The sequence below is a fragment of the Solanum pennellii genome, chromosome 1, assembly GCF_001406875.1.
Source record: "Solanum pennellii chromosome 1, SPENNV200".
Classification (NCBI taxonomy): Eukaryota; Viridiplantae; Streptophyta; class Magnoliopsida; order Solanales; family Solanaceae; genus Solanum; species Solanum pennellii.
The window spans coordinates 89400805-89452453 of record NC_028637.1 but is presented as its reverse complement, the minus strand read 5'-3'; the positions used below and the strand labels follow the sequence as shown (position 1 = coordinate 89452453).

The window sequence follows — 51649 nt, the reverse complement described above, 5'->3', positions numbered from 1 at the left end:
CTTCTATGTTCTAACTTTTAATACATATACAAATTGTAATATATATATATATATATAATATTATTATTATTATTTTATTTCTTAAATATGTTAATTGGCATATACAAAGTAACAAAACTACGAAGTTGACATTTTCATATACTCTGAATGTTACGGGGTGAAAAATATTGAATAAATTATTTAAAATAAGAAAATAATTTTATACTATCTTATATAATTTTAATTATATTTTCTATTTTTAACGTATAAGTAAAAAGCACATATACTCTGAATGTTATGGGATGAAAAATATTAAATAAATTATTCAAAATAAAAAATAATTCTACACTATCTTATATAATTTTGATTATGCTTTCTATTTTTAACTTATAAGTAAAAAGCATACGGTAAGTATTGATAAAGTCAAATTAATTTATACTCCAAACTATGATAATATAGAGTCTAAAAATAGCTCATAGATTCATATAACTATAACTCTACTAATTATAGAAAACAGTTTGATTCCAACTCAAATTAAGAATGACATTTAGCGTAATTTTTGTTTTTAACATAAATAAATATACTAATTAAAATAAATTAGTGTGCCACGTGGCAAATAATAATTTCGAGAAGACATAAATGCCCCGGTAAGGTCGCTGGGATAAAAGTCCCATGTTCGGCGGCTCAATATTCCATTTCCGTGTCTGTCGGTGACGTGCAATATAGTAATTCTATACAACTTCAAGGGTATTATCGACAATTAGGAATATCAATTACAAATAAACAGCATTTTCTTTTATATTTTTTTCAGTAGAAACTTTTTTTGTATCATAGTTGGAATCTTCTTGTTCTTTGATTATTCATTGTCCAATATACAATAAGCTTATCATTTTCCTTGTTATACTTTTATGCTGCCTTAAAAGCTTTGACAAACTTGGCTCTGCTTTTTCTTGAAGCTTTATTACTTGTGAGTTTCACTATATTTATTTAGCTTCTTTTTTTTTCAGTACATTTTTTATTGAAAAAGAAGTTGTGGTACTACTTATTTTCTTGTTTCAAGAATTGGGTATTTATTGATTTTCTGATGTTTGTCAGATACTTAATGTAAAGATTTAATCTTTTTTACTAGTAGGTGAGTTTTTTTCAAGGTTCATGGTGGGTTTGTAGATTGTACAGTTCTTGCTGTTGGTGTCAAAGATTTGAGGGAAAAGGTAAAGCTTTTTTATGGTTCTTGGTTGTGCTGTTGGAGTTTGGTGAGTTGGTGCCAACATTGACAAGATGTTTTCTTCTCAGATGCCTGAGAAAGCGGGAAATTTTGGGTGGGGTATGAGGTCTAATAACCCCAAAGTTCAGTGGTGGTTTAAGCTATTGACAATGGGTGTTTTTCTTGGTATCTTGATTGTGTGGGGGATTGATGGTGTTAGTGTGGGTAGTTTTCAGAGAGATTTTGTTTTGTTGAAGGTGAATAGTTCAAGAAAGTTTAGTCCTGGCTTTAAAGATTTTAGCTTTACTAATATTTCTTTAAGACCTCATTCTGTAAATACTCAACAGAATTTGAATCGAGATTTTGCCCGAAAAAATCTTGCTCCTAAAGTTGAACCTCAACCAGTTAATTTGACTGAAAATCAAGGTAATGCTCCTGATTTCAGTCTTGAAATGGTGTCTAATAAGGAACTAGAATGGGTAGAGGATTCAAGACCAGGAGTTTTTAGGTGGATTTCAGCTGAATTAGAGGCAAACTATTCGTCGAATCTTCTTACTAAGTGGTTGGCTCCTGGTGGCGAGCCTTGTAGGGATTCAAGAACTGTGGATGTAAAAATCCCTGCTTTGGATGGTCGTGAGAATATTGAGTTGTCAACTGGGGATATTCATGAGTTTTTTTTTCATGCATTGGATGATTCTGGGAAACCTCATTGTTTGGGTGGTGATTATTATGAAACTGATATTTCTGGTGAAACGTGGAAGTCTAGGCCTCCAATTAAAGATTTTGGTAATGGGACTTATCAGTTTTCCCTGCAAGTCCACCCTGATTTTGCTGGAAATTACAATCTTACAATCATCCTACTATTTCGACATCATGAAGGCTTGAAGTTTTCGCCTGTAAGATTTGCATTTGACAAGGTTCTGCGCGTGATCCCAATCAAATTCTCCAAGTCCTCTGTTGATTTACCTGAAATATCTCAATGCAAGAAGTCAGATCTTGTTAGAGATGTTTGGTCTGGTCGATGGACTCGTCATGCCAAGAATGATAGCTGTCCAATTAGTAGAGATGGGAGATACAGATGCCAAGAACCAAATTTCCCATGCCAAAAACCATGGTGTGATGGTCCATTGGGATCCTTGGAGAGCAATGGTTGGGTATATTCAACACATTGTTCATTCAAGATGTTCTCAAGTGAAGAAGCATGGAATTGTTTAAAGGATCGTTGGATTTTCTGGTGGGGTGATTCGAATCATTGTGACACAGTGCGAAACATCCTTAATTTCATTTTAGATGTGAATGATATAAAGGACGTCCCAAGAAGATCTGATTTGAACGTCACCAACCCGAGGAATCCATCACAAACAGTTCGATTTACTAACATCTTCAATGGGCATCATAACCAAACAGGAAATTATCAAGGCTTGAATTCATTGAGAGATGCTGGCTATAGAGAACTTTTGAAAGGCTACTTCTCTGGACATGTTGTTCCAGACACTATAATCATGAATTCAGGCTTACATGATGGAGTGTATTGGCCTAATGTTAGGCATTTCATTGAAGGCGCGGACTATGCTGCATCATTCTGGGCTGAGGTATTTAATGGGGTAAGGCAGAGAGGGTTGACACCACCCGAAGTCATATATAGGACCACAATTACCACCGGAGGATATGCTAGACAATTAGCATTCAATCCAAGTAAAATGGAGGCCTTCAATGGTGTAGTCTTGGATAAGTTTAGGGCATATGGTTTACTTGATCGCGTCATTGATGATTTTGACATGACTTATCCATGGCACTACGACAACAGATGCAATGACGGGGTGCATTATGGCCGTGCTCCTGCCAAGTTGAAGTGGAGGGATGGCCAGATTGGGCACCAATACTTTGTGGACATTATGCTTGGTCACGTGCTGATCAACACGTTATGTGCAAGATAGATGATGGCGAGTTACCTTCTGAGATGCACAGGTAACCTTCAAGCAATTGATGGTGCATTTCAAGCTTGGTTACTAGAATTGAATTTTGCAAGTTATATTCTTGATCTATTTTTATGTATTTTACTGTTATTATGTTTTCTGGATTTTCTTCCACGTTGTAGGCCAATACTAGAGGTTGTATAGGTGATTACTATAGAATAGTGTTTATTATTCATTTTTTGAGCTTCTTGTAGTCCTATTTGCTTGGACTAGTGTAAGATGCTATGAATATTACTATTACCATTTGCTCCATTCATTTATTTATTTCTTTCTTTTCACCATCAAATGAAAACAAAATACCTGTTGTGCTTTAGAGTTGATGGCTAAAATCGCGGATGGTAAGCACCCTCACGTCCAACCTAAGGTTATGAAGGGCAAAAATGTGGGAGCTTTTAGGGAGGAATGCAATAGTAGATGACTAAAGTATTCCAAAATTATCACAGTTTTGCGAGTTTCATATTTGGGTCTTCTCTGCTAGATTCAACTCTTTCTATTGAACTAGCTCATCAGTGCGCTCATTAAGATGTTGGCTATCCATGTTCTTAAGTGATATTTTTTTTTATTGGGCATTTAGATATGCGATTTGGGATCATGATTTCAGTATTCTCCAAGAGCAAGATTTGAGATTCCAAATTCTGATTTCAATGAACTATAAGTTAATATTTTGTAAGAAAGACTCATCATCTTAAATTTTGCAAAAAATAATAATTCAGGTTCGATATGAAGAGATTGTTTTAACCATGTAAAAAGAAATTATATTAAAGAATTGTTAGTTACTACTTTTGTTGACTAGTGAATCTTAATAAAATTCTCTCTATTTGATAGTTTGTAATTTGAAACATTTTAAAAAAATGGAGGGATATGTGATTTATCAGTGTAATGTCTTAAAATATTTCAGTATCTTGCTCATAAAGTATCTTGCTTATAAACTATATGTTTTGCTCATTTTAATTGTTGTAATAGTACTATTTATTTAATGAAAAGACGGAATGATGTATTAGGTTGAAGATTTAGTTATTTACTTGAAAAACTAAAGATCAGTTCCCAATTTTTATTTATTTTTTAATAATGCATTTATATTCTAAAAATTGTAGATTCTAGAATATTTGTTGTTATGTTGGAATCTTTGGACAAGTTTTTTTCACCCATTGTTTTGTTTCTGTCTTTCACATTCACCTTGTGAATTAATGTCAGCTTTATCAGAATCCCCTCATATGTTTGCCCTTTAATTAGAAGAGAAGAGTTGATAAGAGGTATCAACCGCAAAAAAACGATAGAGTTAAATTTATATGACCCGTGTGAATCGGTTGATTTGGTTTAATTTTATATATTATTAGTTTGATTTATTGATTTTCGATTTTTAAATATGTTAAATCAATAATCAAATTAATAAGATGTTTTTTATTGGTTCTCGATTTATAGGTTTTGGTCCTTATATTAATGATTCGATTTTCAATTTAACCAATAAAAAAATACTTATAAATAAATATATGACTTTTCTAGTAAATTTGATGCAAAAACACAATAATGTAACTTTACAAATGCTCATAAAATAGAAACAATAAGAACAAACATGAAAAGAACTATACAAGTGTAACACAGAGAAAATTAAGAAGAATACGTTCTTATTTAGATTTTAACGTTTTGCATAATGTAAAATTGTGAACTTAAAGTTATTGTGAAGTGTGAATTGAAGGCTAAAGGACAAAGATAGTAACTAGTAAGTTATTGAGATTTATATATATTCATATACAAGTAAAAATAGTAAATTACTAGTCTTAATGGGTTATTGGTTTACCCAATAACCCAATATATAAAATCATATGTTTGCCCTTTAATGAGAAGAGAAGAGTGGACGAGAGTTCTTAACCGCAAAAAATGGTACAGTTAAATTTGTATAACCAATATATATGCATTCAATTGACAGAATTGATGTAAACATTAAGGCCATTTTGGAAGGACACCCTGATAACTGTATTTAGTGTAATTGGTGTAATTATATTGTTTGTCTGTTTGTCCTGTTTGATTGGAGAGAATAATTACTTGGTCAACAGGTAGTTAATGTAATTGACAGGGGTAATTACACTCTACAATTCACATGTCCTCGTTGTGAATTGCTGGCAATTACATGATCACTCTTTATTTAATTTTTTATATTTCTATTTTTATTTTTTTACTTCTATTATTTTATGTTTTTATTTTTATTACTGTACAAAGTGATTTTATTCAACTTTTTCATATTATCTATTTCTTTATGTCATGCTTATTTTCTCATTAGCATAATTTATTAGTATTCTAAGTTTTAAAGTAAAATCGAATTTATTGTTAAGTAAGATTATAGACTTACGTTTTTTTAAAGAAAAAAAATAAAAATAAATCATGTTATGCATGCTATGTAGAAATTTGCTATAAGAGTATTATGTTAATTTTTTTGTTTTGAATTTATAACTTATGTTATATTTTCAGTTTCATTTGTTTTAGTAATATTGAATTCAAATTGCACATCATTTTTTAATTAGACTTGATGGATTATATTTTTGTCAAACATTTAATAACTTATGAAATTTTATTTGAATATTAATATTTTTATCAAACATGCATTTCATGATGTTCGTATAAACTTCATTCTTTTAGTTTTTACAATCAATTCAATTGAAATATATTAATTTGAAAAAATATAGATCAATTACATTTTCATAATATTATTTTTAAAATTTAATATTATTTTATGATTGTAATTGTGCATCCAAATAAAATATGTGTATTTACACAGTGGCATCCAAAAATGACATGTGCAATTATATTGTGGCAACCAAACATGTCAGTATAATTATTAGGCTGATAATTACTATCCTAAAATTACACCAATTTTAATTATCAGATGATTTTTCCAAATAGACCGTAAACAAAACAAATGTTATGATATTAAATAAAGTCTAAAGTTCTAGAAATTAACATAATCTAGACTTGAGTTCACTTAGAAGTCCATGATGACAACTATGAAGAATAGTGAGAAAAGATTAAGTAGTACTCTTTCAATAATCAATAAGTCTCTATGCTTGTGTCATACACCAACAATTTAATACTTAATATGGACTAGAGGGAGTAGAACAAAACTTTTGATTCCCTAATTATTGGTAATTCATGATTTTGGTTCTTTTGGCATACCATCACTTTAGTCTCTATGCTTGTGAAGTTAAACAAATTTAATGAATTATTAATTGTATCTATTTCTTCCCAAGTTAGTACTCGTGTGTCATGTTAATTTATATTGTTATTTCATATTTTGAGGATAATAATTCTAAAAATAGTCTAAATATAAGATCAAAGCACAAATGTGAATTAATTAAAAGCACAAATATGCTTAATAAAATACCACAAGAATCAAAATCAAAATTCATCAGTAATGTGAGGTCAAAAGTGTTATTTCCACCCCACCCCCAAAATAATACTTCATTAATAAAGACCAATTTGAATTGCCATTTGCTATGGCATCATCTTCTATAAGTGTTAATTGAAAGCTAGTGATTGCAATTTGCAAACAGAATTATCATAATTTAGTATATTAAAAAAAAGAAGACAAAAGATTGATTGTGACATCACATTAATGAAAGCTTCTCCTCGATCTTTTTCTAAATAGTTTCAAAAGATTCGTGTAGGTATTTACTACCTCCGTCCCATTTTATATGTCACATTTTGAATTTCAAGAGTCAAACAAGTTTATCTTTTTCTAAATAATTTTCAAAAGATTCATATAGGTATTTACTACCTCCGTCCCATTTTATATGTCACCTTTTGAATTTCAAGAGTCAAACAAGTCTATCTTTGACTGTGAGTTTTTCATAGATCGTTTAAACATTTTGAATTATCAATTATTGTGACTCATAGTACTTTTTACATAGTTTATAAATATGTAAATTTCATTTCAAATAATTTAAGATTTCATGCGCGCATTCCCGATCAAACTTAATCTGTTTGACTCTCAAAATATAAAAGGTGTCATATAAATTGAGACAGAGAGAATTTATCTTTTCTAAAAGTGAATCTATTATTTTTAGTTATGATTTATATCACACCTTTATTGGGAATAATAAAGACGATCCCTTGATAAATTTGTATAAGAAAATTGACGTATTAATTGATTTACCTTTTTATTTATCAATTTATTTGTGTGTAGTACGTTGAACGAAATAAATATAATAAAGGTAACGACTATTACATTTGTCCAAAATAGTACTCCAATGGCTCCTACTTGGTATTCTTTGCTCATCAACTTTGTATCATCTCTATGAACTTGGACAAATTTGAATGTGTATAAAGATCTTTCTATTTTATAAATGAGATAATAAAATTTTATTCTTTTAGTCTGATCATATGCGTAGCACAAGTTACGTAATATTGAAAAATAAATATAATTTTTAAAAAAATCCGTTCATGTTCTCTAATCAAATGCATTTAATCAACATAAAACTCAAATTAAAATAGTTATTGTAAGTATGATCAAGATACATGCTCTCTAATCAAGTGCATTTAACATTAAATAAGATGTACAAATATGAAACATATATGTATTAGATAACATACAAAATCAAATTAAAACATTTTCTGATATTAATCGAAAAGATTTGTGGCAAAAAGTTAGTCTTTTTAAGCCAATAAAGTGAAAGTTTTTCAAGATTCTTGGTGGGTTGTGTTGTTCTGTTGGTTGAATTTTGGTATATTGGTGTCAGCACTGGCAATATGTTTGAGAAATCTGCAAATTTTGGTTGGGTTATAAGATCAAATAGCCCCAAGATTCGATGGTGGTTTAAGATATTGACGATGATTTTTTTTTTTGGAATCTTGATTGTGTGGGAGATTGATAGTGTCAATGTGGGTAGTTCAGGTAAGTTTAGTCCAGATTTCAAATTTACCAATGTTATCAAGTATTACAATTTTTGGTTAAATACTTACCTGAATCAAGTTCATGCCCCTGATTTCAGTCTTGAGATGGTGACAAATTTGTCGAATAAGGAACAAACTTCAAGTACAAGAGTTTGTAGGTGGATTTCAGCTGAATTAGAAGCAAACTATTCGTCGAGTCTTCTTACCAAGTTGTTGGCACCTGGTGGTGAGCTGTGTAGAGGATCAAGAACTGTGGATGTAATAATCCCTGCTTTGGATGGTCGCGAGAACGTTGAGTTATCAACTGGGGATATTCATGAATTTGTATTCCATGCATTGTATGATTCTGGGAAACCTCGTTGTTCGGGTGGTGATTATCTTGAAACTGATATTGCTGGTGAAACATGGAAGTCTAGACCTCCTATTAAAGATTTTGGCAATGGTACTTATCTGTTTTCCCTACAAGTCCACCCTGATTTTTCAGGGGATTACAATCTTACAATCATCCTACTATTTCGACATTATGAAGGGTTGAGGTTTTGGCCTGAAAGATTTGCATTTGACAAGGTTTTACGCGTGATCCCAATCAAATTCTCCAAGTCTGTTGTTGAATTACCTGAAATATCTCAATGTAAGAAGTTAGATCTTGTTAGAGATGTGTGGTCTGGTCGATGGACTCGTCATGTCAAGAATGATAGCTGCCTAATTAGCAATGATGGACGTTATAGATGTCAAAAACCAAATTTTCCTTGCCAAAAACCATGGTGTGATGGTCCATTGGGGTCCTTAGAGAGCAATGGTTGGGTGTATTCGACACATTGTTCATTCAAAATGTTCTCAAGTGAAGAAGCATGGAATTGTTTGAATGATCGTTGGATTTTCTGGTGGGGTGATTCGAATCATTGTGATACGGTGAGAAACATTGTTAATTTCATTTTAGATGTGAATGATGTAAAGGAGGTTCAAAGAAGAAGTGATTTGAACATCAGCAACCCGAAGAATCCATCACAAATAGTTCGATTTACTAGTATTTATAACGGGCATCCTAATGCAACACAGAATAATCAAGGGTTGAATTCGTTAACAGATGCAAACTACAGAGAACTTTTGACAGGGTACTTCTCGGGGCATGTTGTTCCAGACACTATGATCATGAATTCGGGCTTACATGATGGACTGCATTGGTCTAATATTAAGCAATTCATTGAAGCTGTTGACTATGCTGCATCGTTCTGGGCTGAGGTACTTGATGGGGTACGACAGAGAGGGTTGAGACCCCCCGGAGTCATATACAGGACCACAATAGCCACAGGTGGATTTGCTAGAACATTAGGATTCAATCCAAGTAAAATGGAGGCCTACAATGGGGTAGTGTTGGATAAGTTTAAGGCGTATGGTTTGGTTGATCATGTTATTGATGATTTCGACATGACTTATCCGTGGCACTATGACAACAGATGCAATGACGGGATGCATTATGGTCGTTTTCCTGTCAAGCGGAAGTGGATGGATGGTCAGATTGGGCACCAATACTTTGTGGACGTTATGCTTGGTCACGTGCTGCTCAACGCGTTATGTGCAAGATAGAAGGTGGAATATGGTGATGCTAAGTGCTCACATTGGCTTTAGTTTGTTCTGAGATGCATCCAATTTCAAACAATTATTGATACAGCAAATTTGGTGATATTTTTGCATTTTATGATGTTATGTTTTATGAATTTTCTTCCAAGTTGTAGGTCATATATTAGATCTAGTATAGGCCAATATACATATGTGCCTATTGAAGTAAAGGACTTAACATGTGTTATTTTAATAAATACGAATTGATTGATTGTACATTTTCTGCTTAATGAAAATGCAAAGAGCTCTTTCAGATGGTATGTTTTGAATTAGATTCTTGTTAGTTCATTATTTTCTCTACTTTATGAAAATGCAAAGAGCTCTTTCAGATGGTGTGTTTAATTTTAATTAGGATTCTTGGAGGTTTAAACTCAACCTTAAACTATACTAGTTCATACTTATATAAGGATCCCTTAAAAAAGACATCTTGAATATTCCGCAAATTCATGAAATATTCATAAAAAGAGCAAATCCTAGTTCGAGAAATACGTCACTAACCGCTTCGAATCATGGAGAAATATTATGAGAAGAAAAATCTAAATGAACATAATTTACCTATACATATATTTATCAATAAAATATTCATATTTCTTCATATATTTTATTTATAATTATAATTTATTTTCTAAAGTATATTCCAAACAATATATAAGTTTAAACTGATCCATATGAATAGACCTGATCTAATTCTTTCATCCCCATTTTTTAAAAATCTTTACCCTATTCTCATCTACATGTGAGTTGAGTTTTCAATTTAGTTCAAACTTTTTGGTCCCAAAAATCATTTTTATGGACAAGATAAATCATGTGCTGTCTAATATATATTTGTCAAAATCACAAACATGTTTCCCCACATATATGACTTATGAGTGTGTTTTGTGGGTTCTACTTACAAAAATTCAACAATTGATGTTTCTTATTTACAAATTTTGAAATTCAAATAACTTTAGATTTTTTTGTGAATTTTTCAATTTATATTCAGTATCATAATTTTTTCGTAAATTTAATTTAATTTTGGTATCAAAGTTTGAATGACAAAAATATAATGTCACATCCTAGTGATCTAAGGGATATACTCAATACTCCCAACTCAACAATAACAAAAATATACCTATAATAGTCGAGATAGATTGGGTCTAGAGAAAATAGAATGCAAGTAAAATTTTATATAGGTGAGATAGAGTCGAAGAGAGGTTCCCAATAGACCCTTAGCTCAAGACAAAATAATTTAGAAAAATACATAATGAAAGTATAAGAGACTATAAAATAACAAAAATAATAATTGATAGCAGAATAGTACTACAACAATAATTCTACAATCGAACTAGACAAAATAATACATGGTAAAATAAATGGAAAAACAAAAAAGTACAAGAATAGTACTACACCTATTCGTAAGGGAAACAAGCCAATACACTCCTACTTACTAATAGAAATTCCCTCATTCCTATTAACCTTCTACCCTAATTTGTGTCCTCTAAACCTTTATAATTATGGTCATGTTCTTGGTAAGCTGCAACAATATGTCATGTCCAGTTTAATTACCTTTGTCTTATATTTCTCCGGTCTACCTCTGCAACTTATGAATTAATCATCTCCCCCTTATATTTCTTCGATGTTACCTCTGCATCTTTTGAATTCATCCATAGTCAACCTCCATACCTTTGCACTAGGGCATCTGTGTAGTTCTCATCACATGTCTGAATTATCTCAATCTCACTTTTCACATCTTGTATTCCATTAAAGTCGCTCCTACCTTATCTCGAATGTTATCACTTTAATTTATTCCTATCTCTCATAGTATACCTATTTATCCATCATAATATTCTCATCTCCGTGACTTCCACATTTTGAATATAAGAGTTCTCGAATGAATCAACATTTTGTTCTATACAACATAGTCACTCTTTATAACTTGCCTTTAAATTTAGGTGACACCTTCTAATCACACAAAAGTCCAAATGTGAACCTCCACTTCATCCATCAATCATCAATACTCCCAATTCAATACTTGGGAAGTCCATTGTCATATTATTATTTTAAAATCCTTTTCAAATTAATAATCTCAAAGTTATTATTTTCTTCAATCACACTAAAAAAATGCGAATTATAAAAAATTATAACAAATAAATTAACAATTTTTAAATATATTACAATAAAAATGTCATATCATAGGTTAAATATCTAATAATCCCCCATTAATCGAAATTTCTTTCTTTAGTTCCATAAATTTTATTCTAGAATTATATTTAATTTCACCATAATATATTTTTTTTGTTTTCCCATAAAATTGATGGAACTAATAAGTACAATACATAAGGATTAATTAATCAAATTGTTTTTTTGTTTGTGTTTTAGAAAAGTGTAAATATTTATAGGAAAGAAGCAAGACTTTGGAGTTTTCACTACGTTACGCGAATTAGCATCTTCCTAGACGCAAAACGCAAAAAATAGCAGAAGGAAAGTAGCAAAGCAAAGCTTTTTTTAGCTTATAGATCCACCCCAAGATCAAAAACTATCGCAAAATTGATCTTTTTGTTCTTGGGAGATGAGGCATTGTAGAAATTTTCTTGGGGTTTTATCCTTATAGATTTAGGGGTGTTTAATTTTAATCTTCAATTGAGAAATCTGGCTAATTTAGGAGGATTAAGGCCGCGCTTGTCATTGAAACAAGCAACTCCTAACGACCAAGACGAAGAGGAGTGTAGGCCTTGGCGTAAGAGGTTATCAATGGCTTTTCATTGGTCTTCTCTTTTCAAATTCACTTTTCTTCTCCTCCTTCTCGCTGCAATTGCCACCGCTTGTTTCACTCTCCCGGTTGAAAAGGTTTCTTTTTTCCCATATGGGGTTTCTTAATTTGTTATGTTTTCATCATTTTTGGTGATTTATTTGATCTGGGTTTTTTCATAGCGAAGTTTTTTCTTGGTTGTTCGTTATTCTTGGCTCACCTGGGTTATCCTTAATTTTTAATTTATTGAAATTTGACCTACCCTTTTGGTTGGGAAACGGTTTCGTGATTTGGGATTTTGGTAAAAATTATAGGTATGGATTATTCGTGAGTTTTTGCCTTTTTAGGGCTGTGAAAGTATTTGCATTTGGCATTTGTTCATTTGCCAATTTGGGTTTTCGCCGTCTGTGTATTGTTATTCATTTGCTAGGAGTCTTTTTAGTTTGGCCAGAGATTTGTATGTCAGCTTTAGGGATTAGTGTGAGAGTTTGAGAATGACCTAATTTGTCTTTAAAAGTAGTTCGAATGAAACTAGCTCAAATAGAGCAGAATAGACATAGAACATTTATAAGCCAACCCCAACTAGTTTGGATTTGAGGTATAGTTATTGTTTATATTTGATTAAGATGATTGTCCTTTTCTGGATGTGATTTATTTGGTTGCACGGATCATTTCAGGTAGAGGTTTCAGTGTTGGGTTTATGTCTACATTGTTATCTGTGACTTGGGGTAGTGCTTGGTTCCGAGCAAATCTTACTAGCATCTTCCATAAATATGATTGACACGAGCTGTGAGGAAAGAGTGAGCTTATTCCAGAACCTGGAAAACTAATGTGTAATTTGAACTTTCCATTGGAGTAATTGCTTCTCTTTTTATTGTTGTTGTTGTATTTCATGTCTATTATGGACCTCTTGACAATTTGTGCCAAATGCAGTTGACTATATTATCCAGTGATATACGTTCAGAAATTCATAATGTGTGATACACATGATGTAACTTACTTCTGGATTCATTTATGATATTACTAGATTGGATTCTTGAATCCCAACTTTGGAACAATTTTAAATGGATAATGAATCAAGTGCACCTCACTTTTTCGGTTGTAGTTCTGTGAAATTCTGTCAATAAACTAAATAACTTAGAGACATGTCTACGATGCCTTGTTGATTCAAGTTATTCATCTCTCTCTATTGTGCTCTAAAATACCTTTTTTTTTCATGCAGATACTGAAAGATTTCTTGCAATGGATTGAGCAAGATCTTGGTCCTTGGGGTCCCCTTGTACTGTAAGTGTGCTTTTATATATGAATATTATCTGCACATTTTAAATCCTTTCTAAATTTGATTTAGTTGAGTGATTTGAGTTACTTGACAAGGTGGGAATGGATATACATGCAAATTTGAGTTATTCTAGCTAATTTGTGTGGGTATTACAAACAACAACAACACCCAGTGGAATCCCACATGTGGGGTATGGGGAGGGTAAAGTATACGAAGACTATACCTTACCTCGCGGGGTTAAGGAGACTATTTTCGGAGGACCCTTGACTCGAGTATAATATATCAGAATAATGAAAAAGAAAAACGACAGTGGGGAAATGAAGCAACTAATAAGGAAACAGTAGCAACCACAAAATAATGCGATACCTAAATACAATAAAAAACAAGTGATGGTGAAATCAAAAGCAAAACACTGCAAGGATACGATTAAACCCTTAAAAATCAAGATAACACTCCATACCTACTAACCTTCTCCACACGCTCCTATCTAATGTCACGTCGTCGGGTATTTGGAGTTGTGCCATGTCCTGTCTAATCACCTCTCTCTGATATTTTGTCGGCCTACCTCCACCTCTCCTCGTTCCCGCTATATCCAACCTCTAGCACCTCCTCACCAGGGCTACACATCTTCTCTTCACATGTCCAAACCATCTTAGTCTTGCTTCCCTCATTTTGTCCACTACGGAGGCCAATCCCACCTTGTCACGATCATCTTTATTCCTAATCCTATCACTCCTAGTGTTCCCACGCATCCATCTCAACATTTTCATTTTTCGACTTGCATCTCTACACATAAGAGTTCTTGACTGGCCAACACTCAACCCCATACAACAATGCCCGTTCTAACCACTACTTTGTAGAACTTACCTTTAAGTTTAGGTGGTTCCTTCTTATTACACAAGAACTCGGACGCAAGCCTCCACTTCATCCACGCCAATACGATGAGTGACATTATTGTTGATGTCCCCACTTCCTTGGATTTCCGTCCCAAGATACTTGAAACTATATCTCTTAAGGATAGCCTGAGTATGAAGCCTCACTTCCACGCCAACCTCATGCACTGTATCACTGCATTGACAGTTCAAATTTTTCGTTTTGCTCCTGCAACCTGAACCCTTTGGACTCCATTTGTCTCCACACCTCCAACTTAGCATTTACTCCATTGCATGTCTCATCGATCAGTACCATGTCATCCACAAATAGCAGATACTATGACACCTCATCATGAATACACCGCGTCAATTCATCAATCACCAAGGCAAATCAGAACGAGCTAAGAACTGATCCTTGGTGCAAAACCCCATCTCAACTTGGAAGTGCTCAAAGTCTCCTTCCACCATCCTAACTCGAGTCTTGGCTCCATCATACATGTCCTTTATCGCCCTAGTGTAAGTTACTGGTACGCCTTTAGCCTTTGGGCATCTTAGAGGACTTCCTTCGAGTCTTTTTCATAAGCCTTTTCAAGGTCAATGAACGCCATATGCAAATCCTTTCCTTCCCTGTATTTCTCCATCAGTATTGTCACCAAATGAATGGCTTCTGTAGTCAATTGCCTCGGCATGAAACTGAATTCGTTCTGAGAAACGGACTCACCACCCTTCCTCACCCTCATTTCCATCACCCTATCCCAAATTTTCATAGTGTGACTTAATTACTTGATGCCCTTGTAATTGTTACAGTTTTGGATATCACCCTTGTTCTTGTACAATGGGGCCATTGTACTCCGCTTCCATTCTTGGGGCATTTTTGCACTGCTCCATGTCTGTCATGTCTGTGCTCTTTCCAAATTCCACAGGAATCTTGTCTGGTCTGGTCGCTCTTCCCCTGCTCATCCTATCTAGTCTCTGGTGTATCCTGGATCCAGTATCACATACTTGGTCTGTGTTCGTGTTCCATTTTTTGGGTTTGGGTTTTGGGAGGGGGGGGGGGAGGAGCTAAGTTTATGCCAATTTGTTTCCTTATTAACCTGGAAGACTCTTCTTGTTTAGACATTATAGAAGTTCATTTTTGCTCTTTCAATGCTCATCCCTTTATGTTGCTGTTCTTTCATCTATTTGGCTCTTTAGTTAAAAGGTGACTGTTGTTCATGTTTATGCTGCTTGAGCTAATCACTTCTCCTTTTCTCTGTACACACTGTGAAATGTGAATGCTTGGAGTAAAAATGTGGGAATATCCCTGCCGGCATGTTTGTGGGCTTTTTTGAAAAGAAAAAAACAAAGGAATTACTATAGATGGTAATCCAGAGATAAGCCTTGTAAAATTTGGATGTGTGTCATTTCTTGTTCTAATTAGAAGCATGATTACTGTTATTATCTTCACCTGAAAGGTGAGAGAACTCATCAATTCAATTCTAGTTCTTTCTGTTATCCCTGGTATTTTTAGGTGTTCCTACTTTTATCGGTGATTGCTGAATATATTTCTAAGCATTGCTTTTATGTAGAATATCCTTAAATTGTATTATACAAGGTTTCTTCTCCAATCTGCTTTGAATTTATTTTTCTTGAGCTGATGGTCTATTGGAAACAACCTCTCTACCTCCCAAGGTTGGGTAAGGTTTGCGTAAACTCTATCCTCCCAAACCTCACTTTTGGGAATACACAGGGTTTGTTTTTGTTGTATTATACAAGGGCTTTCGGTTTTCCCTTAATTTAACCATAAATTAAAATTCTACAAGGGGTTTCCTCGAATTGGTGAAATAAAATTCCTTACTTTAAGATAGTGCAATCAACACTGGAGATTTATGCTGATGTGCTTTTGGTCATGTTGTTTTCTATGTCTTGCAGGGCTGTTGCATACATTCCTCTTACAGTATTGGCAGTTCCTGCATCAATTCTTACGGTAAAACTTATGGCGTTTGTTGTTTAAGTCATGTCTCCCGCTTAAGTCCTAACCACCATTTTTTTTAATACAACTGTTCAAAATTCTTTTATAGCACATATTTACCAGTCTGTCTCTGCTGCTCATGGAGCATGGACTTAGTTATCAATGATATTTGTTTAAATACATAAAGTAATAATTTGATGAATCTAGATGTTATGATTGAATTGAACTGCATGGTCCTGTTTTCAGCTAGGTGGTGGTTATCTATTTGGCCTGCCTGTGGGGTTTGTTGCTGATTCTATTGGTGCTACCATTGGTGCTGCGGCAGCATTTCTTCTTGGTAGAACAGTAAGTTTTCTTGCATTCTAGAGAGGGATACTTTGTTGAGAAGTTAAAAAATGTAATTCACTTGAAGTATTTATTAGAAGTCAGAACAGCATGATTTCTTCCATAGTCCACTTCCCTGAGCTCTAATTGGGATGCTAGTCATATTACAAAAATTGGATTACCTGAGGTACAGGTCTGTAGATTTGTCATTTTGGATAACTTTTTATTCAGGATATGGTCAAATTGTGTATGGATAGGGCATACTTTTTGTTACTTATTCCTTCATTTTCCTTTCTGTTTATATATTCTTGTGTCAGACCCCTAAGACGTTTGTTTATGAACTGATTATTTTCATTAATTATTGTTCTTTCACTGACATTTTGACAGATTGGGAGGTCATTTGTCATTTCCAAGTTGAAAGACTATCCACAGTTCCGTGCAGTTGCAATTGCAATTCGGAGATCTGGCTTTAAGGTTCATATGTTTTCCTTGAAAGGCCCGATAGGCCCTCTCATAATCATGTCATCTTCAAATTGTCGTTTTCGGCTTAGAAGTGTGTCAGTAATATGGATGTTGATTTCCAAAAAGAGCAGAAGTAACCCTGCACATTGATTTTCTCTGATTTGACAGATCGTTTTGCTGCTCCGACTCGTTCCTCTGCTTCCGTTTAATATGCTGAACTACCTGTTATCAGTGACACCAGTTTCGATTTGGGAATACATGCTCGCTTCATGGTTGGGAATGATGGTAAGTCTCACTCTTTCTATCTATCTGTCGTCAAAATTCTGGGTCAAATTACTCTCATGGTTTGCCATGTGACATCGATATGGTCATGGTGCCCCCCCCCCCTCCTTTTCTTTTCCCAGTTGCCTCCAGGTCAAAAATCACTCTTTTGACTTCCCATGTGACATAAATATGGCCCTAGACTGTGGTTGAGGTGTTTTTAGAATGAGATTTAAAGAATTGTTTTCATATCCTTGTAAAAGTAAATGCTTTTTCTTACTTCACTGTAGTAGGCAGAGAATTTTCTGAGCTCATCTATCTATCTGTCTCTCTTCTACCTCCATTCCAAGTTTCCTCTGGTCAAATCACTCTCATGGCTTGCCATGTGACATAGATATGGTCATTGTGTTTGGTCGAGGTGTTTTTATGATGGAATCTGAAGAAATATTTTGATATCCTTGTAAAAGTAGATGTCACTCTAGCTTCACCGTAGTAGTCAAAGAATAACCTGAGCTCTGTTTTTTGGAGTTGTGTGGTTTAACGAATGCAATGTCAAAAATGTTACTGGAATGTAGTTAGCAACCTCGTCCCATCCCCCTACTCATAAATTTGATAAAGTTGTTTAAAAGCATCTGTGTAGCTCCAATTTAGAGAAACCAAGCAATACAGTTACCATAAACCTAATTGGGGGACCTGTAACGACGCATTAGAATGGGATATTAGCAAATTTGACTATGATATAAAGGGTTTTTTGGTAAGCATATGCACATGTGCCAGCTTTGATCTGGGAGACTCTGTCAAACCCCTTTATAAATATGCAGGGACAAAGTAAAATTCTTGATCACTCCTCTTGGAAGAGAGATTTCTATTGTTTATGTGGTTGACTTGCTGCTGGTGCTATGTGAAATGACCCTGACCAAGAAGCCATTGTGGCATATTAGGATCATCTGCGTGCCTTGGTCTTTTCAATAACCCTTGGAATTCCACCCAGACATCTTTCGCCGTCCATGTTTCTTTGCTTATTGATTGATGTGTTAGAAAAATGATCTTTTAGTTATGATTTCTATATTTTTATCGTATTAATATTTATTAATGATGATTTCACTACCCTCCTTAGACCCCACTTGCAGTATTTCACTGGGTTTGTTCTTGTTGTTGTTGTTATCGATGAATCTATTTCTTTCTCTGTTGCAGCCAATAACTTTTGCCCTTGTGTATGTCGGCACAACTTTGAAAGATCTCTCTGATGTTACTCATGGATGGGGTGAATTTTCAAAAACTCGCTGGGTAAGAGCTAAGTGAATGCCTGTGCTATATACATTTGACAATTCTTATGCTAATCTGATAGTAATTTAAGTCATGTTTGCACATTGGCAAATGGTCTTTTGTACCTCAAACTGAATAGTAGTATTGTTCAGGCATGTAGGACAAATAACTAGTTAATGTGACGAATTGTGGTTTTTCTTTTGCTTCCACCCCTCAAGGAGCTTTGGAGGGCAAGGAACCCCCCAAGGGGGTGCTATCAATCTAAAGTTGGAGTGACAATCTTGGAACCAAGGTTCAAATCCTAGTAGAGGTGAACTAGGTGAATTATTCCTATCCATGGATCCACCTAAGTCTTGGTGCATAGAGAGACTTAGTATCTGTGTTAGTGGGGAGTTAACAAGGCATCTATTAAGTTGGTGGTGGCGCACAAGCTGGAAAGAAATTTTGAGGGCAAGGAAGAGAAAATGGCTAGGTCACATGTGTAAACAAATCCCAACCTGCCATTGACTCATTTATGAAGACTTTCAATGAATTTCACTGCGTGGATGTGATATGTTTTGCCTATCTAACTAATAACTGATGAGATGACACTCTCAACATACTATATCTTGCTGGAAGAGTGAAAATTGTGTACGACATGACTGATTTCAGGATGTCAAACAGAGACATAATATTTTAATTTTATACGGTTATTGATGAACTAACAAATGCTTGGTAATAAACTGAAAATTAGAAGAGGGTAGTTAAATAAGAAACTCGTTACTGTTCCACTAATTGAGTGATCTATGTACTTGGTAACATTAGATAATGTAAAGTCAACGATGCATTCAGGCAATTCATTCTAAATTGAACGTTTTGCACAATCATTGAGATGAGAGTTATTAAAAGAGACAAGCTGCATTAGATAAATGAAAAACTGAAAGTCCATTGTTGTGGTGAACTATGAATTTACAGTACTTCATTAGGAACAAATAAGTATTCTATTATGGTACTGACCCTAGGGCTTAGCTCAAATGGCAAAGATTGGGGAACTTGTGACTTAGGCACAGGTCGAGCCCTGCACCATACGAAGCTATGCTAATATGTAAGTGGAGAAGAGTAGAGGGCGTACCCATCATCCACGAGTTTCCAAGGCTGCATTGGTCCTAAGGTTGGCGTTAGACAGATTTCTCAGTCATAAAAAATAAGTATTCTATTACAGTACTTTGATGATTATCATAGAGATATAAATGTTAAGGTGGATACACTTATACTCCCTCTGTTCACTTTTACTTGTCCACGATGACTTTTGCTGCACTTCCTTAAGAAATAATAAATAAATTGCATATTTACCATAATACCCATTTTTATGTTGTATAGTTTCAATGGATTTGGAAAAATAATTTGGGCAATGAGTAGCTGGATGTCAAGGGTAAAATAGGAAAAATAAAACTGTCTTTTTCTTGATTTGCTAAAGTGGACATGTAAAAGTGAATTTTATTTTTAGTATAATGGATTAGTAAAAGTGAACGAAGTACAAGATTAGACAAAATTAGTAATTAATCACATTTAGTTGAGTGCAAGTAGCACACACAGAGAATAGAACGAAAGAATGTCACTTGAGATTATATGACTGTCCTAGTAGATCTTCGAATGCACTGTATATTTAGGCATGACACTGATGATTGTTGTGCTAAAATGGGATGAAATAGACAAAATCATATGATATGAAGTTGTCTTCTCCAGGATTACATGCAATTTTAACTTAGAACAGAACAAATGAAAGTAAAGGATCCATATGAAGGATAAAACAGCTCTGTGTGATTAAGATATCATCTTATTTAGGTTTGATATTTGTCAAGGTTCTGTCTAGTTTTGGAGAATCTTCTAGTTCGAAAGAGCACTAAATATGTTTGAGTATTGGGTGATGTGTCCAAATTGTCGGGAATAGAGATAGAGGATTTATATATCCGTCCCCTACTAGTTTGATAGACGTAGTTGTTTTATTGTTGATAATTTTAGTGTTCAAGATCATGTCTTTTCCTTGTGGGCTGCTCTGTGTAGAAAGTAGGCCAATCAAGATGTATGGGAGGAATCATCATTAAGTGAAAACAAAATCAAAATGTTGGAGAGGAAAGTCAACTTCCTTTTAATCTAGTTGATCCAAAGATAAAATATAGATGACGTCGAACAGGGTACCTATTTTGTTTTATGTTTGATAGGTCTACAATAGGGGCTATATTTTTACTAAGAAGATTGATGAAAAATTATAAGAAGAAAAAGAATGTAAACATGATATTTCGTCGACTTATAGAAAGCATATGATAGAGTTCCAACTCTCAAGAAATGTCCTTTGGTCGGTAATGGAAAAGAAAAGAATTCATGTCAAATATATGAATATCATAAAGGATATGTATGAAGGAGCTGTTACAAATGTGAGAACAGTGGTAGGGACAGAGGATTTCCCCTTACCGTTTGCACCAGGGCTCTACGTTACGCCAATACCTGTTTGTGCTTGTTATGGACATATTAACCAACAGGATGAGATACCATGAAGCATGCTCTTTGCAGATGATATTGTGTTAATTGATGAAATTAATGAGGGTGTCAATCATAGGTTGGAGCTATAGAGAAGTACTTTAGAGAGTAAGAGTTTTAGGATAAACAAAAGTCAGTGTTTTAAAAGCAGAAAGTGCGAGTAAACAACGAGGTTCATGATGCTTAAGCAAAAAGTGAGAAGTTTAAAGCGCACACTTCTTTGAAGTGAAGCACACAACTTATCAAATATTAAAAATATTAAACATATAGTAATAATGAATTTGCAAGTAAAATAACTAATTTAGCATCCAATATGTGTCAATATCAGTTCTAACTTCTCAAAGTTGCAATTCAAATAACGTACGGTTTCTTGTTTGGATCTCCTTGCACGTCTTTTATGAATTCTTTAGGTATGGATTGATTCACACGGCGATATATAAATCAGCTCGTTAAAGGGAGACTGAAACCTTAGAATTCATTAGAAGAGAGAACTCTGATCTCTTGTTTTTTTTAAAAAATTATGACTTCTTGATTTATTCATCAAAAGCCCCTTTAAATAGGAGTCTTATTACATCAATAGGAAATCTAATTTTTATGAAAGTATGAGACCTAAATCCTACTCCAAACTAATAACTATAACTTAACCTAATCCTTATAAAACTATGAAATATAAACCCTATTCTAGAATAAAAAATACGAAATCTGGATTGATCTCATTGCTCATTGTGTTAGGCTCTGATACCAAATTGTTATGAATCTTTAGGGAAGGATCGATTCACAGGGCGATATATAAATCAACTCGTTAAAGGGAGATTGAAACCTTAGAATTTATTAGAATAGAGAACTCTGATCTCTTAATTTTTTTAAAATTATGACTTCCAGATTTATTCATCAAAAACCCCTTTAAATAGGAGTCTTATTACATCAATAGGGAATCTAATTCTTATTAAAGTAGGACCTAAATCCTATTCCACTATTCCAAACTAATAACTATAACTTAACCTAATCCTTATAAAACTATGAAATATAAACCCTATTCTAGCATAATGAATAAAACAACTAAATAAATAATTAAATACTTAAATTAATGACTTCCAACGCATCCCTAACAACGTCATTGTTTGAAGGTCTGCCTATCTGAAGCACATAACATCGCCTATAAAGCACTTATGCCTTGCTTCACATTGCATCATCCCTCTAAGCAACGAAGCAATGACTTTTAACAACACTGGTAAGAGTAAGACAATACATGCCTGAGAAGTTTAAACAGTGAGATAGGAGTGAAGTTAAGGTCAGATTAGATGAACTTGAGGTGCCTAAATATAGACAATTTAGATATAGGCTCAATAATCTAGGAGAATGGAATGATAGATTAAGATGTTCACATTTTATTAATGTAGGATGGTTGAAATGGACGAGTGCCACAAGAGTGTACCTAAGTGAATGTTAGGCTTCTAAAACCAATATATCCACAAGAGGAGTATCTAGAAATGCTAATGTTAAGATGGATATATGCTCCTACAAGATTAAATAAAATCATAAATGATCACATCTGTTAGAAGGTGCAAGTAGCTTGTATAAGGATAAAATAAGAGGATGTCGCTTTGACCATGTGTTACATAGTCCAGGCACATGATGTTTGAAGGTGCTAAAGAGGAAAGTGTCGGCCTAAAATTACATGGAAAAAAGTTATCTGAATAGATTTAGAATATGTCGGAGTCAAGGCAGATCTAGCAAAAGATAGAAACCATTGAAAATTGAAAATCTGTATATATGATACCAATTAGAAGGTAGTGCTTACTAGAAGACTCTTTGAGGTTGTTTGGTTCAAAACAAGATTATCCTAGGATTAACCATGGGACTATAACCATGACAGATAATCCCACCTTCCATGTGGGTAGATAATACTATGATTTTGGTGAGAGTTTTGTCATGGTTTTCTCTAATACCTACAACAAAACACTGATAAATTTACTCCCAAATTTTATACTGGGATAACCCCGTAATCCTGCAGCCAAACAACCCCTTAGTATGTTAAAGATGTAATCACTAGAGTATGTTAGAAATATAATCCTTAAGTATGGAATATTGAAATACATAATGAACCCAAATAGAGCATTTATGATATTGAGGATTCTCAAAGCCACCGTCGGCTTGAGGTTGAGTCGTAACAGTAGTTGTTGAAATGTTGCACCAAAAAAATAATCAAGTCATGACAGTTACAGAGAAAGGCTAATTGTCGTACTTATACACGGGATCTATTCTTTGTAGCCTCAGTTTTGACACCTGGTCAAATTGGCAAAACTTGCATGGATTGGGTTAGTATGGACTGTGGAACTGTCCTCTACTGAAATGACTTAGCTGGGTTTTGTTGCCATTTTTAGGTTTTATTTTACAAAAGATAATCAGTTCTGAGCTTCAAGTGAGCTCGAAGTGTTCATTTTCTACATTCATAGTTTTTATTTAAATGATATATTTTGCCTTTATTTGGATTCTTTATTTCATTCATTGTTCAGTATCTCTAAAATTGAATTTGTCCTAATAGTTTCTTGCATATGTATGTCGCACTATACTCGTCGCAGTATTCACTATTTTAAATTCATTTGAATGTAATCTGTATGTGGTATAATATATGTTCAGCTTAACATAATGATGTTGAAGATGATGGGGAGCTGATGATTGGAACAGGTCCAATGTTTACTGTAGAGTTTGATTAGACAACTTATATCCACTAGGCTGCTACTTAGGACTCTGCAATTCTCTCCCCATATAGGAGTATGTACTTAACAATTTTAATCATCAATACAATCCTTGATTTTTCTAATCCTAGTCGACTTTAGCTAGTACAATAAATAGCAGCCTAGTCGATATAAGTTGTCTAATCCTAGTTTGGCTCAAACTCTACTGTTAACTCGTCAGTCAGCTTCGTTGGACCTGTTCCTTGACATGTTCCAATCATCAGCTCCCCTTCATCTTCAACAAATGATACGTCACTAATTGAACTCTAACCTACAGTTACTAATTTTTTAGTGGGTGATGTTTTATTTTTTCTAAATAAATAAATAGGTCACAAAATGGCTATATTTACTTGATCACCAAAAAAAATAGAAAGATCACAAATTCCAAAACCAAGTGCTTTGTTGGTAACTGTTGATGAAAAATTCATAAGTTGGTAATCATTTCTACTTGTGCAAATTTAGCCCAACCCACTAATTTGACAGCCCTAGTAATCATTCTAGCACTACTTTGCTATGGATTTCTTATCGAATAAAATGAATCTGATTGTATTAACTCTATTTTCATCATGCAGATCAAATCAATCCTTCTCATTGTTTGTTCTATTTGAATTTTTGACAATCCTTTTTTCTTTTGTTTTTTGTGTTGTCAGGCTATGATAATATTGGGGTTTTTGGTGTCTGGTGAGTCTCTAATACTAATACATTGCATTAACTTTTTTATTGATCCGAAAAGATTTCTACATGTGAAACTGCTGCAAGTATTTAATATTTTCTCAAGATGTCCATATGCTGCTAGAAAGTGAAAATCACCAGTCAATTTTTTTCTAAGAGGCTCTTTAATTTGAATGCTGGCATTATGATATAACTTGTATTTTGTCTCGAACAGAATTAATTGAGGAAATGCGTAATACCTTGACTTATAGCTCTCTTAGCATACCTTGACTTATAGCTCTCTTAGCATACCCCTGCTGGCATTTTGATAACCAAATTTTGTCAAACTTAGACTTACACTCAAGTATATGCTATGCATAACTATATATATAAAACAATTACTATACATAACTATTTATCCAAAAAAAAATTACTATACATAACTAAAAACAATTTACAATATAGTGAATGGAGTTCAATATTCATGAAAACCGGATTGAAATAATCCATGTTGCGGAACCAAGACAAGCTATCTCACTAAATACTAATAATAAGAAAGGATATGGGCCTCCAACCCTTGTAAATAGAAGCTTTCTTCAGTCTCTATTTGCAAAGATGTATATCTTCTCTTCTTTTTTCTTTTTTCCTTTTTCGTGCTACATGGCTGCTTTAAATGCCATGATTGACTTCTTGAGCTCATTTCATAATTTGTAATGTAGCCTCCTCTTGTACCTATTTTTCAGCATTCTCTTATTGGTGAAGTTAATATAATACCTTTAACAATCAGGAAAAGGGAACTGAGAAGAACTTAGAAGTTGCAAAATAAATAAATAAAAAGCTTTCAGTGTAGCCATGGGTTCTTTTATAACAGCAACATACCCGGTGTATTTCCACAAGTGGGGTCTGGGGAGGGCCATAGATTCTTTGATAAGACTTCAAGAAGTAGAAGAGGAGAAGATAAAGTGCTATATGTAACTACCTTACCAGCTTTTCTAAAAGTATTCATCCGTCTCATGAACTGCAAATCTTTTCACACCAAACATCATTTGCTCCCTCCAGCTTTTCCATTGTGAACGTCTCTTGAAACATTAATATGTAGTTATATACTTTAGTATTACCTGTGTATAACGTTATATTATTTGAGAAAGATGTTGTTAGTATAGAGCGCTCTCTAGTCTAGCAATTCTAAAAGTATTCATCCTTCTCATGAATGGAATTCTTTCTCACCAAGCATTCTTTGTGCTCCCCCCCCCCCCCAACCTGTTTCATTGTGAAAGTCTCTTGGAATATTGACATTTATTCAAGTATTACATGTGTAAATTATCTGCAAATGATGTTTGGATTAAGCTATATTGTATCTTTGATGAAATGTTAACACATTTGAACGTAGGATTTCAAATAACCACCACCTTGGTTGTCTGTATTGCAGTGTTTTTGATTATTTGTGTGACAAGAGTAGCAAAGGCTGCTTTAGAAAAAGCACTGGCTGAAAATGAAGATATTGACGACATATTGTCCATACCAGAGCTACCAACTGTGGCTGATTCAGCTGCACGTCTCGACCAGCCCCTTATAATAAAGATAGATTCTGCTCAAGACAATCATGAAAAATAGGACTGGTATTATCTTTGTATATTTCATACTTGCGTTATGGCTATAGGTATCATTTCTTATTGATGATTTTGGCATCCCTTTGGTGAAGAAGCTTTTTCATAGTCTTTATTTGTACAGGCAGATCATACAAATGGACGTAGTTTGGACAGAAATTGAATTATTTAGTTTCTTTTTGGGGCTACTTCAAATCTACGAGTCCTGGATTACCATTACCACCAGTGTAATAAACCCCGGGAAATAATTTTCTTCCTTTTACGCGTTCCCTTGGTCTACTGCTCAAACCCATAAGAACCCTTTATCATGTTCTTGGATTGGACTTGATAATTGCTCTTATATTCTCAAGAGAAAACTAAGACAACTAGTTGAACTTTAAACTCAGTTGTGCATCTGTTTGTGAGAGTCATTTATTGGAACTAAAACTTATGCAAATGTTTTACCAAGTTACTTTTCGATCCATAAATTGAGCAACTGGTGAAGGTGACTATGGTTGGCCTTGAATTGGCGCGTTTCATGGATGGTCATTCAACTTTTACTTTATTTCACGAAAGTCTAAACTATTTTTTGTAACGAGAAAGGATCACTCACTCAACTTTGCCTAAGTATCACACGAAGTTTCCGATAGAACCTTTATCTCCTTACTTGGGAACACTAACATATGAATTTCAAAAAAGCATTTCATGTTCTTGCATTAGGAATGTTGCAATTTTATCTATAGAAACCATGTGGAAACACAAGAAGATAACTTGTTATGATGTATATCAACAAACATCATAACAAGGCCACTAAAGTTATTGGTGTGGCCTAATATTTGTTAACACTTTTCACCAAATGGCTGGTGGGTCAGGACCACAGTCAAGTCAAGTTCCAATATCCTAAAAAAGAATTGGCAATTCTGAATTCTTTGCCTGCCCCTGAAGTTTCACCAGAAAGAGGCTAAAGGTGCTCTTGTTAGAAATTATAATTATTAAAAGTTAAAAAAAAAAAAAAAGATTAAAAAAGCACAAGCATAATCATAACAGATAAAGCAAAATTATTTGAAGCCTAATCCATAATTCACTAGTAAACAATTCTTTCTTTTCTGACCCCAAGAAAGTTGCTTTTATCTTGTTATAGTCCAAATTATGTGGTACCTTAGAAATGAAGATTGGACATTTTTTTAAAATCCCCTTCAAGCATCCTAAGATTTTTGGCTTAGACTATATCATACTGCTTAAATGTTGTTTAATTTTTTTTAAAAAGTTTTAGGAGGCACTTCTTAATCACTGAAAGATACAGGTGTCTTTATGAAATATTATATTTTATATAAATTATGTCACTCCTTAATAGAAAAAAAAAATATGTCATAGTCTAACAGCTAATAAACTTAATTATAACTAGTAGTAAATTTACAACCACCTACTCTATTTGCCTAAGAGATTTGCTAGTCTTTTTCCTTCTAGCATAATTATAATTATATATAATTTTTCTATTAGCACAACATTAAATGGTAAACATTTTACACTTTTAGTTTTACCATAGTCCCTGTAAAATCCTTCAATAAATATCATATTTATATATATAAAATCATGTCATAGTCTCACAGCTAATAAACTTAATTTCTCACACTCCTAAACCAAAGAGTTACTACATTTTCAATGGCCCACAAATCCAAGAATATCAGAATCAATTAGTAGGCAAAGTTTGGAATATATAGCAATTGGCTGAAAGTTACACTAAGTGTATGATGACTATTTGCTTTCTCTAGACCCTTTAAAAAGCTAGCCAGCCTTGGTGACCAAAAAAAAGACTCATAAATAATGAAATGGAGAGTGGTGGTAATTTTAGCCTTGTGTCTTTAGTGAAATGCTTCAATGGGTGCAAAGATCAAGCTCAAGTCTCTAGTTTTGGGACAAGGATTTGGAATTTTAGTGATAAATCAATTGAATTGCAAATAAGGGTTGGTTCAATCTTGAAGAAAGTTCATACATTGAAGCCAGGATCATCAAAGAGGTTAAATTCCAAGAAAATTTACAAGGCTTATATGCCTGGTAATAATTATTATAAAGGTGGAGTTAAGAGTTTACTTTATTATTATGATGAATCTTGTCACCCTTATATTTGGATTAATGATACTGGTTGTGATTTTTCAAGAATGGTGAAACAACAATACATAAGTCTTGAAGATTTGAGGGATTGTTCTGAGCTTAGAATATTTAGAGATCATCAAAGAGGTTGCATTTCTGTTAGGAAGAAGCCAAGAACAGAACTTTGTTGATCAAGTTCTTTCTTTCCTGTTTGGAGCGTCACCCTCGAATGGCCCTACAATCGAGATTTCTTCGTACACTGAGTGGGAAATTAAAAAAAAGTGTTCTTCTTTCCCTTTTGCTTACTTATTTTTCATATAATTAAAGATTTGTGATTTGAATGCTTTAAGTGCTATGGTTGATCTATGTATTTGTAAAAACTAAGACATGTTAGATTGTCAAGTGATTTGTATTTATTTTTTGACCTTAAATTTGTTGTTTGTATTTGTAATTGTTTTATAGTCTAATAATACCAATGTTTATCTTTTGTATGATCTCTTTTATTTCCCTTCTTCATGTAATGTTTTTTCCTTTCTAGAAAAAGTATTTTGTCAACAAATTAAAAGAGGAAAGACAAATAAAAAGTTTCTATTGTACCGTTATTATATTGTGTTTCAATTTTAACAACTTAATATTAACATATTACAGAAATGGAGTTTTTTTTCTTTCGAAAAGGTGAACTCTAGTTGTGCAAATTATTATCCTGATGTTTATTTTATATTGATTGAATCAAATTTTAATAGATTGAGTCATAGTGAAATATACAAACAATCCTCTTTATTCAATTTTCATTTTGATACTCCATTTTAAGTACTCCTCCATTTGAACACTTCACCCTGTTAAAGCAAAATTTTGACTTGTTATTTGGGTGAGTTCCTTAATAGATATACGAATAAAGACATAATTTTTATTTAAATAATAATATTATTGTAGGTTTTAAAGATAATGAATTATCAGTTGAAGACCAACGTGGCTTGCTGCATCACTTCCAAAGTTGAAATATTGGAGTTGATTGTTGGTTTCCATTTTTATAGTGCAAATGACGAGCGCAAATCACTTGTAATTTAAGTGTTTCACTAGTTAACAATAATAAATTGTAAAAATCATCTTCATAAGAAATGATTCAAATAATATTTCTAAAAACAACTTACTACTTAGTATTCAAATGATTTAACTTTAATTGTTTGTGATCACAAACTATTATTATTGATTAAAAATTGTAGCGAATACAATAAATAATGAACATCAAACAATAATCACTATATGGATGAGAGGTAAGGGTAAATGAGTAGAAATATGCAAAATTTTACTTATAAGCTTTTATTATTTTTATCATTCTCTTTAAAATCTTATTGATTCGTAGAATTCATTAGTAATTATTATCTTAAAATCTAATTCTTTCGATTATCTATTCAGACTCACCAAATCAAACTAATGAAATCTCAAAAATGCTTAGAAACTATGGATACAAATGGATCTTCACATGATTTCTCGGGAATATCACAAATACCAAATCACAATTAATAGTTTTGGAGCCTTTCTCAACTACTCACAAAAAAAATTCACTCTGAACTAAATCAGATTTATATACAAATATTTTATAGTTCATACCCTCTTTCAATTAAAATATTAAAAAATATCTAAACATTTAATCAAACTACTATCCATAAGTTCAACAAAATAAATAAGAATTAAATCTAAGAACATCAATAAATACATTATATTTGTGAAAAATTGTATGCCAAATTGTTCCATAATAGCGTTAAAAAAAAGGACAAGGAAGAAAAGAAAAATCTAGAATTCATTACAATCAATTTCCAATCTCTATTGTCATATTAAATGAAAAAGATGATTAAATTAGTGAAAATTTATTTCCAATCTTTACTCCTTTTATCCTGTGTTTTTGAAGATATATTTATTTTTTCGAAGTACTTATATCATGTATATATAATTTTAGATCAAAATAATCTTTAAAAAATTGAAGCACTAAGCTAAATATAATGATTGAACCACAATCAAAGTGGCAAATAAAGCAAATATATAGCTAAACGATGAGGATGAACTATAAATCATTATGAAAAATCGAATGAATATTTAAGCTATTTATTTAATCAAATAGTCCAAAATCAAATTTTGAGTTTTTTATTTTATAAAATAAAGATAAGTGGATTTTATAGGTGAAGTGAATGCAATGAGTCAAAATTTAAAATATTAAGATGATAATTATTCTTACTTTATTTATAAAATATTAAATCATTATAAACATTAAACACATGTCTTTCCCTCAATTTATTAATTTTGAATATGATTTTTTAAAATTCACTTTTAATAATATGTATATATCGAAGCAATTTGAAAATGCATTTGATGTCTTTTTCCAAAAAAAAGAAATTCTTATCAACCAAACTTTGACAAAATGGAGTAATAAAATAATTTTACCTAAAAAAAATAAAGTTTCAAAAAAAAAAAAAAAACAAGAGAGAGAAAAGGACAGAAGGAAGGTCACTGTTTTTCCCCCAAGAGAGAGAGAGAGGCATTTGTCACTCTAAAGTCCCAACAGTCCAAACAGAGCTGAGCTGCGGTGGTGTGCGGCGGAGGACGGTAGAGAAAAATAGTGATGGGCGTTTCACAGAGCAACAACAGAAGAAGAAATCATAGCTGGAATGCTTATTATTCCTACCCTTCTTCTTCTTCTTCTTCTTACTCTTACTACTCCTCTGACCCTCCTTACCACCCCCACCCTCCACCCCCTTTCCCTTTTCCACCTCATCTCCTCCCACCCCCACCTTCTTACTCCTACCCCTCTACCTGCCACTGCACTAATCCTGTAGTGGGTAGGTCTGTTTTTACTCCATATCATAACAATGATTGGTCTGCTTCTTACCTACCTCCTCCTCATCATCATCAGGTAGTGGGGATGGTGACCCCATCACCTTATGTTGAGACCCAACAAGCTAAGAAAGTTAAGAGTGGTGTTAATGTGCATAAAGATTCGTTAAAGCTTGAGATTGATGAGCAAAACCCAGATCATTATTTGGTTTCTTTTGTCTTTGATGCTCTCTTTGATGGAAAGTAAGTGTTCTTTCCCTTTCTTTGCTTAATTTATTGAATTGTAAATGTTTTGGAATTGCGGTTGTTTGAAAAATGGTGTTAATTAGGAACCTAGTTCAGCTGATTGATTTGGGTACTGAATACTGATTATGAAAAATGAGATGTGGTAGCTCAATTTGAATTTGTTCCAGATGAATTACTAAATACCAAGAATGCAAGATGAGATCTTTGTTTCTTTTTGTAGTTTTCTAGTTAAGCAAGTTAGAGCACCTCACTTTAGCCATCTTGTTGTGTACCAATGTGTGAGTTGTCGGATCTCCTTCTCTTGGAGGTCTTTACTTCTAGCTGATTAGTCTATGTTTTCCAAGAAGATTCTCTTATCTTAAGTTTAGAGTTAACAGATTATCCAACTGGTGAAGAAAGATTTTCTTGCTTGTTATGCCGCTAAATGGATGTTGCTTGGATCTTTGCTCTTTCTCTGTGACCTTTACTTTTGCGAAAAAATGAAGTTGTATCTGCAGATTCATCAGGGTACTTTTGAATTGGTGAAGTCTAGGGGCCAATGATTACTGGTTTAAGAAGTTATATTATTGTTCATTGCTTTACCTTCTCAAAGAAAAAAGATGCTATACTATTATTCTTTTTTCGTATTATTGTTGTCAGGTTACATTCCTTAATGAACATCATACTAAGATAACTAGCTCCCATAGCTTCAGTAAGATACTGCTCCGGTGTTTCCTGTTGCTATCATATATAGAGCTTCTTGACTAAAGAGATTTTGAAGCAAGAGATCCATATAAGCAATATTGACTAGTAGAGATTAAATTTAATGTTTATAGGTACACATATGTTACGTCCTGTGTTTTCTTGGAGTTCTTTTAAGTTGATTAGGGATTAATCTAGTTTTCAGGGAACCCCGGTTTGTCTTAAAAGACAATTAAGTGGTTGGAACAAAATGGACCCAAATGCAACAGAATGGATGTAACCGATTTATATAGTTGACCCCTACTTGAGGGTGTGGTGTAATAGTTGTTACTGGAGTAATGTCAAGTGCACAAAATGACTCCTCTCTTCCACCTTCAGTTATCCTTTTGAAAACATCTTTAACTACTTGATGCCGCATCTGTGATTGGAAGATCATCTGAGCTTGTCTGTTCAGTGTTTTGTTTTCTGTTATTACTTTTAATGCGCAAACAACAACTTCTATTACTTAGCTTGCCAAACATTAGAATTCTGATGGATTTGTACAAAACGTCAGCCAAAATTACACTGCTTCTATATCTTGTAAATTAGCTTGGCTTGCACTATACTTGTGTCATTGCTCTGTTTTCTATTATGTAATTTTTTATGGGAATTGGCTATCCTTCTCTCTATGTTTAGCAATTATAGGACTGATCCAAGAACGAATAAGGGGTAGAATCATTACAAGAGCAATAGTATAGAAACTAGTGTCTGATTTTCAGCTTAAGTAAAAGGCCCCATTGGGTTTGGGGCTGAAGTCTGAACAGACAACAACTCGCATGAAATAGATGCAGGAAGATATAAATCTCAAAAATGATGTGCTGTACTCGCTGCTGTATAGTTTCAAGTTTGATAGCTGTATGTAAGTTTTGTTTTATCCACTTGTGTCACAATGGGTTGAAGTGCTCCAATTTGGCCTCTAAATTAATTAATCCTTATACCAACGATTTTGGTCAAATTTTACAGACCCACACGTGCTTAGCTCACATGAGATATGCTATACTCATTACAGATCAAGAGAGATTGTTGATTAGGAGCATAGGTTTGTAATCAAAAAGAAAAAAAGTAAAAGAAAATGGAAGGTAAGAAATTATAGAGGCATTTTTTTTCTAAAATTACAGAGGCATTTTTTCCCTGAAATTTTGAGAATCTAATTGCTCTATTGTGAAGCCTATCATTGATAGTCGAAACACATAAAACTATATTCTCTAGATGGAAAAGTGTCCTTAAATAGTCAATAGAGATAGTAACAGAACTCATAGTGAGTTGCAATTCTCATGTATGGGCCCTAAATATATTAGCCACATTTCCCTTATAAACCCGTCTTCTATTATGCTGTATTGTTATTAAGCTATTTTCTTTAGTTCTTACTCCTTGATTTGTTTTCTTGACTTGAAGCATTATATATTCGTAACTATGTCTCTTAAGTGCCAAAAGTGAAGTGACATCCACATTTGTGCAACATTACTAAAAGTGGTTAGATCATTGAGTAGTTTTCAAAGCACAATTTTGCACTTCTATTAATGATGAAGTCTTTGTCATTTGGTTCTCCTCCAGATGTGCCATCTATGGGATATGACATGTGGCTTGATATAGTGGCAAAACGTATCCAATAAGATTATGCTCTGTTAAGAGGATTCTATCCTAGTATCTTTCTGGTCCCTGCTGTCACCAAGGAATAAGCTAAATAATCTTGATATATGTGAAGGCTAGAAAATGATTAGCAGACTCCATTTTCATGGTGTAAATTTCCCCTCTTTTTTTCTTTTTTCAGTTACCATTAAAAAAAATACCTTTTTTTCTTGTGTGTAGTTATGGTAAGACCGGCCACACCAAAATCCAAACCTCTACCTAAACAGTCCAACAATAGCCCTTCCCTTGGGGATGATTTTCTCAAATAGCCCCTTTTGAGGCCACTGGCCAGTGTTTATATTTTGTCCCGGTTTTAAAAATCTTTGAATAACCCATGCATTAAACAATCAGAAGCATGTGAACTACTGCTTTCAGACAACTTCAGATTATGTGAATTCAACCCCACAGACAATTTTAGACAGTGGTGTAATGTTTGCACATACACTTTGAATTTTTGTCTATAGGTGGTTTAGTTTCTTCTACAACTTTAGGCCATCACCGAAAGTTCCCAGTGAACTTCTAAAATTAATTTTTGAGATGTAATTAGAGGAACGAGGGTAATGTGTGATTTTATAGGGATCAATCTTATTATTCATCCAAAAAGATATTGGCCTTGATTACTCGTTTTTGTTATAAAGCTTTAGGAAGAATTTACCAGTTACAAAAGAAAAAAAAACTTTACGAAGGCCGGGAAAAGGCATAAATTTAGTTTGGTTGCAAAAGGTTCCTAATCAGAATACAAGGGTCTAAAGCTTTGAGATTACTTGAGAGAAAATGATCCCAGGCACGAAACAAGGTGATTTTCTAAAATCCAACTGACATCATGTAAGCTCATTAATTTTTCTTCAATCTCTTCTGATTGATTAAAGCATGGTGTGCGATTTCATTAACAAGTTTTAAAAAGTTCTACTTAACAGCCGGGGATAAATCTTTTGAAGTCACAGAGGACTTCTCTGGGGCTGAAATCTGGTTTGACTTGGTGGAGAGAAAGAGGAATTTCATGCAATTGTCATTAGCAACAAAAGGGAATAAGTAAGAAGGTGTTGATGCGGCTTTCTGATTTAATGCACCTGTCATCAGCAACAAAGGGGAATAAGTATGATATCTGGAGCTTAAATGACCATTTATGTTACTATTTTTTATCTCAAAAGTACAACAGTTGTGGCAGAGGCATTAGTGTAGTAGTAGTTCAAAGGGGAGAGGAGATCAGTTATTGGTCCTGAACTATCCCTGAACAAAGGATGGGGAGATATAGCAGGAAAAGTTGAGAAGTTCATGCTCAAAGGTGCAGTAAACCCAGTCGTCAGACAACTGTAGAATCAGAACATCTCTTATGCTGATATAGCCAGGCAGAGTAAATGGCAGGCAAAGAAGGGAAATTTCATTGTCAAATAGCAGAGTGAATGAATCTGTTGTACTTCTGTAATCATGGGAAATGACTTGCGAAGCAGATGTCTAGTAAGGGGGTTATTCAGCGATGCTGGAAGGTCTCACTCAGTCAGAACAGTGAAGATAGTAGCGGCTAAATGGAAATTAGCTTTTGGTGTTCAGGTATACCTGAATGAACTGTAGTTTTGTTTAAATTTCCTAATGAGGAAATGGCTGAACAAGTAATGCTAGGTGTGACTAGAGATGGAAACAAGAACCCCTTAAGCTGAAATGGTGGTTGCCCGATTGCTTGTGCTCAGGAGAAAGCAATCACTGTTTGCTTGTGGATCATGGCTGTCGGTCTACCTCTACATCTTTGGTCAAAGGAGGTTATGAAGGAGATAGAGGAGAAATGTGGTGGATGGATTGTCACAGAGGACACTCTTTAAAAAACACACCTACAATTGGCAAGAATCGAAGTCAAAGGGTCACGGGGAAAGAGCCCAAATTTTGTAGAAGTGGACAATGATGGTTTGGTTTTCAGCTTCCCTATCTGGTTCGAATGTTTGCCGATGGTGAATGAAGGTCTGAAGAATAACGAAGAAGACAGCTGTCAAGCCTATGGCTATGCTTTGTGTGAAGTCCCCTCCAGAGCCTGATATTATAGAGGGTAGGGTGGCTGGGTGTGTAGGCCCACCATTTTTAAAATTTTTGAACACCTAGATTTACCTTTGGGGTGTGTAGGTGAACTGAATAATATTGGACTCAATCAGGGGTTTAAACCAAACTTTGGACTCGGTTCACAGGCTCAATTCTTTCTTAAAGAAGAAAGAGGTTGAGCCTGATTACGATTTGGGTAAAAATTTCCAAATGACTTCAGGCTCTTAACCAAGTTGGATTATATACATGAAAATATTGAAGCTGACAACTTATATGATACACGAAGCTGTGACTCGCTACGTGGGTAGAGTCAGTAGTAGATACTCAAGTCTAGTAAATTCGTGCAAATTACAGATGCTTCAAATATTAGACGGAGACGGTGAAGAGGATAGTGATGAAGAGATGTATGAGGGGGAAGGGGTTTGGATAATCATGACGACAATGGTTTGTGTGGAGCAATCACACCAATTTTCAGTAGAGGGTATTCAATCTTTGGGTATTCAGATTCAGCTAGCTGAGTTTCATGGGTAGAAATGGGAGGTGTGGTTGTTCCTGTAACTGGACAAGAAGAGGGAGGAGAAGCGAAAGGAAGCCAGTAATCTACTCCCTCTACCCTGAAACCAGATGACCAGAATGAAGTGAAGAATCTGTCGGTTGGAGATTAATTTAAAAAAGCTTGAGTAAAACAAAGATGAAAACATGCAATCCCTTCAGCAGTATGGTGGACCATTTGGAAGGAAAAGAATGGGAGGATTTTTGTAAGCAAATCAGAATCTGTAGTTAGTACCAAGTACAGATGTTTATCCCATTTTTTGGTGTAACTTGGCAATTGCAAATGATATAGAAGCCATGATAGATTTTTTGAGCTCATTACAGTTACACAATATGTAATGGAGCTACCCCCTGTATACTCCCCACAGCACCTTCTGGTTACTGGACTGTTAATACAATACCTTTTAAACTATCACTTTTTAAAGATGGTGGTTTGATAAACAGGGGAAGAAACAATTGGAATAATTCCCAGTGAAGATTCACATTATATCATGGAAAGTATGGGGCTTGAGTGATATTGCAAAGAGGAGGGTGATTAAATTTTTAATACGGGAGAAGCGCAGATATATATTGTACAGATGGAAGGGAATTATAGTGTGATTGTCAAACAACTATGCAATAATAGATTGACCGACTATATGTGACTTTGTAGGCAAATGGGAGACTTGGAGGTATCTTAGTGACATGGGATAAAAGGATGTGGAGGGGAGAGTTAATGAACACTGGTGATCATTCCATTACCTGTAAATTCACTTCTGTCAGCAAGAATTTCAGCTGCTTCCTATCTGGGGTTCACGCTCTAAACTGCACAAGGGAGAGACATGGTAGCTAGTTTCTACAAGATGGGCTTGTGCGGTCTCTGGAGATTTTAACACTACCAAGTTTGTGATTGAAAGAAGAAACAACAATGTGTATGAAGGAATTATCTGAAATAATTGAGGACTTATAACTCATTGATTCTCCACTGTTATGAGGCATTTTATACTTGGGATAGGGGAAGCAATCATGAATGCCTTTCAAGAATTGATAGATTTCTTTTTTTTTTGTTGGGTGGATGAATTGTTCAATATTATTAAACAATCCTTACTCCTTAGGATTTTATCTAACCATTGTCCTATTTCTTTTAAGTCTGGAGTCTGGCATTTTCTAAATCATATATCAAATTTGAAAATTGATGGATGGATGTTGAAGGGTTTTAAGAAAAAGGCGGAAGACTAGTGGAATTCTTTTGTGATCCAAGAAATGCCAGATTATATTGTCTTGCAAACTTAAATTGCTGAAGACTAAGCTAAAGGAATGGAATGCTTCTAATGGTGTGAATCTAAAGAAGAATAAGAGTAATTTACTTAATTAGACTTCATTGGTGGATCTTGTGTAGGAACAAAGACCACTCAATGAAGATGAACTGTGGAAAAAGCTAGCTTACACATGGAGAATCAAGTTCTTGGGGACTTTTCTGGGTTTCATGAAGAGGAAATTTTAAACTGGAGCAATGGTTGGAATGAGGTTTTCAATGTTAAATCAACTTATTTTCTGTTGGGAAAATGATAATCCCACAGGATGATATCCACACTAAATAGAAAGAGAGTAACGAGACCAAATATTATAATGGGGTAAAGATGATACCTGAATATATAAGACAATAACACTAATGAGAACTCGGTAGTGTCAAAAGATGACTATTTTATATGAACTACACTCTTTAATTTCTTACAACTCAGAATAATATTACTCCCACTAGTTTCTCATAAATTAAGTAATAGTTTGTGGATTACTCTGTTTGGTGTGTTTTCAAATGTTCAATTACTATTCTATTTATAGAGTTATTGAAACTCTAGATTACATCATTAGTGAGAAAAATGTGGCAACCAATTTCCACAAAGTTTGGCTGCCAAACTCCACTAAAATTTGACTACCAACTTCCACAAATGTGGCTGCCAACTTTCACATTTGTGGTTGCCAACTTTCACAAAATTTGGTTATTTTTCTCAAGTGTGGCTGCCAAAGTTGTTGTCACACTTTGATCCCATAAATCTCTCCCTTAATTCAAAAGAAGCTTGGGAGATTTTACAAAATTCTCTTCAAGGTATTAATAAAGTAAAGAAGATAAAACTTCAAACTCTTAAGGGCTGATTTTGAAGTTTTAAAAATGAAAGAATCCGAATCTATACGGATTTCTGTTCAAGATTGATGACTAATGACTGTTGTGAATCAACTAAGAAGGTATGGGGAAGAAGTTGATGATGTGCATATGGTAGAAAAGATCCTTTGCTCTTTAACACCTAACTTTTGTTATGTGGTGTGCTATTGAGGAGTCTATAGATTTAGACATAATGACGGTAGATCAACTGGAAGATAATTTACAAGTCGACGAAGAAAAGATGAGAAAAGAAGTTATAATAACAAATTCAACAATCCATTGTTACTCTCTCAACTTGTGAAGCTGAATACGTGGCAGCAATATCATGTATTTGTCACGTTATTTGGCTGAGAAGATTGCTAAAGGAGCTTATAATACAAAGCCGCTCAAGTTTGAAGATTTTCAGATATTGAGATCAAGCCTTGAAGTAAAAAAGAAAAAGAAAATTAAGGGAGAGATTTGTGGGATCGAAGTGTCGCAGCCACACTTGTGGAAATTAACAACCAAATTTTGTGAAAGTTGGCAGCCACAAATGTGAAAGTTGACAATCACATTTGTTGAAGTTGGTAGTTAAATTTTGGTGGAGTTTGACAGTCAAACTTTGTGAAATTTGGTTGTCACATTTGTGTCACTAATGATGTAATCTAGAGGTTCAATAACTGTATAAATAGAGTAGTACCTGAATATTTGAAACACACCAAATAGAGAGATTAATCCACAATCTATTAATTAGCTTGTGAGAAAATAGTATGGGAGTAATATTATGTGAGTTGTAAGAAATGAAAGAGTGTTGTTTGTTAGAATAGGAATAAGAATAGTAACTACTTGGTAAAAAATTGTATTGTAGTGTCTATAAATAGGGTTTTTGTGTAATAATGTAGGTACAACAAAATTCAATAATATTCTTCTCTTATGTTTCTCATGGTATTGGGACTAGCCCTATCCCAATTTGTTATTCACCGATGTTGGGCCACATTTATAAGTGTTCACGGTCCAGTTGATGTTTGGGCTTGCTAGGAGTGTTAAGAAGTCCTACATTGGCATAGGGATGGGAATTTTCTCTCCTTGTATGGATTTGGACAAACCTCCACTCATGAGCTAGCTTTTGGGGTGTAAGTTAGGGCCAACACTTAATTTCACATATCTTTTTCGATGACTACTTTCTCATATTTAATTTGTGTAGCACCCTGCTATCCTTTCGGTGACTATTTTTTCATATTTAATTTGTGTATCACTATGCCATCTTTCCGGCAACTACTTTTTCATATTTAATTTGTGTAGAATGGTGATATCCTTCCAGTGACTACTCTTTTTTGCAGATCTGATTTTAGTAGCACCTTGCATTTCTCCGGACTACTTGTCATATTTAATTTGTGTAGTTCCGTGTATTTTTTCTGAATTACTTTATCATATTTGAGTTGCATAGTTCCTTAGATTTAGGCCAATCCCCCCACCCGTATCTATACATGGATCCATATATACCCGAATCTTAAAAATTAGGTCATGAAGGATCCGACTTTTAGATCCGCATTCGTATCGGACACCCGCACCCGAGTCCGAGCAACTTAGATTGAACATTTCTGAAAGAAAATTCGTGTTGCATGTGATTGCCAACAAGGCCCTGTCTTACCATTATGTTCAAAAGAAGAGAAGTTTGTGTGGCGAAGGTCAAATAACGATAGGAACGTGGGGCAGAAAAAGAGAGGGAAGAAAATTATCGAATAAAACACAACCTTTTGGAGTTGCCATGTCCTTATTTGTGACACTGATACTATTCATATGGAAATTACTAAATAGTACCCTGAAACATAATTTGGCCATGCTCTTCCGTGCAAGTTGTCTAGTACATTTCAGAGTTTCAGGGAATCTCTTTATGTACCTATTTTTGTGATCATGTAAGAACAATATTCATTAGTGAGATAGACTTATTTGAGAAGTATTTTAAAATCTATCCGTCCCATACTTTATAATTTGGTTGGGATATTACTCAGGTGATAGTGAGCAACTGCTTGAACCTCAAACGAGACAATGTAGTGTCACTTCATTTTTTGATCTTGATTTGTACAGATTCAGTGTTGGAACTGAAAACCTCAAAAAAGTTTTAGCTGAATACTTATTTGAGAAAGAAAAGCTTGGAGCCTCAAAGGAAACAATGTAAAGTCACTTAACCTGTTGATTTCATTTTTATAAAGGTGATCTGGTTCATATTAATTGATTTAAGTATGTGGGTGTTCAGTGGGAATTATGTGCTCCAAATTGGCAGGAGTACCAGTAGATATTACTTGTCCAATAACTTACAGATTGTATCTTATTGCTTTATTTATTTTGATAAGTAAATCTTATTGCTGAATCCCTTATCTAGTTTAGATCATGAAATGACTTCTCTTCTTTTTTCCTTTCTGTTGTACAGCATCACAGTGTTTTATTTTGTCAAGGAAGAGCCTCATTGCAGATTTGTTCCAATATACCCCCATGTCCATGTACCTATAACAGTTCCTTTCCAGAGAGGACTTGGACAGAAATTTCGTCAGCCTTTTGGGACAGGCATTGACTTGAGTTTCTTTGAAATGGACGATCTCTCCGAACTATCATCAGAAGATAGTGTGTTTCCCCTTGTAATAACTGCTACAACCTGCCTTCCATCTGTTTTAACAGAGGATCATATTAGTGATACTCAGCCTAAAACGTCCCTCCATATGCAAATTAGTCAAGCTGTATTGGAGAAGGATCATGAAGGGACTTTCAAAGTGAGAATAATCAGGCAGATTTTATGGGTTGATAATGTTCGCTATGAGCTGCATGAGATATATGGAATTGGAAACTCTGGCCCAGATTATGAGAACAATGGCTCAGGCAAGGAGTGTGTAATATGCATGACGGAACCCAAAGATACAGCAGTTCTTCCATGCCGCCATATGGTAAGAACCACTAATGCAGTCATGCTTTTTTGATAAGCACTGACTAATGAGTTGTCTTCCACTGCATGAGTTGCATTTTACATTTGATCGTCTCTCGGGTGCTCTGATGGTTTCTGTTTTCACCCATTAACATTTTGGCTGCTTAATTTATTAATAACTTTTTCCTGTTCTCCAGTGCATGTGCAGTGGATGTGCAAACACATTGAGACTTCAGTCAAACCGATGCCCAATTTGTCGACAACCATTTGAAGAACTCTTAGAGATAAGGATTAATAATGGTGATATCGATGAGTGAGCATTTTCTTGCAGAAACAAAGTAGCAATCTTAATCTCATCATACGTGTCTTCTGTTTTCATTTCGTAAATGTTTGTCCCTATATATTTGTAGTTCTTCATATGGCCAATCGACCACTTTTTCTTGGCCAACTATTTTTTCGTTTACTCGTGTTATATTGCAGTGTAAATATAAACCTAGTCCAAAATGGTCCAGATGAGTTTGTTTCACTGCACTGGAAGTATGGTGCATGAACACATTCATGTATGTTTGATCTCTGACTAAAGCTTTTAATATTATTGCTTACCTTTCCAAATGTCCTATATTTGAATCCATTGCTTGCAGATTCAGTTATGTGGTAAACCTTTTAGGCCTTTTTTCCTTGGTCAAGATCACAAAAGATGGCTATTCAAAATCAAGAAAGTCACAAGAATGACTTTGAACATTCTGGATCTGGACAGATTTTTTTCACTTTTTTTTCTTTTACTCTTAAAAACAGCCAAAAAGGGTGGTCTGTGGGAGAATATTTGGCATTGAAGTTAGCAGTAAGCAAGACAAACTTGAGCAGCATCCCCAAAAGGTCTGAAAGTGAGAAGATAAACAGTAACATTTATAGCTTTTTTGTATGTTAGTTACAAACTTTGTACATATGCACTGCCTTTTCTCTTTGGGGACCATACATAGTTTTTTGAGTCTTGAACATTACACTTCTCTGCTTGCTTGATTCAGTGTTTTGAGTATTGAAGATGACACTTCTACATCATTGATTGTGTTTTCATTTCTCTTCTCTTTTTTTTCCCCCATTTTTCTCTTTCATACATCATATGTTACATTTTGAAGATCAAGTTGGAGAAATTTCAAGAGCATTTTGTCGGTTGTTTCAATCATTTCTTCCATTCCCCCCTTTCATTATCACGCTCGTTTCAATTTATTTGACTTACTTTTATTTATAAGCAATTTCAAAAAAAATGACATTTCTTTTTTAAAGCAACTATTTAATTAAACTTTTCACATCACATGTTCAAGATCAGATGGAAAAATCAAAAATCGAATAAGTAAATTGAAGTGGAGGGAGTATGGTGGATCAAATCATCTACATTTCTACTTTCTTTTTGGGATTTAATGCACTTCATTATGCTTTTTGGTAGTGCCATGCACTCTATTTTGTTTTATGGAGATATCACATCCATGAAAATCTTCCTTCACAATATGTTTGATGATCTTTCAACCTTTTGTTTCTTCTAAAAAGCCTATATAAACCACCTCCCTTTTTTAATCTAATGTCATCTAATATATATACCCTTTAGCCAAATTAATAAAGTAATAAAGGAACACCAAAACCTACTTAAGATATAAAAAAGAAATCGTAGGTCAAATTTATTCCAAAAATTTATAACCGTGGTTTTGCTCATATGAAGGAGTGAGAGAGTTTTTTTTTTTTTTTGGGGGGGGGGGGGGGGGGGGGGGTTGTAGTGTTATTGTTGGTGTGTGTGTGAAAAGGTGGAATTTTTTTCAGTCACTAGTACAAATTTTTTTTTGGCGGCAACTATATAGTGACATAGTGATAATTTCATCATATTCCTTTGACAAAATTCTATTGTCCTGAGTGATATACTGTACAATCCACAAATCTTACATCTTTGAGGATATCATGTCATTCAAGATTTGGATCAGATATGGTGCAGTTATACCTCGTCGAGGATATGATTTTAAATAAAAAGATATGGAGGACATGAATTATGCTAGAAGTAAAAAAGAGTGTGTCCATACTAGTAGGTTATAGTGTATGAACTTGTTATCCATCCTAGTAATCATAGTATTACTCTTTGCTTATTGTTCTTCCATCTATGCTATTATATGTTGTTTGTTTAATTATAATATTATTCTTGCTACTATCTATTGTTTTATTACCGTTTATTGTTTTTTTATTACATTACATCTTTATCTAGATTATTTTATCTTTAGCAACGGATATATCTATAGAAAACAATCGCTCTATCGTGATCTGATTTGCATACACTTTACCCTTCATAGTGTTAAATGATGATTTCAAATGGATATAATGGCTAAGGAAGCTTAGATTGAAAAAAGATGTAACTCCCCACAAGCTAAGTTATTTGGACAATTGTTGAACTTATCTCGAAAAGTTTCTGTGTGTAATAAATCGTCATAATAGCTAGTTTAAACATGTAATTAACTTTTCGTGACAAATTCAAAATCCATCCATTTGATGTCTTCTCCCAATCATAATATATACTCCTACTTATTTTATTATTATACAAGAAACACAAAAATAGATAGATGTAGATGAGTAGGGAGGTTAATAAAGAAAAATAATGTAATAGCAGTGACATCCAAAATGCCAACTATTTGAAAGTTGACAGATAACTGAAGGGATCACTTGACCTACAGTGAGAATTGGACCAGCCCCCCACCCCCCACCCTACCCCCCCCCTCTCCCTCTTTTCTTGTGCTACCAATTATTTTTCATCCTTACAGATTCCTTTTCTGCCTGCAAATAAAATTCATATTATCTGTTTTTGACTTTTAGCTTTAACATCTTTTATAGTTTTCTAAAATATTGTTGATGTTTATGTGTGAACATTCTGGGGGGAGTTTCACTTACACAAGTCTTTACTAATCTTGGATCTATATACTGTCAATTTATATACTCCTATATTAAGTAGGGACTCCCTCAAATTATATAACTTTATCACTTTTTTTTTTTGCTATTATTAGTTTTATATATACATCCTTTCTTATTGAATAATGTACTTGAATTCAAAATTTTCCACTAAAGAAAAAAGGTTATGTAGATAGAAACCTATTATAAGAATATGAGTACTAAACAAACTTCACTTTCTATATATTTTAGAAAATGTGTGTTATATGTACAACGACTTTGTCTTTATTTTTATGAGATAGAGAGATTGTTTTGATATACGCTCGACTCAACAGTCAACGAAACAGCCTTGTTATCCCTTCGAATGAGAAACAAAAAATAGGACTATAATAGTTTGGATTGTTGAAAAGAATTTGAATAGTAATTTATTTGGACGTAATGATAACAATATTTGATTCTCATTAAATCATTTTCTTTTCACTGCTGAGATTCCGACCCACACCCTAGACCAATAGGGAAAAAATTAAAGTTTAGGCATTTGATCAATCAAAATGAAATTTAATATTAACTTGACATTTTCTAGTTATGGAAGCAAATAAATTGAGATAATATCCCATATGGTTATTTAATTAACGATAATTCTTTTAGAAAGTCATTCAACATGTTTGATAACCCAGAATGGAGGTCAGTCAAATAAAATATTTAATGTTTTCACTCTTACAATATATTTTTGTTACACACACCTCACACTCCACTAACAAGAGTGGGAATGATTCACCTTTTAGTAAAGGTCTAGATTTCGAATCATAAGTATAGAGTCGGCTCGACTTTAATTTATTAGAGACCAATTTACCCCTAATGTGGAACTTTTCAGCGCGAATGCAAATTTAGTCTGACCTCAATACGGATACCCGACAAAAAAGATAAAAGAGTACCCCCACCCCACCTCCCAATACACACACTTCCAACCACCTTGTTTCACTTCCCTATTGCTATGGGGTCCTTTTGCCTAGCTAGTCTTGAGTGTTGACTCTATCTAGGAGCATGCATAAGAAACCCTAATGCAAGTATATATAGGCATATTTTTTAAACTAGTATAAATATTATGAATGTTCCTTAGAGCAGTAAAAGAAGATGCCACTTTGGTGATGGAATTTTATAGACTGTGAAAGGCCATGTGATGAGTATTGAATGTTTTGATTACAAAAGAATGTATAAACATGGGATGTGAGTATACATCTCTTGCATTAATATGTTACCCAATATATTCTCATAAATCACAATCTCTTTTGACCATGTGGTGGTATTACTTTAATCCTAACCCAATGGCGATAACAATTTTTAGCCGCAACAAATATACATATTAACAAATAATATTAAATTTCTATGGACACTAGTTAATTGTCGTTGATCATTGTATTCAGAATCTAATATTTATACATATTTGATAAAAAAAATTAACACATAATTAATGTACTAAAACTCTAATATATGTTTTAAAAACGTATAATTACAGCAACATTATTGCTGGCATACGAAGATGGTTAAATTACCAAAGGAAGAAGGTTGATTATTTTGTAGAAAGACATAACTTGAGAGGAAAAAAGTTCCAGAAAAGAATAATAATTATGTTCAATTTTAAGAAGGACATCACTTTTTCCCTAATAAAATGCCTTTAACAAGAATGGCATGCAAGGTTTGATTAGCAAGGAAAGTGATAATTATGATATTTTGACATATAATTTGATACATTTTAATTACTCTTCCTTTAATTTGGTGTGTTTTAATTAAGTGAAATCCGTGAAAAACGACCCTAGTGATTCCAATTGTGGTATTTTATATATAGTACTACTTGAGAGGATTATTTTGTTTGAGATATATATTATTAATTATGAGTTTATATTATTAATCATGTGTTTAGATATATATTATTAATCATGTGTTTAGATATATTTCATATTTATTATAAAATTATAATTATTTATTAAATTTAATTTAAAAAATTAATAGATCATATATTCGTTTATGCGTCTATTCACTTATATAATAGGGTTTTAGCTTATATATAGTCTTATAAGTATAAATTTATTTGTTCACAATCTAAGATGAAATTGGGCAAGCCATTAGTATGATTGTAGTACAAGATTAAATATAATTTAACTTGATATAGTGAACGAAATCGAGTGGAGATAGTTATTAGACTAATGGACAAGAGCATATTCTTTAAACTGTTAAATATACTTATATTCTTTATCATGATATAACTATTATGATATGTATATATTAATTATATTTTTTATTTATTAAAATGTAAGATCTTGAGATGAATCAATATGTCTGGTAGATTGGATAATAATAATATATTATAAAAGTGAAATAATAAGTTAGTTGATGGAATCCATGTTTAGATATAGAAATTGATGGTATATGTCTTTTTGAAAGCTTATAAATTTTTTGTTGTGTCAAACCTTGCAAATGAATTTATAAATTCGATTTATGAAATAACTTAATTAATGCTCTAAAAGAATTATCATTAAATTAAATTTGTCAATAATTTAGTATATTAATTAATATTTGTAATCTTAGTATGAGAAATTGCATACGTATACGTATTTTTCTGTATTTTTAATTGAAGCAGTCTCAATTGAAGGGTCCTTAATATATTTTACTTGAAAAGGTTATAAAATTGGGTTATTGTTTGATAATGTCTCTTCTGGATAATTAAAAAATTAATTGCAATGATTTAAAAGTGGAAGATACAAGTGGAAAGTAGATAACTCAAAGGTCATTAGAAATTATTTTAGCAAATCATCATACTACTTACCTATTTTTATTTCTTCATTACTTGTAATTTTATTAGTTAAATAAAAAATTATCCTTGTTTTGATCCAGAAATTGTTTGAATTTAGTTAATTAACTAATTAATATTACTTGATTATTTTTAGAATGAGTTAACATTTCACATTAATTGAAATATTAATGATTTGCATGTTACGATCAAACATCAGATTTCTATAAAATTTTATATCAGACTCGATTAATGGACTATATTCATAGCAATCACTTAATCTCTTTTACTATATCATAATTGAGTATGAGCCAAAGTGAAAAGTTAGAAAAAAAGTAATTGTATTAAGAGTAACGTACAAGCAATATTCATGAGATAATTACTACTATATCTGTTCAAAAAGTTTGAAAATTGGAACTAATCATATAATTGAAATTTTGAGTCCAAGTTTGTGGTGATATTTTAATAAATATTTTTTTGGTTAATTAATTGTGGTGATTTTATTATACATATATATAGTGTATAAAAATAAGAAATTTTCTTTTTAAGTGCTTCACTATTGAACACAAGCTTCAATAAGGGAAAAAGAGAGGAAAGTTCAAGAAAGTGTTTGTTGCTAACATATTAATTATAATAGTGCTATTGTACTTGTTGTAGTGTTTAATAGAGTATTTATTATAATATTTTTTAAATTTTAAACTTGAGTAATTAAAGAGCAAAGATTAAAAATCATCCATTCACTCGAGATCTAGTATCTAGATTATATTTATAGTTGAAAAATGTTATAAATATATTTATATATTGAATTAATATAACTATATAAAATATATCAAGGTTTCAGTTCGACATGAAAAATTTTTAATTTTTTTTTGAAATTAAAAAGACTATTTTAATTATTCGAAATTATTATACACTTAAATAAAAATTCATAATTTTATTAAAAATGATATTAATCAATTTGATTTGATTTGCTTAAATTCAATCTGAGTTTTTATATTTATTTGATTCCACTATAAATTATTACAGTTTAATTTACTTTCCAGGAATGGGGAGGGAATCTCGAAAGGTGTTAAAATAAATTGATTATATTTTATAACTAAGAAGGACAAAATCACAATGGGGTCTCATCATTACTTAGCCTTTTAAGAAGAACAAATTAAATAATTAATAGTAGTACTAGTATTTTTTTTAATTATTTTATTTTTAAAAAATGTAATATAAAAAGGTTTTGTTCATCTCCATCTTATGGTACCTTAATTTAATTATGGGATTGGCTAGCTTTTTCAAATAATATGTCTTCCTAAAAGTGATAGGTGTAACTCTTTTTTTTAATAGGTGTAACTCATGATCAAAGAGAAAAGGGGTTTATTTTCTTTAATTTCCTAATGCAAGTTTTATATATATATATATAAGAGCTTAATTTTAATTTCTTTTGCAAAATCCAATAATATTGTAATATTATAAGTGTGAAGAAACAATAATTATGAAGTATGTAAAGATAAAACATCAAAATAAGAAATTCAAATTGAGAGTTTACATCTATATGATTAATGAGATAAATTTATAAAAAGAAAAAGTGTGTGTTTTACATGTTAATAATTTAATATATTAATATAAGGGTTTTAATTTTATTTGTTTTTGAAAAGATTGTGAGGCCATTTTCATACTTTAAAAATAGTCAAATACTTAAATTGATAGAATCCCGTAAGATCATAATTACTATTAAATAGAGATCTTAAAATTAGGGAGTGTACACCTTATTTTCATATTTTTAAAAGTGGATTAATTATTTTCGAAAGAATTCTGATTTAAGTAACACACATATATATATAATAGTACTAGAGGAAGAACCACATAGAATACACTAAAAGATAACAATACGATAATCAAAACATAATCAATAGCAACATAAATCGCAATACAAGGTATGCAAAACTGTTAGTAATATTGGTATAAAGTAGAAATAGGTACGAGGCGCCAAAGTAGCACCAAGCCTAATCTACAGGGAAATGATATAATGCTCAACTATCTACTAATTTTTTTTTTATCCTAATTCATGAACTCATCCTCTTATCATCTTAGGTCGAGTCCTTGGTGAGCTAAAATCATATCATATTTAATCACCTCTCCCCAATACTTCTTAGCCTTCCTCTACTCCCTCTCGAAACTCACTATATCATGAACCTTTTACACCTTCTCACAAGGGCCTCTTCACGTATCCGAATTATCTCACCCTCGCTCCCCTCATCTTATTCACCACATATAAGCCACTCCTATCTTGTTCCAAATGTCATCATTCCTAATCTTATCTTTTCTAGTATGCCCACACACACCTCTCAATATCCTCAGTTTTGCAATTGTCATTAACTAAATATGAGAGTTCTTTGGTGGCCAACACTCCATTCTCTGAATACATAAATTATAATTTAACATAAAGTAATAAAAGAAAATGTTACTTTATGTTTAATTTTCGTCTTTACGCTATATGTTAAAAAAAATGGAAAAGTATATAATAATTTTTAATAGTTGGTCAAGGGGATTTGCTTTATATTGATCTCTTAGAATTCCATACTATGTTATGAAAATTTGAAAAGTATATGATAATTTTTAATAGTTGGTCAAGGGGATTTGCTTTATTATTGATCTCGTTGAATTTCATATTTGAAATTGTGATCTAATCTATTTATTTTTAAAAATTATGTAACACATTTCGTATTTACATATAGGTATTATATTGAATTTGAATGAAATATTTGATCAACCTATTATATATCATTAATAATATAAGTTTGACCTTTTATTTATTTATTTAGGCTTGAAAGCATATTATAATGTGACAAAGACGCAGAAAATTAGTAATATACTTTGACTAAGGTCACAAGAGAAAGATTAAATCTATGTAAATAATTTTTTTAAAATATAGGATAGGAACATCATACATGTGAGTAAATCTTGAATTCTATTTAAAGCATCATCAACTTGGTCTATGTATTATAATAAAATTAAACCACTTTTCATGCATACCCTAAATTATGCACAAAAGTTATAGAAAAACTGAAAAAGGAATAGACCTAATGATTACCGATCCAACAACAACAAGTGCATGCATTCAAAAGTAACAAAAGAAAATATTTATTTTTTTCACATATATAGTTAACAATGATGACTAAAATAATTCGATTAGATTCGTGTATAACTATTAAAATTGTGGTGTTACATCTAGCACAAAACATAGACATATATATCTAGCTAATCTCTAAGCTGAATTTTCAGTTTATGAAGTGTCAAAATCAACATTCTTATATGATAATGTCAAAAATATAGAGTAATTGGAATTAAGATGATATAATTTATTATATGGAATTTGAGTTTAGCTCAATTCGAAAAATCAGTTCAAGAGGAGAGAATTATAAAATACAAAGTCATATCAAGAATCTAATTAAGGAACTTATTCATCTCCGACATAGAATTTCACTCATCATCCTCTCATACTGGATGTGTGGACAAACTATACATTATGTATTTTATAAATTTCATGTTAAAAAAATTCTAAATCTAACTAAACCTCAAAAACTAGATAAAGAAGAGAGAATTTGTATTCAGGCCATATTAAGAATTTAAATAATGAACCATCTCCGACGTGGAATTTCATTCATCATGAATATCTTTAGTTACTCATTCAACTTGATTTAATGTTACTTTTGTTGGGAATTAAACACACAACACACACAAATAATCTAGAGAAAAGAGAAACGGAACACAAACGGGACACACAAGAATTTAACGTGGTTCGGTTTCCCTACTCCACGACTGTAACAGGAGGATTTTTATTTCACTTGTGCTGCTCATGAATTACAAATACAAGGATCATATTTATAGGAAAGCCAAATGGTTAACCTAGGGTTTCAGTAATGGGTCGGGCCGGCTCACAAGCCTCCACAAAGCCCAACAATCTCCCACTTGGAGGCTTGAAGAATTTCAACTGTCATCCACTTAGAACACTTGTATGTCTAGTAATCTTTTTCAACTCTCTCCTGCTACAGCGGCCTTCTCATCAGTCAACTGAAAGGCCCGTTGAAGCTCCCCGAAGCTTCAACACATCAGTCACGGCTGAAACTGCCCTTGACTCGTCCTCGGTCCCTACCGGCTCCCACTTGAGACACGAACTGCCGGATCCTAGAACTCCCTGAGAACAAACACTCTCCATACTCAGCAAGAAATTTTCTGGAGACGTATCAACAGCTGGAATACTGGTTCTCTTGACCCACTGTCTTCTAGGAGCCTTGGCTGAAGCACGGCCGGTGCTCCCACTGCCACGAACGCCTCTGACTGGTCTTCCTGAACCTTTCCTTGCTCGTTCATCCTGAATCTGACCTGTGGCTCTGGGTTTCTTTCTTGCAAAGACAACCTTCTTCTGCCCACGAGATTCTGTGAACCGGACTTTGTTTTTCTTCTGAACTGGGACGGTCACTCCCTCAGACGGTAATCCGACAATATACAACGATCCTCTTTT

At 33.1% G+C, this 51649-nt stretch overlaps 5 protein-coding genes and 1 long non-coding RNA gene across 6 annotated transcripts; 5 read left to right on the top strand and 1 right to left on the bottom strand.

Moving 5' to 3' along the window:
* Window positions 1-783: 783 nt before the first annotated feature.
* On the top strand, window positions 784-3419 carry LOC107007636. The gene is made up of 2 exons (XM_015206332.2): window positions 784-946; window positions 1112-3419. Exon 2 carries the CDS (start codon window positions 1258-1260, stop codon window positions 3118-3120), a length of 1863 nt encoding a protein of 620 aa, XP_015061818.1. The 5' UTR covers window positions 784-946; window positions 1112-1257; the 3' UTR covers window positions 3121-3419.
* A 4329-nt stretch (window positions 3420-7748) lies between these two features.
* LOC107030948 lies at window positions 7749-9881 on the top strand. Its single transcript, XM_015232166.2, has one exon. The coding sequence runs from the start codon at window positions 7900-7902 to the stop codon at window positions 9628-9630; it is 1731 nt and encodes a 576-aa protein (XP_015087652.1). The 5' UTR covers window positions 7749-7899; the 3' UTR covers window positions 9631-9881.
* A 2159-nt stretch (window positions 9882-12040) lies between these two features.
* On the top strand, window positions 12041-26587 carry LOC107024931 (TVP38/TMEM64 family membrane protein slr0305). The gene is made up of 9 exons (XM_015226006.2): window positions 12041-12489; window positions 13614-13675; window positions 16454-16508; window positions 16740-16838; window positions 17205-17291; window positions 17448-17564; window positions 18735-18827; window positions 24712-24742; window positions 26142-26587. The coding sequence occupies exons 1-9, from the start codon at window positions 12394-12396 to the stop codon at window positions 26324-26326; spliced, it is 825 nt and encodes a 274-aa protein (XP_015081492.1). The 5' UTR covers window positions 12041-12393; the 3' UTR covers window positions 26327-26587.
* LOC114076084 lies at window positions 25359-25874 on the bottom strand. Its single transcript, XR_003576694.1, has 2 exons — window positions 25697-25874; window positions 25359-25444 (listed from the first exon to the last, which is right to left on the bottom strand). It is a non-coding gene; the product is annotated as an uncharacterized LOC114076084 (long non-coding RNA).
* A 1455-nt stretch (window positions 26588-28042) lies between the features above and the next one.
* On the top strand, window positions 28043-28880 carry LOC107011153. Its single transcript, XM_015210531.2, has one exon. It carries the CDS (start codon window positions 28128-28130, stop codon window positions 28578-28580), a length of 453 nt encoding a protein of 150 aa, XP_015066017.1. The 5' UTR covers window positions 28043-28127; the 3' UTR covers window positions 28581-28880.
* A 1976-nt stretch (window positions 28881-30856) lies between these two features.
* Window positions 30857-42048, top strand: LOC107008150 (probable E3 ubiquitin-protein ligase LUL4). The gene is made up of 3 exons (XM_015207078.2): window positions 30857-31461; window positions 40944-41451; window positions 41627-42048. The coding sequence occupies exons 1-3, from the start codon at window positions 31007-31009 to the stop codon at window positions 41744-41746; spliced, it is 1083 nt and encodes a 360-aa protein (XP_015062564.1). The 5' UTR covers window positions 30857-31006; the 3' UTR covers window positions 41747-42048.
* The last annotated feature ends 9601 nt before the right edge of the window (window positions 42049-51649 follow it).

Bases quoted from the DNA above. Each gene is read 5' to 3' on its own strand.
- LOC107007636 (XM_015206332.2), top strand. From the start codon at position 1,258: ATGTTTTCTTCTCAGATGCCTGAGAAAGCGGGAAATTTTGGGTGGGGT.
- LOC107030948 (XM_015232166.2), top strand. From the start codon at position 7,900: ATGTTTGAGAAATCTGCAAATTTTGGTTGGGTTATAAGATCAAATAGC.
- LOC107024931 (XM_015226006.2), top strand. From the start codon at position 12,394: ATGGCTTTTCATTGGTCTTCTCTTTTCAAATTCACTTTTCTTCTCCTC. The intron at 13,676-16,453 runs GTAAGTGTGCTT...TATGTCTTGCAG, and splicing joins CCTTGGGGTCCCCTTGTACT to GGCTGTTGCATACATTCCTC. The intron at 24,743-26,141 runs GTGAGTCTCTAA...TCTGTATTGCAG, and splicing joins ATTGGGGTTTTTGGTGTCTG to TGTTTTTGATTATTTGTGTG.
- LOC107011153 (XM_015210531.2), top strand. From the start codon at position 28,128: ATGGAGAGTGGTGGTAATTTTAGCCTTGTGTCTTTAGTGAAATGCTTC.
- LOC107008150 (XM_015207078.2), top strand. From the start codon at position 31,007: ATGGGCGTTTCACAGAGCAACAACAGAAGAAGAAATCATAGCTGGAAT. The intron at 31,462-40,943 runs GTAAGTGTTCTT...TCTGTTGTACAG, and splicing joins GATGCTCTCTTTGATGGAAA to CATCACAGTGTTTTATTTTG. The intron at 41,452-41,626 runs GTAAGAACCACT...CCTGTTCTCCAG, and splicing joins TTCTTCCATGCCGCCATATG to TGCATGTGCAGTGGATGTGC.